Genomic DNA, 72,089 nt, shown 5'->3' on the forward strand with positions numbered 1-72,089 from the left:
CCTATGTGGATGAGTGTTTCTCCAGGGGGCTTGATGGGGAGGCATCCATGATGCTTCTGCCCTCTGCAGGCACTGAGTGCTCCCCAAGGATCCTGCCCATCTCTGCTACCACTGGAATCTTGGAGCGCGTGGTTCTCTGCGTCCCTTTCAATATTGCCAATATCTTATTCTTTATCCTTGAGATAAATTGTAGTCATACTCAGTTATTTAATTCACATGGATTTGCTAATCTCAGGCTGGATTAGCCAGCTTTCCCCCGCAGAAAGGCTCGGGACCACACAGCTCAAGTCTGCTGAGTACAAGCGACCTCACAATGCTGATGGTTTGTAGCAGCACTGATTTTAAGGGATAAAGTACCTGTCCTAAAGGAGTCTCTGTGTTTAGGAAATGGGAGCATCGCACACAGGAGCCTTAGGGGTTGTTCTTTCTGAAGAGAGAGTGTTGGGATTTGAACTCAAGGCCTCTAGGGATAATGTGGCCTCCTCCACCCCACCCCCAGCTACTTCAAAGGGTCCCTTGCACCTCTGCTGGCGCTTGGTCTCCTCAGGAGCCTCCAGGCTTCCCAGCGTGCAGCTCCTGGCCCTCCCTGGCCTGCAGCCCCCTGGTGAGCACTGCCCTGCATAGTCCCACCCTCTCAGCTTCCCTTGATAGACTGTCCATCCCTCTGTCCCCCCAGTGCTGAGGACTTCACCAGGGATGTCACTGGCTGTGGAGGTCACCTGGGAGCAGCAAGCCCATCTAAAGACTCAGAGAGAGGAGGCCAAGTGCTGCTAGGTCCCTAAGCAACCCTGGAGGATTTTCTAAGCCTGACACTGACCTCCATGGAGTCTTCCCACTGGGACAAATTGCAATCATGCTCATTGCCAGAGTTGGATTCTCCAACTCTGGACATTCTGAGCTCCCCTCTGAGCTGGCCAGGATGGGCTGCAGCCTGGTGAGGAAACCTACACTGCCCAGACCCCAGGCTTTCCCTGTGCAGAGCAGAGGTGGCCAGGCCCACACATCAGCAGCCATCTCTGCACATCTCCCTGCACCCTGTCCCCAGCTGCCACCACCCCTGTGCACCCACTGCATCACCTCTGCTGCTGGGAGCCCTGCATTCACTTTCAACAGGGACCTGTACACCAGGAGCCTGAGGAAAAGGGTCCTCACCAAACTGTAGCTTCTTACCTGGCAGCACCTTGGCCCTAGGCTCTGCCGGTAAAGTGTTTGCTGTCATGAAAAAAAAAAGAAGCAAAAAAAATCTCCCTTGTGACCCAGCCCACAGGTTCTACCTAGGGCCTGAACAGTCCCTGCAGGAACACCAGGGTGCGCAGGGAAACCCCGCCCACCAACACACCCGCTCCAAGTTGGGGAGCTAGGGCTTGAGGTGCCGAAATCCCCCCCTTCCCCACCCCTATGCTCTTCTCTCTGCAGCAGCTCCAGGTAGATGCAGCACTCAGACAGGGAACAGAGCAGCTTCTTTCCGGGAAACCAGCAATGCCCTCTGGTCATTTTAATTAACCATGGAAATGAGGTCTGTGTTTCCATTGTCATTATGATAATTGTTCTCTTTTTGCAGAAAAGTCACCTCCTCCAGCCTCAGGATCCCAGCCTGGGGCTGGGCCTCTCTGTGTCTCGTTGGCCTGGTGGGGTGGGTCCTGCGGCAAGATCGGGGCCTGTCACAAGGGACGCCAGCTGTCCTGCTAAACATGCTCAGGGCACTTGCATGCCATTCATTCATTCACTCATCAAAACCCATGGAAGGACTCTGCTGGCCAGACCGTGTCAGAAGCCAGCTTTTTCCGCATACTTTTTTCCCACATTAAATTCACATTAAACTCCAAGAAAGTCACGGAGAGTGTAAATGACAAGGACTTCAGTGGCCTACAGTGTCCCGACTCTACCATTTGCAAAAAGTGACTTCAGGCCATGGATGAATTTCACTTGACCGTGTCCAGATGTCCTGTCTTGTCTCAAAAGCAACTTTTTTTCTTTTCTTTTTTTTCCCCCAGTATCAGCGATTGAACTCAGGACCTTGTGCTGGTTAGGCAGGTGCAGTGCCACTGTGCCAAGTCCCCAGCCCCTCGAAAGAGTCTTTCTGTCTTTGGTTTTTATGGATCAGGCACTGACCCTTGCCCTTGGCACTTGGCCTTGGGTGTCCCCGCCCTGGGGGTTCATTTAATCTGTGTCAGCTCCTCCTCTCTTTCCCAGAGTCCCTTTTCAAACTTGTTGATTATCAGGTCTTTAACTTCAGGACATCTCAGGGTGGCTGATCTATTCCTTTTCTGTAATCGACCAGCTATCTCTGAGTGTCCCTGGAGATATGATTAGTTTTCCTTGGGTTTTTTGGGCTGTGTGTGGTTCTCCTGCTCATCCTGTCAGAGGACACAGCCCTGTATGAGTGGCTACGGCCTCATCGGCAGAGACATGTGCATCCTCCTCCCCAGCTCCACTACTCCTCGCATCTGCCAATGGGGACCCTGTATCCCCCCAGCCCACTGGCGGTCTGATGGTTGCAGAATGATGTTTTTGCAATTTTATCATTCTTTCTAAATTTATGTGCTGGCATTATTTCTACATAAAAAAACTTTTAAAGAGCTTCGCCATCAACTGTTTAGTAACCCTGCTAGACTTCGCATTGCAAGTCTTCCCTTCCCCTTTCCTTCAACTTTCAGTGTGAGGGATTACCATGGCAACTGCCAATGACTGTGTTTTATCATGTCTTTGAGTGTCCTTAGGAAATTATAATTGCTTTCAATCAATGCCAGTCATATTCCTTCTGGTGCTCTAGTCATCTCTTTGCCCGGGTCCCTCTGACTGGACGTAGCAGTTTCTTCAGTGTGCGGCTCTGCAGCCCCCTCAGGCTGGCCTTGTAGGTTTCCTGCCTGAGAACCACACTTAGCCATTTTTCCAAAAAGCCCCAATTCTTCTTAGTGGAAACCTGTGTCTAGAGAACACAATTGAGGTGAAAGAGTACTCATTACTCTGGACTTCAAAATGTCTGGGCTTTTTCCTAGAGTGGGCAAGGGAATATAGATACAAATTTTTAAAAAGAGGCGCAAATAATCAGTTGATTCTGATATTTCCAAATTAGATTGAGGACGGCTGGGTGCTGCCTAACTCCTTCTATCTTATGTGGGACAGCATTATGTTTTCCATTATGCTGGTGTTGTGCCCAGATTACGAATTCCCAAAGACCACCAGGAGGCCGTTTCCGATGTAAGCACACGAGGGTCATTTATTCAAGCTTAAGCAGGGACTCTCAATTGTCACCGACACAGTGGATCAAGATTGAGAGCCCCGAGTTCCAAATTAGCAGGGTTTTTATTGAGATTACAGCAAGCTTCGGTCATTAGCAGCCATATGATTGGTTAACATTTAGCAAGTACGAAGTGTAGAATTTTGATTGGCTAGGCTCATTGGGGGTTGAAGGGGATTACGTATAGGTTTTTACAAGAAAAATGGGGACAAAGGTTAGTGGTCTACTGTCACGTACTGATGGTCAGCAGACATCTTGACTCATGGTCATGACCACCTTGTGTGGACAGTCAGCACGTTAACAGATTGTCCTAGAGATAGTGGGCCCGGGACACTTGTTTCTAGGGCAAACAGATGGCTGAGTAATGAGCTTAGGAATCTTGAGTTACAGATCATGTCTTTTGTCCCAGATCAAGCACAAATTTGAGAGAACAAAGGAGACTGCTCCATTTTGGACAAAATGGAGTCATTCTGGTCCCACACTGGGAATTTTGACTTCAAATGACATGAGTGTAATTACTATTTGTTTTATCATGCAAATATACATAAAATCATTTCAAAATAACAGTATTCCTGCTAATAATCAAACCTCTGAATACAGTAAGTCCCTGACTTATGAACATTCAAGTTGTGAACTTTCAGATACTAACGGACATTAAAATTACAAACAGATAATTACGAACATCCTTAGATGTGAACTAATCATAGGAGTAGCTCATGTGTCTCCTGAACCTTGTCACAGCTGTACTGCTGTGTGCTCACTGTACAGTGTGATAGTGTACAGTAATATAGTGCTCAGTCAGAGCCCGGGATGTCCAGAAGCAGGAGGAAAAGCAGTAGTGATGTGGAGGAGACTTCTAGGAAGCTCAAAACAATAACTTTGGAGACAAAAATGAAAATAATTGAGAGATTGGACTGAAGGTTACAGTATTTTTGTGTGTATGCTTGGTTTTTTAATGTTTTACATCATATATTTGTGCCAAAGGTATACAAGACTCACTCCCTTGGACTTACAAACGGATCTCCTTTATGAACGTTCTCAGAACGGAACTCATTACGTCGAGGACTTGGTGTGTAGGCCTTTCGTACTTAGGGTATGTTCCTCTGGGAGGGTGCAACGGGGGCGTTGACTTTGAAGTCAATTACAATAATACTGCTTTCTTTCTGCGTGTGCATGCCTCCAACCTCAAACAGTTTACTTCAGCTTGTTTCCAATTTTTGTGTTTTGTTTTCTTTTTGATTCAATTTTTAAGAATTATTTAAAGTTTAGGTAGTTTCATAGTCAAATCTCTAAAAGAAGGTGTATTCCAAGAGCCTTTCTTTTCTTCCTTGGTACCCTCATCTCCATAAATAATTATTTAATTCATTTCTGATTTAGGGTTTCTGTTTTCTTCCATATTTCCATTTCTAATGAAAAGTATATTTTTGGAGTGTTATTTTGTTCTTTGTGGTTTTATTTGGTCTTAGGATACATGCTATAATCACCCCTATTAGAACAAAGAATTCCTTGTCACTGAGACAAAATACTCAACATCCAAAGTTAAAGGGGGAGAGGTGTATTTTAGCTCACAGTTTGTAGAGGATTCATTCCGTAGTCAGCTGCTCCAAGGCAAGATGACATGGAAGAAGGGCATGGCAGAAGAGAAACAGTCCATGGCAGAGCAGGCAGGAAGCAGCAACGGCAACCCTTGCTTCCCTCTCTCCCTTAATATCCTATGGAGGCTATAAGCCCACTCACATCCAAGGTGGGGCTTCCCATTATCCACACCCAAAACTATTCTAATTCTAGTCAGTGGACTAATTTAGTACCATACACCCTTTATCCTAGTATCATACACTCTATATCCAGCTATCTCTGAAAAGCCCCACCTGTAAGCACATGAGGCTTTGAGGGGACATCTAGATATAAGCCCTAATAGCAAGTCTAGGTGGACTCCACCATGAGTCCAGGCCAGGTGGTGGTGGAAGTGGGCAGTGGTGGTGGAGGTGGAGGTGGAAGTGGAGGTGGGAAATCTTGGCAGATCCCACAGGAGGAGAGATGTGCCATCCAGTGCAGCACGATGCAGAAGACCATGGTGTGAGTCAAAAGGACCACACTTTCTTCTTGGAACCACACCACAGAGCTACACACTGTTGCCACACTCCTGGGTTGTAGCTTCCAGCCATATGTGAGACATGAGCCACATGGGGCAGGGCCCTTTGTCTCTTCCCTGTCTCTTCTGAGCCCAGTTTGCAGGTATCACTCAAAGAAGGCCCAGGGTGTGGTGGTAGGACATGGCCATACATCTAACAACATTGCTGAAGGAGCTGCCCCTGGGTTTACTCTGGGTACAGTGACCCCAAGAGCAATGGAGATACTAACTGAAATCTGAGAGATGATGTCCACCAGGAGCACGAGGAGGCCCAGCCCAGGCCCCAAGCTGGGTCCATCTACAGTGAGGACAGCTATGATTCAAGCTTCCAGCCATGGTCTCCAGGTGCTGCTGGAGGTAGCTGCATCTCCCAGGACCCATTGCCACTGTTAGGGCCATGAGGCCGGGTCTCAACTGTGCATTCTGGGTAGGGGCAGAAAGGGACACTTGTGGTCTGGGAAGACAGAAGCCCTTTTCTTTACCCCCATCTCCTCAGCTGCCTAAAAGCCGAGGTGACCCCACCCCAGGGAACTCCCAGCCTCAGGGACAGAAGTCTGGGTCCCTGAGGGATGGCGTGGAAGGTCCCGCATGAGAGGGAGACCCCTGCCTCTTGCTGCTGATGGTCTCCATTCCTCTCTCAGATCAGCCTGTTCCCCTCCCTCATGGAGAAAATGCTCACTCAGCACTGAAATTCCATGTGGAATTCCTGGCATTTTCTAAATCACTTTTTATATACAGAAAAATTCCATTGCATCACCACAATCTGTATTTGAACTGCTGTCCAACCGGCTCTGTCTCCCGGCAGATGAAGCTGCTCACAGGTAGAGTGGTGCCTCCAGCCTCTAGGACAGCCAGACTTAGAGTTGCTATAGAAAAAAACAAAACAAAATCCTTATCAATGAGGGTGATGCTACCAGATGGCATCTTTTGACCTGGAGGTGGTAGAACAAGACCAGGCCAAGCAATTCAAACATGCCCACTGTCAGACTGTCGACAGAAGCAGGGAGATTACCTGAATTAGGGTCACAGCTGCAGGGAATCAGCACTGAAGGAGAGTGGGACCAAGCTGCTCTCTGAATGAAGCAAGCTTTTACTGACTTGCCGAAGTGGCTAACATTGCTCATTTCCACTGGGCAAGGGCACAGATTCAAAGGGCATTTCTTTTTGGAACCATTGGGTGGTCATGGTCAACTTGTCCCAGGAGATCTTGGAGTTTTGAACAAAACATATCACCTTGTGAGTTTGGGCTTTATGATGGGATTGTGGAAAAAAGACAAGAGTGGGGTAGGAAAAAGAGAAGGAAAATGGCTACAGGGGACACTCAACAGGTCTACAGGTAGAGCTGAGTAAATCTGACCCCTCGGCAGCAAGGATGACAGGCACAGTATGAAGACAGAGATGCTGTGTCTCTTCCCTTTCCAGTCACCCACCAGACAACTGTAGGCCCAGGGAAGTCAGTGCTTTCAGCAAAAGTGGACTTCTGGTCCCCAGGAAGGAACCGGACAATCTCAATCACAACCCATACTTCAGAGGTGCTGTCTACAGCAAAGCTTGTGGAAACCGCTAATGTATAAGGCAGGATCCAGAAGTGCAGGGACTGTTTAGATGAAACAGCTATTACAGTAAAAATCACATTGTCATTAATCCCCCTCAAAATCCACCACTCTTTGTTTTTTTGGTTTGTTGGTACCAGGGATTGAACTCAGGACCTTGCACCTGCAAGGCAGGCGAGGTGTCACTGAGCTACATCCCCGACCCCTACCACTCATTTTGAACACCCTTCATCCTTGCCACTGTCTGAAGCAGTTCTGCAAGTCCTCTCCCCTCAGTGTCTTTATAAGGTGTAATCAAAAATATAGTTACTGCTGCTGCCGAGTGCCATCCAATGGAAAGGCAGGCTGGTAACAAAACCTGACACTGAGTTCTCATCCACCTTATTCACTGGTCTGGCATCATGTGGCTTCTGGCTCTTCCCCAAAGTCAAAATGATCCGTGAAAGGTCAATATTTTGAATCTATTCAGTACACTGAGGCAGCCCTGACAACAGAACTAAAGAAGCTCATGTGATCAGGCCAGATGGGGAACACGAGACAGCTCCAGACAGAAGCAGCAGGGAGAGCTTTTGGGAGCCTGAGAAGCAACCCAGGCCAGGATGTTGGACACCTGGCCGTGGGTCGGGGTCCAGGGGAAGCTGAGCCCACAAGGCCAGGGGGCCTGGGCTCAGGGCTGCATAGACTGGCAGGAGATGTGCATGTCCTCGCAGCTGCCCACTGGCCTCTGCCTGCCTCCCTGCTCGGCCCACCTCTCCCTCACCCTGAACTCTGCCCTCTGTCAGTGTATGTTTCTTCCTAGGCACCTCCTTGCTCAACACACCCTCCAGAGCCCAGCCCAGCCCTAGCTGCTCAAGAACGGCTTCTCCTAGCCATGCTGGAGCTCTGGGTGCTGCTGTTTCTGGGCCTCATGGCACTGAGCAGGGACTTAGGCAGCAGCTGGAGACTAGCAGTCAAGGTTTAATGTGGGGCCATCTCATGGACCAAGACAGGAGGGTACATTTTCTAGGGATGGAGGACACACGGCCTGGGACAGAAGCACCTAAGTCACACAGTGGATCCTAGCTCCAACCAGTACAAACACTGCCAATATCCAGGGAAGAGCCCAGGCTGCTCCTGCTGGGAGTGGGGTGGGAGCAGATAGGGAGCAGACAAGTCAGGTGGCGTCCCTGTGATGCCCCCATCATGTTGGTGCATGCGGCAGGAGCCCCTTCTTTTTGTGGCTGAATAATATTCTTCTGTATGTGTCTGCGAGTGTGTGTGTATCACATTTTCTTACCCAGTCTTCTATCAACAGACCTTTGGTTCTTCCATACCTTGGCTATTCTGACGAACATTGCAGTGAACATCAGGGGCAGATGTCACCTTGAAATGCTTATTTCAACGTTTTAAATATGTATATAAATATATCTAATTTTGGTTTGTTAATCATACCCGAATAAAGCTGAAGGGGGAGAAGGCAGCAAGACATGCAAATGGAACAAATCAACCCCAGAAGGATCCTCATCCTTCAAATGCCCCCAGGCTGATGATGATGACCAGGGTACTAACAACCCTCCATCAGTGGCTCTCAAACTTTCTACTCTTAGGAACCCTTTCCACCCTTGAAGATGATCGAGGATACTTGAAGATTTTTGAAGACCTCTGGTCACATGGGTTAAATCTATTGACAGTTACCATATGAGAAATTAACACTGAAATATGCTAAAAATGCTTGCTTATTTTTTAATTTAAAGTTGCAATAAGCCCATTACATGTAAACATAACCTTTTTAAATGAAAGTTAAATATTTTCCAAAACAAAGCACAAGTTCGTGAGAAAAGCAACTTTTTAAAAATATTTCTGTACCTCTCCTCAGTGTCTGGTTTAATAGAAGACAGATGGGTTCTCATATTCCCTTCTGCGTTCAGATTGTGGCAATATGTTATTTTGGGTGAGATGCACACAGATTTGGCCTTGCACAGATCAGATCTATAGTAGAAAAATGGAAAAGCATTTAAATAGATTTTTCAGATTGTTACAGAGACTCTTTATTGATGCCACACCCAACTCCAACATGTGGGAGTTTATTGCACGCCAGTGACAATATAGGGTCTTAAGCCTTTGTCAGGGATCTTTCATTCTGTATAGCATTTATTTTAAATAATATTTTAAACGTCTATTTTTGCATAGAGCTTTTTACACATGCATGGTTTTGTGACATTACACATTGGTTGTTTGAAAATAGTGGTTCTCTGAATTATACAGATCTTCCAAATATTAATTCATTCTATCAGTGATATTTTTAAAATCACATGCTTTACCATCACACCTGCCTTGTGTTTAAATGCTAGGACATTATTAGTTTCTCAATGGAGATGCAAGTTCTCCCAAATTCTAATGTTGCCTCCTATCTCCAGTCTTGCTCATAAATGGAGTTTCCTCTAAGTGAAAGGCTCACTATCTTTATTTTGAGGAGACTATCACAGGGTATGTCTGGAAAGCTGACATCAGCGCCACTGCAGCCTTTGTAGTTTGGACCATGACTGTCCCCTGAGGCCCACATGTTGAAGGTGTGGGCCCCACCTTGGTACTTGTGAGGTGGTAGAAAACTCTTTGGGTCATTTGGGGGAGGACCCTAAAGGGGACAGTGGGTTGCAGGCCCTCATGTGAGCAGTCTTGCTCCTCCATACTGCAGCCACTATGTGCTGCCCTGCCACTGGCCTGAAGCAATGTGGATGCCTGACCATGGGCTGGGTCCACCAATCGTGGAGCCAATGTGGACCTTTGCTTTCATAAGTTATCCATCTCGGTGTTTCTTTATGGTGAAGGAAAGCTGACCGACACACCTTCTTTCAAGTAAAAATGCAGTCCCTTGAGGAGCACAGGTCATCTTCTTGCAATTTAAACAGTTACAAGTGCTTTTCTGAGGACAGCCACGTCTCCTCATATGCAACAGAACACAAAGTGCACTTCCCATCACACAGAGTATTACAGACAAGCACTCAGGGGTCAGGGGCTAATGGAGTTAATATTTTTCACTGCTTCATCAAGGACACTCTTACACAAACTTGCTTTTTTTCCCCTATCTTATTCTGCTGCCTATCTCTCATCTACTATCCTGACTACAAGGCTGTGTGGTAGCGGACAATTGTGCACTTTGAAAACACTGTCTTAATTCACACCAGGCATCCTTGTACAACACTGAAGGAGGGAAATGACTTCTTAGTTAGATTGGCAAAAGAGATTGACTGTACAAATATCCTGGAATTTTCTTTGGAGCCCCCAGCATCTGCAGGAGATGGTTTGAGAAAACCCTGTCTTAAATGATCCAGCAGCAGCATGGACTCAGCATCTGACCAGTATTATTCTAGCAATATCATCTGCTGAGGCTGAGCCATGGTCTCCGAAGCCATGACACTCTTTCTCTCCCTGCTCATTATTGTCACATTTCCTCTGCCTCTTATCTCAGGAAGCCCGGACTCCCAGCTGTCCTGGGCACACTGATCCCACAGCACTGGCCCTCTGAGATGAACACTGACCACAGTGCTGTGCCAGACATCTCTGCAACACAACAGTACCTAATTCTCCCAATCCAGGACCCTCCACCACGGCCACAGCCTGGCACTCTGTATGCCCCTACTCATCTGTCCCAGACCCCCACCTGTCAGTCTGTGAAATTCCACACTTAGCTCACAAGCCCATTTCCTTACAGGTATAGGAACAAAAAAAGAGACATGGAGAAGTTCCAACAAAGTGAAGCCTCTGAGGGCTTGCAGCCTCAAGGGAGCAAGCGTGGGAAGCAACATCCAAAATAAACCTTAGGAGAAGAATCCACAGGGAGGGACCTTAGTGCTGAGCAGTGGTGGGAACCACACTGGTTTGGGGCAGAGGGAACCCAGTCCACTCAGGGAAGATGCCTGCTGAGCCTACAATGGGCAGACAGGCTTCGCAGGTGGCGTGGGACGCATATGGCAGAGAATGTATCTCCTCTACCCCACTGCACCTTGCCCTCTCACTTTCTTAAGGAATAGCAGGTGACACCGCCCACCCCACCCCCCCGCAACCCAGTATAAGATTTGCAAGTCACCACAGACTGTTCCTCTCCAGCTCCTCCAACCTGAGATCAGGTACCATGTGGCTTGGGATCCTACCACACATGTGTGTGGCTACCACGTCCCTCCTGTAAGCAGGATTCCACACCAGGATACCCACATCATCACCTTGCTGCATGATGGGAGCACCAGCAATGGGCTGCTCCTCCAGATACTGAACCCATCTGCCACTGTGGGGTTGGGTCATGGTGTCTGTTAAATTCCCTGGATGATTCTACTGTGGGTCTGGGATTTGGGATTGGATACCCTGTCTGAGACCCACCACTTTCTAACTGGGCTATGGCCAGGGCCTCAGAGGAAGTTTTTCTCCCAGGCAGCCCTGAACCTCTGCCTTGGGACATAAGCCCTCCAGGGCATCTGTATCAGCTAGCTCTCTCATTGTTGGGCACAATACTGGACATCCGCAAGTTCAAAGAGCAGAGATTTATTTCACTCACAGTTTCAAGGTTCCAGTCCACGGTCAGCTGGCTCCAAGGCAGAAACAGCGTGGTAAATTCATCTGGCAGAGGAAAGCTATTCACGTAATGGCAGCCAGGAAACAGACAGCAGGGTAGAGCCAGGGACAAGAACACACCCTTCCTGGTCACACCCCAGTGGTACACCTTTTCCAACCAGGCCCTACCTCCTAACAGTACATTCAAACTCTGCACTCAATAATGGATGAATCCATTGATGAGTATAGGACCCCATAATCCAACCAGAAAACTTCCAGAAATCCCACCTCTGAACACATGAGATTGCGGAGGGACAGTCTAGATCTAAACCAAAACACTAGCATTACTTTAACTGAAGACTAACTTACACACAACAAGTCCGTGAGTATTTAGGGTGCTTTTCTTTATGTTCATACCCACATATTCATGATTCCCGGGAAATCAACATCTAGAATAGTCCAGTACCCTGGGGGCTGCTCATGCCCCTCCCAGGTGGGACCTGTGCCCTGTGGGCAGAGCCATGGTACTGGATTTGGACCACCCTGTGGGCATGGGCTGTGTGCACCTGGCGTCCTTCCCTCAGCATCCTGACACTGGCTCCACTGCATGGATCTGTGATGGGAGCTGGCTCCTGATCACTGGCCTGCAGTCTCTCAACACTTGCACCATAAAGGGAGAAATCTGTTTGATCACCACACCTCTGCTTCATGTGCTAGGGGCAAGGCACAGGCTGCACTTCAAGTAGAAGCAGCAGAGCAGACTGCAAACCACAGCATGGGTGTTGATGAAGACACAGTGCTTAAAGGCATACAGTTCATCTACATGCAGCGAAGCTCATGTTTTGAAAATAACCACACACATTTTATCAAAACTTCATACATGTACAAAGACCCGTTAATCACACGAGAATGGCTGCTGTGTGGAGGAGGAGAAAGAGGTGAAAGACCAAAGGGGATGAACACAAGGGAGAGGCAGGCACTCAGGGCATCTTGTACCTTGGCCTTGCACAGCAGCCCCAGTTAAGCCACTGTGAGCTCCTCTGCTCCAGCATAGAGCCTCTAACAGGACCAGCCCCGCCTTGCTCCTGAAATCCCACTGCTACTTAGTGAGTTTCCCTGGAGTCACTGGAAACAACCGGGTCAGGTCCTGAAGCAATCGGTTGTTGAGTGCCCCTGGGCACCTGCCTGAGGTCCCCCCACACACGCAGCCCTTGCTCCAGTTCCCAACTTTAGCAGCAGCTCTGGTGCTCTTTCTGAGAGGAGGCCTTCCTGCCCAGATACGCGTTACGTCTGATGCAGCAGCGGACCCCATGTTTCTCGGCTGGCTGGCTCTTGGCACTTCCCCCTTGTGTCCAACCTCTCCCTTCTCTTCCTACTCCCACCCCCTGTCCTGAGCTCCCAGGGCTGAGGTCATAGGGCTCAGCCTGGACTCTGGGAGACCTGGGGTCCCTCAGTGACAGTGTAGAGAATCTGGTGGTCTGGAGGGAAACAGTGGTACAAATCTGGCCCACTGCTCTGTAACAGGGGACTCCAGGGTGAGGCTGGGGAATTAAAGGAGAGAGAGGCCAGACTCAGCTGCCGGAGGCTGGAGCCTGGATGGAGTTCAGACTTATCTCCCTGCAGAGAAGCCTCAGAGAGATGCTGATCTCTGGGTGGCCCCAGCTCGGGGAGTATGCATGGCGGAGCAACTCTTGGACATCTCTGTCCAGCTTGGCTTCTTTTCACTTGAATCAAATGCAGGAAGCTTTGGTTCCTTGCCTCAGTCTCAGACTGGGTCCTCCCTTCAACTTTGGCTTGCTCAATCCTCCACCCGGACAGAGGCAAGACTGTCAACATCTTAGCAAAACTGAATCGAAAAACTTTGGAGTATTCATAAGCAACCATTTCTCTCGGGACCATGGGGTGTGGATATCTGGGGAGGACAGTGACAGAGCCCGGAATTTGTTGAGCTTGTCCTCCTGGGTGGACAGGAGCTAGGCCTGGGTTCCCAGGGCTGGAGAGGATCCAGGTCCCACCAGTGTCTAGCATTTCAGAGCAGAGTTCCCGGGCTCTAGCAGATGCCTGTTAGATTGCCCCAACTGTGAACCATTCTTGTTTTAAAATGTGTCTTAAAATTTATTCTGTGTTACTTTGGAGAGCCGTCTGCATCTAATTCCTGTGCTTATTTCCCCCATGTATTTTGGCACGGATAGGCCATGTGACTAAGATGGTTATTCTGTATTTTTCCCTGCATGTATTTATTGATGCCATCTCTTTGAAAAATTGAGATCCATTTGGTTTAGGGCCAAATAATAACTTAGCTGAAACAGAACGTGCTTTTAACATCACTTGATGTCCAGCGACACAACTTGAACTCAATTAAGCCGCTTCTTGGACACCTTTCCATTTGTGTTTCATAATGGAAAGTGGAGTAAATGAAAAAGCAATCAGTGTAAATATGGAGAATGGACAGTCTCATAATCATCAGATCATTGCTGGAAATTAAAAAGCAGGCACACAGGCCCACTGCCTCCTCATGATAGTCCACTGGGTGACTTGGACTTGAAGTGGGTGCTAATTAAAGTTGTGCAGTAATGGGATCGATAGAGTTTGATTTCCTTGCTGAATCCAGATGTGAGAGGGTTCTGTCCTCATGGCAATGGTTAATTTTCTTATTGGAGTTCAAAGGTATAGAGACTGGGCTTTTATTGATAAATGGTCAGGCACTTATGTGAACATTAATTTCCACTGGCCATCCCAGGCACGGTGGAAATGAATGCACGGCCATGGATGGAATTAAATACATTTTTCATCATCTGTGAACCTTGGAAGAGAAAATGGCTTTCAAGACCTTAACAAAGAAGAGAGGACTGCTCTGCAGCCCGGCTCCTCCTGGTCAGTGCAGGGTGCGTTGAAGGCTGCAGGGTCTGGGTCCAGCTCTCTGCCCTCCCTGCCTGGTGACATCCCTGACAACAGGCAGGGGTTCCGGGTGCCCTTGAGAACCAGGGAAGGGCAGACCTACTCTTCCTCACCAAGGGCCATTGGCGAGCTCCACTGCTCCGTGCCTCGGTCTCTTTCTGAAAGGTGGGAGGCAAAGCTTCATGCAGGTGGGAGATGAGATAAGTGTATGAAGCCTGCAGGAAGGTAGCACCCGCATGCTCAGGGAGTGGGTGCTCAGGTCACTGCCACTGTTGCTGCTGGGTATAAATTCCCCGAGAGCCCAGAGGCTTGAATGTCCCTCCTCCTGAGGGCCATGGAGACACTTGGCTTCCATCTCTAAGGACAGACAAGATGATGTCCAGACCTTTAGCCACCAGCTTGCTCAAAGCAACAGCCTGATCCTCTTGAGTTGTAGACCCTAAGCTGACTACGACACAGGTATCTCAGGGAAGATTTGCTGCAGAACCTCACTATGTGTCAGAGCCCAGGGTAGTCTGTGTTCACTGTGGAAGCCAGGGAGTGTGGGCACACCAGGGACAGCAGTGGAGGGGTCTTATGACCCCAAGCTTGAGTGGAGGAAGGGGAGACCCTGGAGTGCAGTTTGAGTGTGGGAGGACCCAAGGAAACTCTGTCACAGTTGCAGAGGGACACAGATGTTTTTAGTGATGCCCACAGGGAGGAGGCTGGGCAGTCACAATCAGGCTTTATTCTTCTTCCTTCCTCAGTCTCTTTCTTGTGCCTCCTGTGGTTGAGTCTGGCTGGAAGACAGAGGGCAGGGCCAGTGCAGGGTTTGTGCAGATCATCCCAGGACAGGAGAGGAGAGGGCTGGGGAGCAGAGCTGGGGGTCCTGGAAATACTGAGCGTAAGGCACAGATGTGGCCAGCACCAAAATCTCTCTGTGTGCCCTTTCTCCAGGGTTCACAGTACAATATAGGGCTGTGCATGCAGGTTGGGCACACAAAGGCCCCCACATCCTGTCCTGGACCTGCCCTTCCTACCAAAGAGCAAGGATTCTTTCTCCAATTCCATCTTCCCTCAAAGATAGGCCTCCGGGAAAACACACCTCCTGTGCAGCTGTGACCCACCCAAGGCCTCTGCCTGACAGTCTCAGGAGGAGGCAGAAGGCCTCTGGGCTCCTAAGACAGAGGCAAAGCCGTGGATCAGCCACCCTGGAGTCCTTGAAGGCCCAGCTTTGATGCTGGTGCTGTAAATGGAAGAGACCTGAGGTGCAGGCAGCTGGCTGTATTGGGGTGAGCTTGCTAGAGAGATGGAGGTCCTGGGGGTCCTTCTCACAGCTGGGGAAGACCATCACGGCACTCGTGTGTGTGTGTGTGTGTGTGTGTGTGTGTGTGTGTAGGGCAAGCTGCTGTCTTCCGGGGTGGGCCACATGGTGGGACCCTCAATCCTCTTGCGGTGTGGCCCTGCCCTGCTTTGGTCCCTGGAGGGCTGGCTCCATTGCTAGGAGTCTATATGAGGCAAAGCTTCATGGTGGGGATCAGAGACAGAGGGGAGCCTGCTCACCTCACGGTGGCCAGGAAGCAGAGAGAGAGGGAAGGAAGGAAAAGGGCCAGGGCTGAGAGGAAGCCATGCACCACACACCCGGGTCCATTCCCTTCCCCAGGCCAGCCCTGAGCTTCCATCCCTGCCCAAGCCCATCAAATTGGGACCCATCAGTGGATTAAGGGCAGAGACCTCACAATCCAGTCGGTTACCAGAAGTCTGACCTCTGAGCACCCCTGTACAGGAGCTCTGGGGATATGTCAGACCCAGACCATGACAGGCAGAGTGTGGAGGCCAGAGAGACCACACCTTGGATCTCAGGCTCTGCACAGCCTATGCCTTAGATTTGGGCTTCGATCTCCTGAGGTGTAAAAAAAATGCATTCTGCCATTCAAGCCTCTAGGTTTGTGGTCTTTGTTGTGCCAACCAAAGGAGACTTGTGCAGCTGAGCTTGTGCATGGTAGACGCTGCCTTGAACAGGGATCAGCAGTGTGAATGCACACAACCAAGTACATACCAGGACCTGATGTGCCTCCCTAGTCGTTTCCTGTCTTTATACCAGGGATGAATTATCTCCAGGTTGCTCCTCTCAACAGATTTTCTCTTAAAGTAGGGAGGCCCAGGCCAAAGTGGCCTCTTCCACCCATGAGGCAGGACTGGGTGGGGTGTGGTGGGACCGAGGGCCCCCGAGAGCCCGCTCTCCAGCTAGCACCACCATGCTGAGGAGAGAAGCCATCTAGCTCCGGATGCAGGGGTCACAGCCTTGCAGGCCACAGGCTGGTGTGCTGCCGGGTCCTGGTGCTTGTGCTAATGGGCTCTGTGACCTCAGAGTGTCACCTGAGCTTGAGGTGTTGGAACTCCCCTGACTGCTCCTGCCCTTTCCCATCTGAGATGACATCATGAGGACAAATGAGGTCATTGCTATAAAAGCCTTTCAAGCCCTTCAAGCCCGGGGAAAGAAATGCTGCTGCAGACCCACGTCAATACTCCTACCACAGGTGGGGCTTCCCTCCTACCTTCTGGAACGACTCTCATTTGTTTCTACAGGGTATTGAAATGTCAGGCTTTTAACTCCTGCTCAGAAGCCAGGATGTGCCTGGGCTGTTCTCACAGCAGGCATGGAGCCTCCTAGAAAACCAATGCAAGCCATGAGCAGGATGTGTGGCCTCTTGTCGTTCAGGGCCAGGTCAGAGACCCTCTACAGGAACCACCCAGGTGCTCAGTGGGGTGTCCGTGATCCCTTATCCACAACCTGCACATGTTGTGGTGAGGGGCAGGTGTCCCCAGGATCCTGCAGTGTCTGACAGACTGTGCTATTCCATCACAGGACTAAAGGAGCTGCTAAAGCCACCCCGAGCAGGATTCCCCAGTTGTGAGATAGGAATGTTTTCACTGCTTAGGATTCAACCCTACAGAATGAAAGCTGCAGAATGTACCACACACCCACAGCCAGGCTCCGTGCTGGGCCTGGAAGCCAAGGAGAGATAAACTATAGGCTTTGCAATGGAAGAGCTCAGCAGAGGCAAGGAAGGGACATTTATGCAGAATCTGCTGCCAGGCCGGGTGAGGAGAAGATTATGGCAAAGGGGAGAAATGACAAACACCAGAGGGAAACGGCTGCCGCCGTGAAAAGCACACATTCCCAGCTGGCTTCTGGTTGGGGATGAGAATGCCTCCCAGCACTGAGAAGCCTGCAGTGGCATTTAGAGCCTGGATGCTCAGGTGTGCAAAGAAATGCATCGTGGGAGTGCAGGGCCCAGAGAGAAAGGCGGGATCAGAGGCAGGTGTGACGGTCAAGTTTGCAGCACACTTCCTGCTGGGCCTCCTTCTCTGCCATGTGGTGTGAGGGACACTGACCCTCTCAGGCCTCCACAGAATCTTATGCAATACAAGCATGTCTGCCAGTGTTCTCCAGACAAATAGACCCCAGAGGCTATATAGGTACTCCCATAGGGGATTTCTTATGGAAATCGGTCCATGCAGGCGGAGGCTGAGAGTCCCACAGTGTGCCTATGCCAGCTGGAGACCCAGAGGGAGAGCTCAGTATGAGCCACAGAGCCTGAGATAAGGCTGGGTGCTGGTGTGGCTCCCATTCCTCCCAGGCCGAAGGCTGCTGGTATAGGCCCCAGCGTCCACAGACCCGACAGCCAGGAGCTCCAGGGCCCAGGGCAGGAGAGGACAGCACCCCGCTCGGGAAGAGGCAGGTGGCCCCTCTACCACTGTCTCTGTCTGAGCCTCGATGGAGTGGGTGATGCCACCCACACTGGGGAGGGGACAAAGACCACACTTAGTGGATCGCTCCCACTGCTCGTCTCCACAAGAGCCTCTTCACAGACTCACCAGAAACCATCTGCTGCCAGAAGGGAAGGCACCCCTTGACCAGTCAGGGTAACACAGAAGAGAAACCAGCACTGTGCCTGTCCGCCCTCTGCCTCAGTGGCTGTCATGGTGCAGACTGTGTAGGCCTGGTGGCTGTGTGGGACACCAAGTAGGAAAACACAGGGCTTTGTCCTCCCCTGGCCACCTGCAACTTTGGCACTCGTCTGCAATAACTTCAAGTGCCCTTGAGGCGCTCCCGGTGTCTGAAGAGAGACAGCTGGAGTGGGCATGGGACACAGTCCACCTTTGCCGTCCACACCATCCAAGCTAAAATATGGGAGCTTGGGTTTTGCTCCAAGTTCTTGCTTACATATCTTTTCTCCCTCCTGTTCCCTCCCCTGAACTACTTGCATCCTGTTTTATCTCCCCAGGTCCACTCTCAGAGCTGCCTGCCACCTCCAGCTTGGCCTCCGGGGGAGCCTGTGCCTGACTCCTTCACTCCTTGCTGAGAGCTGAGGCTTCCCGGGTGGCCCTTTGATCTCTCTGCCCTTCAGAACCCTCGGTGACCTTTGCGGTGATTGTAACCACCGCCCTCCTCACCATTTGCCACCAGCTATTGACCGGCAACACTGGCACTTCATGTATCGTTCTGATCCTTACAATTATGCTCCAGAGCATATATCCCATTCCCATTTTATAAATGAGGACACTGAGGATCAGGGTGGAGGATCATGGTAGAGGGATTTTCATAAGGCCACATAAGAGAAGGACTTTGACTTCAAATTGCTTTGGACCAGAGGCTGCATTCTTTATACTGCGTCACAACACTAAATTCACTCACTCACTCACTCACTCATTTATTCAGCAAATAATTTTTGATCAATATCCTGTGAAGAAATCCAGGACTGGCCTTTGTACTCATGAAATTTTAAAATAGTGAGTTTTGCTGAGACTATTTGCTTATTTATATTTTCGTGTCCCTCTAGTTGGTTTTTTCAAGTCTAGACCAATGCATGTATATTCCTGAACATATTGGCCAGAAACAAAAACGTTCTAAGTGAATCTTGGATGGATGGGTGGACAGATGGACAAGTGAATGAGTGGTTAGTGATATGGATCAGTAGATGGACGGGTGGGTGGGTGAATGACATGAGATGGGTAGATGGATAGCATGGATGGGTTGGATGGATGGCTGATGGATGGGCAGAAGTGTGAGTGGATAAAGATGTGAACCTAGAACCTTGAAGAGACTTTAGTGTGCTTTTGCTCCAATTCTTTAGGTGATATATTTTTTCTGTTAATTCACCCAATCCCTCTTTTGGGCATTTCCAGGAGCAGAGAGCTTATAAGGAAGATGTGTCATGGTGGAAAGCAGCAGCTTCTTTAAAGTCCTTCTTTCAAGGCCAGGCTTTGAGGATGCTCCTTGTTGACAGGTGCCAGAGTGGTGCCCTGGATGTGTGTTGGGTTCTGCGAGACTCATGGATACCCTTAGCCTCCTGGCTGGGTTTGTAGCTCTCCCTTGGCAAGGAAGACTCCTCAGCTCCCGGGAGAATTTCTGTTTGTCCGGAATCTTTCCCCATTTCCTCTGCCTGAAGAGGAGTCTAGGGTTTCAAACAGTCAATTTAGACTTCTGTCCATCTGTCCCTCAACAAGTCATTGATTCAGGAAAGGCATCAAATCCGAGCTTAGATGGTCCAGGCTGAAGACAAAGAACCATGAATGTTGACTGTAACATACGCTCTCCTCACCTCAGCCTCAGGACCCGCTGTGAACACGGGCATCCACTTTACCTGGTTCCCAGGCTCTGCTGAGGCCTCCTTCCTTTCCTGGAGTCCCCTTTCCCTGGGATATTTCTCCAACCCCTTCATCCTTCATGTTACCCAAGGCAAAGTGTCTGGGCAGGGTCTCCTGATTCAGCAAATAAAAAGGAAGGGTGGCCTCTGTCTCTGGGTCAAAGTAGATTACAGAGTTATTCATGTGCGGGTATAACCAAGTATCCTGCACTGTGCTGGGTACCTGGACTGAGAGGGTAAGGACAGCTCCCCATATAAGACCACTCGGAGCACCCAGAGGTGCTGGGGCCTTGGCAGGTTGCAGTGGTCCCGAGATGTTTCAAATCCTCCTCGGCTTCTAAAATAATGAGAAGGCAAACCACAGCCAGTCCCCTAGGTGGGAGTCCAGACCCCCACATGGACAGTGAGCTATGGTGATTGCACATGTTCTGTGGTAAGGAATGGGCTGTGGCTCTGTCTTTGGAAAGAAGTATGTTTGACAGCTGCCCAAGGCCAAGTGCTTCCGCCCAACCTGTTTCTTTCCAGGTGGAGGGAAAGCCATGATCTCTGGGCCCTCCACCCTTGCCCTGGTCTGTGGGGCAAATGTGTACATGGGGAGCCACCCCACCCATGGCTCATCTCCGAGGAGACCCAGGCCCTGCCCTGACTTGCTGTGCCCTGCTTGAGTGATTCATCAAGTGTGGGATGTGCCCCATATGAAGTAGGACTCCTGTCTAGGAACCTTGTGAGGGCCCCAATCCTCAGACGCTGTCCACGGCACAAAGATCCAGGCCTGGAATTGCTAAACAAGGACTGCCTATGTCATCAGCAGTGGCAGGGTCCCTGGTGCCTCATGGTCCAGGACAGACTCCTCTTTGAGGCTGAGGACTTCTAGAATCAGACTCAGGCTTCCTTTCCAGCAGGTCTCAGCCCTGGGCTTGGTGTCCTCCTCCAGCCCTAGCTCTCTAGCCAAGACGCTTTAGGGAACAGGACAGCATATGGTCACCACACTGACCGAGTTCACAGCCCAGCATCCCTGACAACTCTGGGCTGCCAGGGTGACCTGATAAGGCAGGATGGATGGCCAGGCACTGTCCCCATGCAGGCCCAGCCCTGCCCTCGGCTCCTTGCCAAGTCCCTCTGCCCACCCCTGTGGCTAGCACCGAGGTCACAGGGCCTGCGCCAGCCTCAATAGGGCATAGAGCAGCAGCTAACGGGGACAGCTGGCAGGGCCAGCCAGCTCTCCACTCCCTTCCTCCATCCTCACTGAGTGAGAAGGTCTTGGTCTGCAGAGATAGAGGGTACCTGGAGCAGTCCCCAGCTGTGGGCTCACAGAGGGGTCTGGCTCCATCTCAGGAAAAGGGCATCCCTGATGGGATCAGGGGCTGGAGCCTGGCTTTACTGCTCGGCAGCAATGGAGCTTTACAAATGTCACCTCCTCCGAGCCTGGGGCTCTTCACCTGTAAAGGGGGTAACAATGCTCTCCCCAAAGGCAGGGAATAATTGATAATCTAGGTAGAATCTTCAGCAGATAGAAAGGGAACAGTCTAGCATACTGAGCCTGTGAGTGGGGTTGGGCTGGAGCCCCAGTCTTTTCTTAGAGTTGTCTTTTGGGGTCACCTTAACATTTTCAGCCATCTCAGGCTGACATCCAAAAGAGGCAAAGATGTGATCATGGGAAAGGAGGGTCAGCCCCAGGGTGGCTGGTGGGGCCATAGCTCCAACACAGGCAGAGAACAGGCCCTGTGTGGAGGGATTGGAAAACCAGGAGACAGTGAGGGAGGTGACAGCCTCTTGGTGTCACTTTGCACTAGTGCTTTGGATGCCATCAGTGGTGAGACATCCCTGCTCATGGGACAAGTTGGGCTTCTCCAGGATTCAACAACTGTTCTATTTGCTGTTGCAGTTTAATTATGTGAACACACACCAGCCTGCCCACATATGAATATCCACTTCATTTGAGGGCTGATTTCATAGCCAGTGTGACTACACCATGAGATGCCAGGATGAAACCTTGATCCTGGAGAGTCTGTGGGGTTCCAGATGAACTTGTCCTGAGAGCTTGTCATCCTCCCAACCTGGGCATCTTCAACCCATAAGGGAGGTACACAGGGCACAGGGTGGAAGAAGAAGGATTTCCTGCTGGCCTGCTTCCTATCTCCCCACTTCCTGTCTGCCCACTCATGCCAAGACATGGGTCTCCTGCCTTGCACCAGGAGTCACAGCATCAGTTGTCCTGGGTTTCAGCCCTCGGACTTGGACTGGTGCTCACCCCACCAGCTCTCTGGACCCCAACTTCCAGACCAAAGTGGAGTTCTCAGCCTCAGCTCCTTGGTCACATGGGCCAGTGCCCTAGAGTAAATCACCTCTCCTTCTCTCTCCCTTTCTCTCATAAATGTATCTCCATTGATCTATTGCTTCTGCCCTAGCGCAACTTCAGATTATTAGTTTACTTTTATCATTCAACCTGTAATGACAGTTACATTCTACTTAGGGTTTGATTTGTAGAACCCACGTGATCCAACAAGTCCCAGGCCTACAGATCCATCTGGGGCAGAAGCCCAGGACAGTGCCAAGCTGCCCAGCTGCCCAGACTATGGTCTGTGAGCTGTCCTTGCCCTGGGTCACTGTTCACACTGCATCAGAGAAGTTGGTTGAAGCCCAGGACAGGGACGGACAGAGGGGGACCCAGAACCTGAGCTGCCTCCACTCTGTGTGGCCCTCTAAAGTTATCATCTGTGTCACAATGTAAAACAGAGAAGTTTTCACGATGCAAACTGCATCATGAAATAGTTCTATTTGGTGCATGCACATTTTATTTCATCTGTAAACTATTTTACATCAAATATCATCAAAACTAAAATGTATTCTTTGAAAATGTTGCTTTAGTACAGAGTACAGAGGGGACTTCTCTCACTCACGCTGTAAGCTAGACTGAGATGAGGCTGGGCCATGGGGCTTGTAGGTGATATTTGGGGACCTCTTCATTCCTATAGCACAGCCTTTGTCAGAGCGCGGCTTGTCCCATGCAGGGCCCAACACCATTCTTGCCCCAACTGCCACGGGACTGAGGACTGCAGTGTGCTTCCCAGGATGGCCATCTCCTTGACTGCACTGCAGATTCAATTTAAGGCCATGAGCTCAAATTTACACCATGTGGGCCCTACTAGTACCACCCACTAGGTCCCCATGCCCTCCCAGCAGAAGGCATGGAGACAATAGGAGCTGACATTTGTTAGGTGAATTTGAAGGGAGGATCTGGTCTGCATCCTGACTGGCCAGGTTTACAGGGTGTTATGGGCTGACTATGTCAAGCAGAAACTTATTTATAGAACCAGACTTTCAGTGTGTGACTGTTTGTAGATAGAACTTTAAGGAGATAACAAAATGGTTAAAAAGAGGTCATATATGTGACCATAATCTGTAAGACCGTATGCTTATAAGAGGAGGTCTTATAAGAGAATAGTGATAGGAATGCAGGCAGCAAAGGATAGGCTTTGGAGGTACCAGTTAGAATGAGGACTTTATTGGAACCTGGACTAGAAGGCATGTGTTTTTCATTCTGGCAAAGAATTTGTCTATTTCTGGTCCACATCCTAAGACTGTGTGAAGCTGAATTTAAAGGTGATGAATTAACTAAACTGGTAGAAGAAATTTCAAGGCAGCCCAATGTTCAGGCTGCAGCATGATTACTGCATCATTATAATGATACCTAGGTACAAAAAGTTGAGCCCAGTGATTTTTTAAATGTACAGCTTTGCCAGAAAGAATTGCCTGTAAAGTGGGGGTCGAGGAGAGTGTAGTTGCTAAAAAGATTAGCACTAAAAAGAAGTAAGTACTTTGTACTGGGAAAACAAGAAAAATGCCTTGAGGGTATCTCAGGAAATGGGTCAGACCCCCACCCATCACAAGCTCAAGGGTATAAAAGGATAAACTTATTTAAAAGGCTTTACTTTGGGAAGGGAGTCCCAGGGCACTCTGCTCATCCGGAACCACCTAGGGACTGTTTCTTTGCATTTAGTCATCTAGGCATTCAGAGGCTGCTATGTCCATGGTCCTAGAGGCCAGGCTACCACTCAAGCTGGAGGCAAACCTTGGCATCAACCACATGGTATTGGGTTTTCAAGCCTGAAGAAAATAAGAGTTGGTGGATCATGGAGTTTTCATCACAATTTCAGCGGGAGGCTTGAGAGGGGAGTGTATGAAGCTATGATAATAAAACTCAGGGTGCAGTGGAGATCCCCAAGAAGCTAGAGAAGCCAGGAATGTGGAACGTTTGTTGAGGAAAGCTGTAGGCAATGAGTGGAGCCAGCCTAAGATGGAGGTCATGTGGGTTGCAACTGGCAAGGCCATAGAGGCAGGGCTGCCTGAGCCTTTGGAGCTCAAGTCCCTTGGGTGGACATCTAGCTATAGAATTTAATGTTCGATCTGCTGAGTTTTGGTCTTGCTTTTGTCCAATTTCTGTTTTTTCTCCCTTTTGCAAGGAAATGCTTGTCCCACACTGTTGTATATTTGAAGTATTACTTTTCTCCTTAATTTCTATAAGGCTCACAATTAAGAGCATGCCTAGAGTCTCAGAGGAGCCTTTGGACTTTGACTTTTCAGCAATGGTGGAACTCTCGAGGCTATGGCAGGCTTAGAGAAGGACTAAATGCATTTTTCATAATGAGATAGACATGAGCCTTTTGGGGATCAGGGAAGGCTGGTATGATTTAGACCTAAAATATTCCCCCAACGTTGCATGTATTCAGGGACAGGGCTTTAGGAAGGTGACCAGATCATGGAGGGTCTATATTCACCAGTAGATTAATCCATTCATCAGTTCATGGCTAAATGTGCTGTTAGGATGTAGACACTGATCAGAAGAGGTGGAAATGGGACATGGAAGGATGTAGTCTTGTCCCTGGATCCCCCCTTCTCTCTGCTTCCTTGCTGTGAAGGGATTAGCAACTGTCTTCTGCCTGGTCATTCCTTCATACTGTTTCTGCCTTGGAGACAACCCACCGTGGACTCAACCCACTGGAAACTATGAGCCAAGTAAATATTTCCTCCTTTAATTTGAGGGAGTCAAGTATTTTGTCGCAGCAATAGGATAGTGACTGATAAACATAGACACTGAGAAACAACACTAGTGTATTTGTAAGTGTAATTAAATCAATGATCTCAAAATGAATTCATCCTGAACAAGGGTATGTTTAAGAGAAGGTGAGAGAGACAAAGAACAGGGAAGGTCATGTGCAGATGGAGGCAGAGATCAGAGTGGTATGGCCACAAGCCAAGGATGCCTGGAGCCACCAGAAGGTGGAAGAAGCAGAAAAGATTCTCCCCTGGAGCCTCCTCCAAACAAAGTACAGACATCCATCCTCTAAATCAGTAAGAGAATAAATTTCTGTTGTTTTAGGCCACCAGACTTGTGGTAATTTGTTACAGATGAAGCTCAGACAGATGGCAGATGCCAAACTGAGGGCACTTAGATCCCAAGAAACAGGCTGAACTCAGCCTTGGAATTTATAGGTGGTTAACAAAAAATAGAAAAATGAGAAGGAAAAGTGGATCCACTGGGCGGTCCTCGTGGTGCCAGCAGAGGATGACCGCTCTCCATTCTTGCTCAACCAGAAGCTGTCACCCACAAGAATGGGCATGTTCTTTCCATTCCAGAAAACATTCCAACATGTACAGAAATAATCACATTTCCAATAAGCTGGAGGTTGAAGCCTCTGTTACAGATGATTAATCAGACTTGATTTGCCTTCCAGAGTTGGAGCCTGTGCGGGCTTGGAAGTGGCTTTGTGTTTTATGTACCATCTGCTGCGTTTTCACAATGGATGGGCTGAGTTGGCAGCTAGAAAGGAGAGGTGAGGGACCCAGAAGAGGGACCCAGATACTGCAGTGCTCTACTCTGGGGGACAGACCTGTGTGAAATTTCCTGCACATCTTAGTCACTTTCCTTGTCACTGGGACAAAACACCTGACACCCGAAAGTTAAAGGAGAGGCTTATTTGGGCTCACACTTAGAAGGTTCAGCCCCTGCCTGGCCAGTGGCATGGTCCAAGGGCCTGGACAGAGGACAGCTGTTGACATCACAGTAGCAGAGAAATAGAGTGGAGGGAGGGACCAGGAAGGGAAATACACCCTACCTGTCTGGCCCTCGATAACTAGTACCTTCAAACCAGGCCCAACCTCCCAACACCAAGCCAGTTGTAGCACCCCCATAACCCAGTCTCCTTCAGTAAGCCCCATCTTTGAACACACCAGGCTTTGGGGGTATCCAGGTAGAAACCATAGCACCACACCAGAGGGAGGGGTTGAGATCTCCCTTCCAGCAGCTCCGTGGGCCTCTGAGGAGGTGAGCAAGCTCTCCTGGTGGGATGAGGGCCAATAAGCAGACTTCTGTAAACAGTCAGATTGCTTCTAGCAGGTCTAGGATGACTGCATTTTCAAGCTCCTTCTTTCTGTGAGTGGATGAGTGAGCTACCATGGTAAGCCGCAGACATGTAAGCCAGACACCAGTCTTGCCTGGATGGATCTGCATCTGCAGAACAAGTTCTAAAGAAGTAACTGCTGGGCACATTTTGGGGGCAGGGCTGACTATGTCAATCTGTGTTCAGAATGAGGCAGATTAAGAACAATCTGCTGAAGAGGAAGGGTAATGACAACAAGAAAAAGCAAGTCATAAGGTTGATTAGCGAGACACAAAGGCAACATATGATGACTTCCTTGTGGAGGAGCCCCAGCTTCTGGTGATGATAGTGACAATGGAGAGGGGCTGGCCACCTGGGCTGGGGACAGACGCCCTCCCTGCACCCTGCGAGTGGCTGTGACTAAGCCAGGGAAGAAAGCAGCCCCTGCCTTTGGAGATCAGCAGGCCATGACACCGAAGACTTGGATGTGGTGGACAGAGGAGGTGAAGACCTGCCTGGGGCAGGAGAGCAGCCAGGGCCCCTTCACACCCAGAGGAGGTGCTGGCATCTCCTGGTCTTTGCATGGATGCTGAGGGGCTGAGGTAGCAGCTTTTGAGCCCCCAGCTTCCATCCAGCATGGAGGAGTGCACAGGCCAGGACAGAGAGAGTTTGCAGCGCCTCCAGCCACTGTGACCGAGTAGCACAGTCTCAGTGGCTGAGCACACACACTTATTCTCCAACAGCCTGGAGGTCAGAAGTTGAAGGTCTGTTTCCTGAGCAAAAATCGAGGTATCCGCATGGGTTGTTCTTTCAGGGAGGCTCTGGGGAGTCTGTGCCCCGTGCTCCCAGCTGCCAGCTGCTCGGGCCACTTCCTCTGTCTTAAGCTAGCAGCTAATATCAGTTGTCACCGTGTCTTCCTGGCCTCCTAAAGACCTTGTGATGCTGGGGACACACCAGGGTAATCTGGGAGGACCGCCCATCTCTGGAACCTTAATTTCACCATGCCACACAAGGCAGTCTGATCCAAGTCCTCTTTGGGGCCACAGAGGTGCAGGGCCTGGACACCATTCCCCAAGCTGGTATTCACTGAGCAACAGTGTGCGCCCAGCCCAAGCCCCCACTGTGAAACCAGCTGTTCAGATGGTGCCCACATGCGATGCTCACTGAGGAGTGCCCATCCCGGGGGCTGGGGCACCACCAGAGGGCTTAGTGAACAAGACAGGAGGCCAGGTGACGGGAGACAGAGGGGTGGCTGGGTTCATAGGTGCCTTGAGCAGAGACCACCTCCTCCGCTGTTTCTCAGGGTCTCCTCAGCCAGGGCCTCCAGGGGGCAGTGGGGAGACAGAGAGGCCACTGGATGGGGAGCCAGTTCGGGGTGCAATTCCCAGCACTGATGATGCCAACTGTTAGCCTGGGGCTGCTTTATCTCTAGGTGTCTCCAGAAGAGGCCCGTGCCCCACCTCTTCCTCCCTCTCCTCTAGGCCATGAGCCTCCTCTCTGGGCATCTGAAAGGCAGCAGTAGCCCCACCTCCCAGGCTCCACCAGTGCTGCTTGGCATCTCCCCGGTGGCACCAAGGGGACCAGAGGCCGCTGGGCAGTTGAGATCAGGCTTTGTGTGGAAAGCGAATCGGCCCTGCTCTGTGTGCCCTGTCCTTGCCACTGGACACTGGTCTCCTGCAGTGGTCCTGGGCCCTTCCTCATGCCTTTGGCCCCATCCTATTTTACAGCCCAAACACGGGCCGCTCAATGGCCTCTTCCTTGTGGATGCTTAACTCTGTGCTGAGTCCAGCATTGCACTCTGTTCCTTTCCTCCCTGGCCATCCAGACACCAGGGCCAGCTGGACTTTCCCCCTCACCCGCTCATCCCTGCAATGCTCTAGGTTCCCAGATGCTCACGAGTCCCTCTACCCTCTTCCTGAGCCTGAAGGCAAAGTGGGTGCTGCCTCTCTGTGGGTCCTAGGACCCAACTCCCCTCTGCTCCGCCCACGTGCAGCTGAGGCCACATCTGCCCCTCACAGTGAGAGCTGCTGCGTGACTTCCCACCGGGCTCAGGACAAACTGACCACTGTACCACATAGGGTATTCAGGGTGTGAGTCAAAGGAACCCCAATCCAGCCTTAGGAGCAAGCGTGTTGTACTCCAGGCCACTGGCCAGGGTGCTGTGTCCTACCCGAGCTGAGGGCTGAACCCCAGCCCAACACCCTGTGTCTCCTTCTCTGTCCAGCTCTGTGCCCTCCGACTCTGTGTCACCTCTTTCTGGGGACTGGCTCTCTGGGATGGGGAATTGCTGCTCCCCAGATGAAGGGCTTTGCAGTTTAAGTAACAACTTCCTGGCAAGGCTTCCCTCTTTCACCACCCCTCTGCCAGGGAAGCCCCGATAGGCCCCTTGGGCCCCACACCAGCCTCTGGACCATTGTCCAGAATTCTGAGCTGCATGTCCAGCCTGAGGAAAGGACAGGGCCTGTCACCAAAGAAGGGAGAAGCAAGATCTATGCTGCTGGAAGAACACATCTGATCACACCTGCAGCTACCTCAGAGTCCCTGGCTGGCTGCCTGGCTGCCCCATCACCCATCCTCCTCTCTACCCCAGGGCCTTGGTACATGCTATCCTGGCAGCTGTTTTCCTCCTCCACCAAGTCCACTGCTCTTCAGTGAAGCCTCGCAGCCCCTGTGGCCTGGAGAGAGTGGTGGCTCCTCCAGGCTCGGTGGGGATGACCACAGGGACTGACCCAATGCATTGTGGGGTGGGGATGTCGTGCTGAGATGAAGACGTGCAGGCTGCTTTGGTGACTGTGGAGAGAAGCAGCTCACTCCCTGTGGGCTGCTGGCAAAATTCAGATCCCGGAAATGCCCATCACATGGGGAGGTTTGCCAACAACACTGCCATTCCGAGGAGTTTCACCGATCTCGAGATCGGGCCACTGGCTTTGGACGGCACGGCCACCCCAGACATTGACCCAGGCCGGCGGCAGATGCCACGGCCTGCCACGTGGCCGGGAATCGAGGGCTGCCGTGGACTGTGTCCTTCCTAAGACTGTGAGAGCCGAGTTTTCTTATTCAGTTATGCAGTTGACTCTCAGTGAGACCTCAGAAAAAATTAATTAACCTCTTTGTTCCTCGCTTTTCTCTCCGGCAATGGGGTAATGCCCTCATTTTGCAAATGCCCTCCTTTCTCTCCTGCAGTCCCAGAAGGTGCTATGACTCTGGCAAGCTCTAAATCATGGAAGGCTTTGAGAACTGCGAGAGGCGTCGCTGAGGGCTGGGATTCCCAGGCGAGGAGGCAACGGCAGAGTCCCCATGCCCCTGTGCGCACTGGCCTCCCCTCTCCAACACCGTGGCTCCGTCTCTCCTGAGCCTCTGCCCCAGGAATTAGCCCAATCAGCCACATTTCAAACCCTATCAAGTCAAACAGTCTCTCCCAACAACAGCTCACAGCCTCCAATGTGAACGTCCACTGCCCACCCTTCTCCTGCCTCCCACCTGCCTCTCAGCACATGCAACCCAACGGGGCACAGTGGAAGGAGCGTGGGTGCATTTTCCACATTTTTGCTACCTTGTTACACCAGTCTGCCCAGCACTCTCCTGCTCCACAGCTTGCTTTGCAACCCTGAGCTATTGTTTCTTCTGCCAGCATCACACCTTCCCTAGGGCGGAACTGTCATCTTCAACCTGCTGCAGGTGGCACAAGTCTTCTGTTTGCAGCTCTTGCTATATTTTAATCAGGGCAGATAGGCAGTGCCCTGGCAGGATGCCCGTGCTGCACCCCCAGGAGCACAGTGGCTCATGAGACACAGGGCACTGAGGTCAAGATACTGACTGCCGTGTGCATGCTGATCCCGGGGACAGTGGTAGTGTCCACCGTGTCTCCCCAGCTGAGCCCCACTGGCTCATACTGCTCTTGTCCCGTCATCTGGTCACTGCAGCAGCAATTCCAGTGACCAGCTCTGGACTGTGAGGAAAGTGGCCACCGAGCTCCTCACCAAGGCCAGTACCCCACTGTCTCAGAACAAATCCACTCCATCCCCACCTCCAGAGTCCTCAGGCCCTGCCCTCCTGAGTGATTTCCACTCCTTTCCTCCACCCCATCCATCCCTTTCCCAAGCTCCAGGAGCCACCTGAGAAGATCTCGGATCAGATCCAGAGTCCGTTCATGAAAACTCAATCTCAAGTCCTGGCCGAGCTTCCACAGGCCAACACACTTTTCTCTATTGGCCATTGCCTCCCCACCGCGTTGCTCCTGCATGCCAGGCTCTGGATTCCCACAGGATCAGCGGGGCTCTGAGTTCTTTCACTATTCGGACAGCTTCCTCCAGCACAGGGTCTGGACTCCCTCCCAGGGCTGGCCTCGGACATGGCCTGGACACTGGATTAGGAAACATCAGAGTGGACCCAGGAGCCACAGTGGAGTCTAGAGGCAGAGAGGGGCTGGCAGGAAGCATCCCAGAGTACCCAGGAGCCATCTCCTAGATGCAGGCTGCAGGCGGAGGTCACTGTACCTTCTTAGGCCAGGGCCAAGTAAAGGCGAATGGCTTTCCTCAGTAACCAGAGAGTGCAAATATTTTTGGCATCTCTAGGTCTTTGTCCCATCATTAAATGTCCCCGTGAAAGTCCTCAGGGCCTTCTTCTCAAAGCCCTTGCCCTGCCACAGAAGCCTTCAGAGGCTGTGTGTGAGGCCTCTTTGTGACTTCACCATTCCTACTAATTAGATCATGGTTCTCAGTTGTAGCACCATCTGCCTTGCTGATGACCAATTCCAATCTCAGGCCTCACCAGGCACTTCCTGGCATGCTTCTGGATGGTGGATGTCTTTGGAAACATGTATCCTTTTTTGCAATATTTCCATTTAGTGCAACCCAGCCCAGTGGCTGCAGCTTTTGGGGACAGTGATAATCATAAGTGCTCTGGAGTACGACAACCTTTGGTATCTGTGATTCCATGATAGCAGAGACCAGCATAGCCCAATCACCAACATACCAGAGAGCAGCCAGCTCCAGATTCCATCCTGGGCTGCTTCTGCGATGAGTATTTCACCCTAGATCCCACAGCAAGAAGGATAGAAGCCAGGCTTGGCTGAGACACTTCAGAGCAGTATAGTCCCTGGTGGTGGAAGTGGGGCTAGGGGAGTGAGGGCAGGAAGCAGGTGACCCACCAAGACAGCCAGCCCAGATAGCCGGAAGTGCCCCTCACACGCCCTGCCTGTCCTGGGCCGGGCTGGCTCTACTTCCGGGTGGATGTCTGAGTGGACTGGTCCGCTCTGCACAGTCAGGGTGGGCTCTGCTCTCTCTCCCTCCAAAGACCTGTCACTCACCAAGGGCACATGCCTCTCCTGGTGCCCACAGGACACAGAGGCACCAGTGACCCACACAGCCCCTCAGGGCCCGGCTCAGTAGTGGCCACACCTCACTCACTGGCCAAAGTGTGTCATACCGTGGAGCCCAGAGTAAAGGCCCAGGAGTGACTCCAACAAGGGAAAAAGTACTGAAAATTGCATTGGGAGAGTGCATGGCCCAGAGACAGGTAGAGCAGTAATTCAGCAGTAGTTCAATCCTCGCAGTGGAGCTGTGGGCACTGCTAAGTGGGAGCAACTGCAGAGCTCCCTCATGACAAGGGGAGCAGAATCCAAAGGGCCACTGTCCAGAGATCTGGGGCCAGCGCTTCACAATCCAGCAAACTCACATTCACAGGATCTGGGCAGGATTCCCAGGGTCCCATCTCCCCTGACCACAGCAAAGCTCACCAAAAGACAACATGCAGAGGTCAGGTGTGACATGGGACAGGGTCAGGATGGTCAGGCTGGGGCACCCGAGGGCTGCAGAGCCCACACACAGCTGAAACAGGGGGCTGGAAGTCCAGACCAGCTGCTAGGAGGGTGTGCATGATGAATTCCATTTCGCACACTGCTTGTCCTTCCTCTGCTGCTCCTGCATAACACAGGGACTTAGCAATGCTTATCTCTGCTCAAAGACAGTGGTGGGTGAGGAGAGTCTGCCCACCCTCTGTGCCAGGCTTACTTCATTTCCACTAGGTGAGACCTTGCACCTCGATGGGCTGCTGGCCTTCACCTCAGCTCTACAGACCCCCTAAGAGCTTTCCTTGTGTCCATGCTGTGGCCTGCGATTCAAGAGTATAGTGTATGAGTCTTTCCCATTTCTGGGACACAATTTCTGGCCCCTACAACTTAAAAGAAGAGAAGTTTAACTTGGTTCATTGCTTCAGAGGGTTCGGTCCATGGCTGGCTGGCTCCAAGGCAGCAGCATCATGGTGGAAGGGTGTGGTGGAGCAAAGCTGCTTAGTTCGTGCCAGCCAGGAAGTGAAACAGAGTAACAGAGCCAGAGAGGAAGGAGCTGGGGAGGTATAGCACCCAAGGTCACACCTGCAGGACTCAGCCAGACATCCAAAATCATGCTTTACTAATGTACTAGGCATTTGTTGACACAATTGGATAAACAGTTACTCATGTGGGCTGGGGATTTAGCTCAGTGGTTCTGTCACCTGCCTCGCAGGCGCAAGGTCCCAAGTTCGATCCCCGGTACCAAAAAAAAAAATCAGAAAAACAGTCACTCATGTCACCAATATCTGCTGAGGTCCCCATGGAGATGGCATGAAGGTGATAGGGTCTCTCCCATGGGGGAGGGATCATGTGGCCCAAGAGACTTGCTGCATGATGACCCATTCCATGAGAAGCACTGCACTCCTGGGACCTGCTTTAGTCCCTTCTGAGGGAGGCCCCCTCATGACCTAATGCCTTGCACTGGGCTGCTTTTGCTAAAGGTCTCCCTACCTGGACACCACAGAACTGGGAACTGAGCCTCCAGCACAAGACCATTTAGGAGACAAACATACCACATTCAATCTGGCACAAAGGCCTTCAACACTCTGGCAGCTCCCTAAGAAGGATGGCAAGATTGAAGGAAGGAAAGGGGATTCTGGTTTTCCAATCTGTTGGCTTCCAGCCAGTGTCTAATAACATGTCTAATCCAGCTTCTAGGGATGCTTGCTACCCCGGCCAGTGGAAGGTTCTGCCTCCCAAACCAGGCAAAGAGGCCCAGACTCCTCAGCCACTGGCTCCTCTGCCCACTTGCCCCACCTCTCTGGTCCCCAGTGCTGCCTGCCTCTAGTACAGTGGAAGATAAGACGGTGGGCAACTTCATTCAAACTATAACTTCAGCTTCTCCAACTTAATCTACCATAATTCCATTGCATTCTCTTGAGCACATTAAACTTTCTGGACTCTAATCATGAAATCTCCCCTCCCGACTCTGCTTCCAGCTTCCTGAGAGTTCAGAGACAAGTAGATGCTTTATTTTATCCCCTTTCATGGCTACTAAAAACTGCAGTGAGTGAAAACCAGCTGATAAATTATCTCAAAATAATAGAAAATTTCCAACCAAGATTTGCTACATTTCAACACAGAGTGGAGAGATATGGCAGGTGCATGTTGTATGTGCTGTTTATTTTATGAAAGGGTTCATTTCCCCTGTATTCGTGTGTGTGTGTGTGTGTGTGTGTGTTGGGCAGTGGGAGAAAATCTGAGGAACAAAGACAACTGAGGCCCAGGCAAAGGTGGACCCCTGTCCTCACCTCGGTGCAGAGGCTGGCAGGGCCGTCACTCAGGATTGTCCCTTCAGGGTCAGGGGTCCTTCTGTCTCTTCTATCTTAGTTTCCCAGTCTAGTCCCAAGCCTGCAATCTTCCTGCCTCAGCCTCCCGAAGTGCTAGCATTATAGGTACATGCCACCAGGCTCAGCTATGAACATTTCCTATCTGTTAGGCATCAGGACAGTAAGGACTAAGACAAAGCCACTGTCCTCTACGAGGCCCCAGAGACCTTGAAAGGTGAGAAGGGGCCTGCAGTGTCTGCATAAATGCAGAGAGATTTGGCAGGGGGTCACTTGGTGACCTCTCACCGGAAGTCAGTACACAGAGCCCAGGTTTGGGGACGAGGTGGGGCCCATAGCCAGTTCCTTTGCTGACACTACTAAACACCACTCCACTGTCCACCAGGTGCTCCCTGTCCAGAGACTGCCCCGGTTCTGCAGCAACTCCCTGGGGAGGCATCTTGGTCAATTTCTCACTGCTGGGACACAAGGTCTGACAACCGCAACTTACACCCCGGGGAGATTTATTTTGGCTCACATTTTTGTTCCAAATCCACTGACTCCAAAGCAGGATGGAACGGCAGAGGGGCCTGGCGGAGGAAAAGCTGCTCATGCCAAGGTGACCAGGAAGCAGAAGGGTGGAGCTGGGGAGGGAGATGAACCCTCGCCCCCAGCGACTGCCCCTTCCAGCCAGAACTGCAGCTTAGCAGGGAGCCAGGTGTGCGTCTCATAATCCACCCACCTTCCAAACACGCCAGGCTTCGGGGCCCTTTTAGATCTAAGCCATAACAGAAAGATAACATAGTCATCCACCGTCATCAGAGTGGGGCTGAGCCTTTTGTGGTGTCACCAGCCATCCTGAACTCATGAGAAGGAAACTTGGGACTGCATCTAGGTCCCAACTCCAGTCCTTCTACAGAGAGTGAGACCCTCTCCCCCCGCTGCCCTCCTTCCTCCCGCCCCTGGCCTGCCACTTCATGCTGCCCTTTCTCAGGCAGACTGGCCATGAGCTGCCTTCTACCAGCTCTCTGAGTATCAGCAGCTCCCAAGCTCCCCAGCCCCACTGCCCTCGGGGACAGGAGCCTGCCTTTCCCAGCCGCTCCCTGGCTTCCTGTACACCCCTCCTTCCTTTTCCCCGCAAAGAGTTCCTGTTTCTTCCTTGCCTGGGTCTCTTCCCTCCTTGGGTTCTTAGCTCAGGAACCCTGCGAGGCTTCTAGTTTGTCCCTTCCCATCCTCCCTGGAGGTAGCTCATGGGAAAAAGAGCCTGGTGTCCAGGCCCAGGGCTGGTGCACTGCACACACTCACAGAAAGGTGCCCGTGAACTAGAGGCTCTTGCTGAGGGTGTGAGGTGTGCGACTGGCACCCTTCTGCATCCCTGGGGGCCTGTGTGTGGTGGGGTCCTGGCAACCTCATGAGCAAGACCTTCAAAGGGCCTCCCACTTCCCCAGCATTCCTCTGCCCTCCCCGACACTCCCACCGTCAAATTCCAATGAGGGGAAGAGTATCTCATGATGGAGGGAGAGCCTCCCTGACATTGTAGGAGCCTGGCTCAGGATGATGATCTCCATCCCTGGTCCCTGTGACTGGGGACCATGCATGTTCGTTCTCATCTGAGCTCCTCGCTGGGGGGACAGGGCCTGGCTCCACTCATCTACTGCTCCCAGGACCCCATGGACCCCCTCTAGGAGCCCCAGGCAGGAGGGGCTCGGTTACTTCCCAAGAACCCCAGATTGGAGTTCTGATTCTGGCTCTGATGTGAAGTCCGTGAGCTCAGAAGAGCTTCTCAGCCTCAATTCTTCAGCAGTAGAGCCAGGGATGAACATCCATTCCCTGTGGCATGGGAAGAAATCAGTGAGACAGAATGTGGAGGGGTTGGATCTAGGGCTGAGCAGGGCCAGGCTGTCCTCAGGCCTTGGTGACAGCGGTCTCTCCTCCTGGCCCGAGCACGAGGCATCGGGTTACTGAGGAAAGGAGACATTTGCTCTTACTGGTCCTGTTGGGATGAGAAATCTCTGGTTTTGTCTTCTGCATTCCCACAGCCATCCTATGTTCATTACAAAATCCTGTGTTCTGGTTTAGATAAATAGAATACAACTTTCTAGGGCAAAATTTGAAAATAATTCCACAATTTAGCAGAGTATATTTTACTCATCTATTAATCTGCAGGCCATAATTAAATGGCCAAGATCTGTCTTTCTGTACGTGAAGTCATTTTCAGTATTTATTTTCCGAGACACTGCTGGATCTGAAGGGAGCCGGGAATCAGGCTGGGCTGGTAATTGGATGGCTCCTTTCAGGGCTCCACACAATCCTTCTTATGACATCATGGGCTGGCCACAAGCTCCTTCCAGGCAGGGAAAGAAATACATGTGTCTTAGGTTCTGGCCACTTTCCCAAAGGGTGGGATGTGCCAGGAAGGCTCTTTTTGTTCACCATGGCTGCAGCTGGTGCTTTCTGATGGAGAGAACGGAAGGGGTTCACGCTGGGGCTACACCGGGCTCAAAATGCTACCAATGCTCCTGGTTCTCCTTTGCAGAGGATACTGTGCACTCACACATTTTAGAATCAGGTAAAAAATGATGTCAGAAGAAAGGTGCTAGTGAAAGGCAGTGAATGAAGAAGTGAGCTTCAGTAGAGAGGACCATGACAGTGGTCACCAGCAATTGTATGGTGGGGACAGGAAGGAGAGAGGTTCCTCAATAGGAAGAAACTCACAGCTAGACTCGAAGGAGCATCCCAGGGCTCTGGTGAACAGTAGGGCAAGTACAGTGTGTATTTCAAAAAGCCATGCAAGAATTTGAATGTTTGGCTGCAGAGATGTGATAGCTATTTGGGCTGAGGAATATACTCACTATGCTCATGTGATCATTAACACATTGGACACATAGAGAAATATCACATGAATTACATAAATTTGAATTGTTATCATGTGCCAATTAAATGTAGTACAAAAAGGAAAATGAAATGGATTTCTAGATGCTCAGCTTGCCATTCTATGGCAGCATTTACAGGTAGAGAAATAAAATCATCAGATAAAAAGGAGGGGGGAGCTGGGGATTTAGCTCAGTGGTTCTGGCATCTGCCTCACAAGCGCAAGGACCTGAGTTCGATCCCCGGTAACAAACAAAAAAAAAAGGGCTGAGGATTTAGCTCGGTGGTTTCACAGCCTGCTACGCAAGCGCAAGGACCCGAGTTTGATCTCTGGTACCAAAAAAACCACAAACATATAAAAAGGAGGGGAAGCAGGGCTGGTCCAAACTAGCAGGAAGCAGCTCCTGCTCTCCACTCTGCAGAGCTCAGAGCGGCCCCTGTATATTCCAGGACCATCGGAAGCCGAGCTGTCTTTGATGATGAGAGGAAGCTTTGCCAGCTCCTGCGAACAGTGCAGAGTGATGTATGGAAGTGCACGCTCTGGGCAGTTATGCCTGTTTTACTGGGTAATTACTGCAAGGTCTGTGGCTAAGCAGATGCAGGCGCTGGGTGTGTCCCTGTGGTCCTTGCTGCAGAGAGGAGGGTGGACAGGCTGTCTTCTCTCTCTCTGGACACTCTGCCTCTTGAGACTTCCCTGCATCCTCTGTAAGCATCCACAGTGGAAGTGCCTTTCCCATTTCTGAAAGCATTTCATGCTCTTTTGGGATAATGAATTCGAGGTTCCTTTAAGTTTACTCCTTCCTTCTTCCCTCCTTTCTTCTCTCCCTCCCTCCCTCCCTTCTTTTCTTCCTTCCTTCCCTCCTTCCAGTACATTCCTTGCTTGCTGTTTCTGGCTTCCCCTCCCTTCCTATTTCATGCTAAGCAATTTCTCCCGCCTTGATGTTGCCCAGCTTTGTTCTTTCTGTACTTCTGTGATGACTCAGAATTTCCCTTCAGAACCATGCATATTAAAATCCCTGCTGTTCAGACCCATGGGGTTGTGACTCCATTCTTCATTGCTAAATGTTCTGCTCTCGCTGGCCCCTGCTTGGGCTCTCCATTGCCTATTTATTTGCTCATTTTAAAATATTTATGAAGAATCTACTCTCTGCCAAGCCTGGGCCAGACCATGGGACACAGACAGGGAACAACCAGATAAAAGTTCCACTCGACTCAGGGACAAAGCCTTACTCAGCCCATGGGGAGATCTGGGGCAGTGGCCAAGGACCTGATTTCAGGTTGAAAACCAACTGTGAATTGTGGATGGAATGCACAGGTGGAGGTCAAGTGTATCTGTGTTGCCTCTGCGAATAAGCTGGTGTCTGTGTGCTACTGAATCTGGGGAAACTCGGGAACTTTGTGCACATCAATTTCCCCAGCTGCAGAATGGGAACCGGAATAGCTGCCCTGCTGGCTGGCTGAGTAACACAGCAAGTGTATGGGACACCTTTGGGGCTGGGGATGGTGATTACTTACTCACAGTGTCTGTAGCCAGTTCAGGCCCAGAAACGGGCTGGAGGCAGCAGGAGAAGTAGGAGATGCAACCCCTAAGGGTAAGGCTGATATTGACCAGTGCCTCCTCCTGGCTTTAGTGCAGGTCCCCCACGGAGATGTCAAACAGGCACCAGTGATTCTTCCTGCACGTTTGCCCACACGGCCTGTGCTTCCAACCCAGCCCAACCCCTTCACTCTGATGCCCCCAGAGTGACCCTGGCACCTATCCTATGCCTGTAGATCCGGCCTTTCAAAGAGGATGCCGATCTGTCCTTGGGTCTGAACATTTAGCCAGCCCTGCATCCCATCAGCAGGCACTGACACAGCCACTTCCTGTGGATGAAGCACGCTGGGTGAACTGGGGTGCCCACACCCACTGACCCAGCATAGAAGCCTGTGGCTGAGTTCTTTTCCACAGCTCAGAGGAAGGCTGAGAGAGGCACAGAGTCACAGAGCTCTGTCCTAAATCAGAAGCCCACGCCTCATGCCTCACTGCCTCCTGGATGTGCCAGGCGATGACATCCAGGCCCCGCCCTCCCTCTCATCTGCTGGAGGTCAGGAGAAAGTGTGCCAGATCTACCTGTCCAGGCCTGTGCACACCACTGTCCCCATAAGGAGACAAAGTGCCTCTGGCACCACACCTGTCCCGGAACCCAGAGGTTGCTCTCTTACAGGACCTTTGTGCATGCCAAACCTGGAAATAAACCCAAAGCGAACAGAAGACAACCATGACACAGACAGCAAGCTCAGTGCATCATTTCAGAAGCGTTGCAAGAAAACCTCCAACTGCAGACCTCTAACTTAACAAAGACTGCCAATGTCTCATCACAAGGAAGCGGTGTTTTCAGGGCCAAGGATGCAACCAGATCTGCTCTGAATTTCCAGTTGAGCCCTTGCCCTCCTCCCCTGTGGCCTGGCAGAGCCCTCTCCCCACAGCTCCCTTCTCAAAGGCAGAAAATGAAAATGTGACTTTTTGGTAGGCAAAACTCTCCTCACTTTATCCATTTTCTCTCTAGGCAGAAATAGACCATTTTATATTTCTTTTAGAAAAATCGAAGGTGGCTTTAAAATGTCAAATTTTCTGACTGAGGACAAACTGCCTTTTAAATATCACATTTTCTAAAATGTGCGCTGTTTTATTTTACTTCTGCTGTCTCTTCCTGAACACAACCCAAGTTCTCGTGTCGAGAAGCATCAGGGACTTATGTTTTCTGTGCAAGTGACAATGACACTTTTCCAAAGGTAGGTATTTGGCATTAATTAAAGGCAAGTGTTCTCGACATTGGCAGGGATACTGAGCCAGGATCTCACTCTGGGAGAGGGGTGCACGAATCTCCCCAGCTCCCTGCAGGAGCCTGGCGTCAGCTCAGGGCTGCAGCTGTGCTGTTAGGCGTGGGCATGGAACTGCAGATGGCACTTGAGGACTCCGCTCACCATGGCTGGGCTTGGGTGCAGGCACTCTGGGTTCCAGCCTTGCTCTGCTCCTCCCAGAAGTGGACACACAGGTGAGATTGCAGTTCTCCTCCCATTGGATAGATGGAGCACCTCACCACAGGTGACAATGCTGCCTGGGTGATCAATGGCACAGCCTGTAAGGCTGGAGTGTTGACAGAGAGAGGAGAAGCCTGGCAGGGGCCCAGGACCAGCCCTGAGCCTGCACCCAGGATGGGAGCCAGGATTCATCCTTAGCTCCATACAGAGGTCAGAGTCCTTGAGCACCTTCAAGAGCCAAGTTGATGCTGTGCTCCAGAGTGCTTCTGGCCCAGGGATGTGGCCTCCAAGGAGAAGCCATCATGCAATTCCAATATGGTGGCCCTTCCAGCTCTGAATCCAGGCATGTGTTTGTTACCCAGGGGTTCCACCCAAACTAGCACAAACTAGGTACTAAAATAAGCAATCATGGGCTGTAGGGGATACAAATCCAAACCGAACGCATGGCCCTCCTGAGGCTCTGAGGGGAAGGTAGTGTCCAAGGCCTGTCTCCAGCGTCCAGTGGCCCAGGCTGGTGGACTGTTGGCGCAGTCCCAGCCACCTTCCACCAGTGACCCTCTCTGGCCTTGTGTATCTTCTATCTCTTCTCTTCTAAGGACACTTGTCACCAGGCTCAGGGTGGATCCTAATCTGGATGACCTCCATCACGGACTCTAATCATGTCTGCCAATACCTGAGGCTCACAGGTCCCAGGGTTAGGATAGAGTCAGGTCTTGTAGGGTCAGAGGAGGAAATCTTTTAATCCACTGCAAGGAGTGAGGCTGGTTTCCACTTCCCAGAGAGGAGGCCATAGGGAGAGACACATGGGAGCCTCAATTTGGGAGCTGAAAGATGGAAAGAATGGCAATTATAGAAGGATAATGACTCAGTCTGGGCCCCTGTTGGGCAGGGTCAGGAGGAGGAAGTGGTGTGTGTGCGCAGACTATATTCTTAATGATCCCCTACACCTGGGACAGTCATCATACAGGGACCTGGGTGGTGGTGGAAAATAAACATAACTCTGACTGCTAAGAGAGTAAACATAACTCATACAGACAGCTAAGGTGATTTCGGACAGGGGCCTCACTGAGCATGCTCACGGCCAAGACCTGGGGAGGTTTGTGACAGGGACCTCAACTCACAGCAGGGACCGTCAGCCACTGGGGATCCTGCACAGCCAGGCTTAGGGGCCTCACTGGGGCCAGAGTAGAGGGAGGAGCAGAGGTCTGGGGACAGAAATGGCCTACACCTGTGGCTGGAAACTGCCCCTGTGGGCTCCTGGGCCCTCCACTCCCTGCACAGTCCATGGTTGAAGCTCACAGTCCATCTTCTGCAGGTTTCCACAGTGGGAGAAGGCTGCTGCCCTGGGCAAAACCACAGCTGGGATGGAAAATGTTTCAGATGCTCACAGAAACAGCCTCAGCCCCACACCTGGCAAGCTCCCAGCAATGCGGGCAGAGAAGTGAAGGGAAAGTGGTCATGGGGAAAAGGACCATGACCTACCACAGAGGCTGGTTAGGGGCCCAGGCCAGCCCTCAGTTCCCTCCTTCCACTCCTGACATTTGACAGCCGGTGAGAAGGTAGGGAACCAGGTAGGCCCAGAACAAGGCCAGGACCAGAGCAGTTGTCCTTCTTGGAGCCCACCCCTCACTGCCCAGCCCACCCTGGAAGGGGACGAGGACCTGGCAAAACTCACCCTCGTCCACACAAGAGCCAAGGCCCCTGGCTGTTGGGTGGCAGGACCAGGCTCAAGTTGATCTGGCTTCACTGCACCTGGCTACCATTTCATGTCCACCAGAGCCTGGCACTGAGCTATGGGCTTTGAAAGCCTCAACACTTTGAATCTCACAATGCCCAGGAAGGTCTGTGAATGGAATTATTTCCTGATTTCTCTCTCAGTGGTACTGCTGTGCAGGAACACTATTGATTTGTGTGAGTGTGATTTTGTATCCTACCACTTTGCTGAATGTGTTTATTAGACATAGAAGTTTTCTGGTGGGGTTTTGTTTTTTTTAATCTTCTAGTACAGAATCATATCCTCTGCTATAGGGATAGTTTGGATTCTTTTCCTGTTCATATCCTTTTACGTCTTTCTCGGGCCCGATTGCTCTCCCTAGAGTTGGTCGTCCTGTGTTGAAAAGGCATGGTGAGAGAGCACATCCTCCTCTCATTCCTGATTTAGAGAAAATGCTTTCAGCTTTTCCCATTCAGTGTGCTGTGGGCTGTAAGTTTGCTATTATGGCTTTTATCAGTTTGAGGTAAATTCCTTCTGTAGACATCAATGAAAATAGATATGAAAAAGGCAGAATTACACCAGACACCACTGGATCCAGAGGATTGTTAGAAGCTATTTTGAAAACTTATATTCCAAGATAATGGAGAATCTGGAAGGAGTAGATAAATCCCTAGACCATATGACTGACCAAGATTGAACCAAAAAGACATAAAAATCCTGAAGAGAGCATTAGCATGGAATGAAGTTGATGCAATAATAAAGAAGAGCTCAGGATCCAATTGATTTACTGCTGAATCTTACCAGAACATTCGAAAAGAACTAACACCAGTACTCTTTAAGCTTTTCCAAGTAGTTGAAAGGAAAGGAGTGCTTTCAAATTCATTCCATGGAGCCAGCATTGCCCTTTACCAAACCAGGTAAGGACTCAACATAAAAGAAAAACTGCAGAGCAACAGGCCACTATCCTTGGTGAATACCGATGCAAAAATCCTCAATCCAATACTTGCAAACAGAATTGAACAACTCATTAAAAAGTTCATGTACTCTGACCAATTTGGCTTCATCCTAGGGATGCAAGGATGGTTCAACACACAAAAATCAATAAATGCAATCCACCACATAAGTAGAGTCAAGAATAAAAGTTCATCTCCAGAGATGCAGAAAAAGCCATCAACATGATCCAATATCTCATCCCTTCGTAGTACAGAATGTATTTTAGAGTGATGAGACTGTTCTAGAATTAAAGATCAATGACACTTTCACTCTTTTGTGGATCTACTAAAACCACTGGATTGTTTGTTGTAAATGAGTAATTTTGTGGAGTCTCAATTCTGGCTCCATGGAGTTGACATAAAATATATAATAAGTCTAACATCTATATGCACCTCATAATCATTTAATATTAAATATCTGCACATTTTTAAAGCTAGTGACTTGCTAGGAAATCTTTACAACTTTCATTCCATTAATTTATGTCCAGTGTGTAGATCATAACTACCCCCTTCCATTAACTCAAATCCATGTGTGCACTGCTTGCTCTATGTTGTGCTCTATAGCATGTGTTCTAATGCATTAGTCTTTTATTTCCCATGACCATGTGGAGCATACCATTATTATTAGCCCCCTTTTACAGGGTAAGAAACTGAGGCTTGCTGGGTGAAGCTATTTGTCTTGGGTGACCCAGCCAGAAAGAAGTGAGCCGCAGATCCACACATGAGCAGAATTCCTCCAGGTCTGGAATCTCAGCCCCTTCCCTCCATTGCTTCTCCCAGGAAAATTATGTGCAGTTCTTTTACTAACAACTGGGTAGGTCAAAGGCCAGGTGTATGTTATGAGCGAGCTGGCCTCACTGCCCTTCTGGTGTCGTCTTGCTGCCTGGTTCTCAGATGGGACTCAGCCATCTTCTCTCACCTGCTGCTCTGGGAGCTACATGGATGAGTGAACTATGTGTAAGCTCTGGGAGTTTGAGATGGGCTCTGTGTCACAGAAACACAGGGCTGGCAACTGTCACCACCACTGGTGTTAATTACAAAAAAGGGAAAACAGTTTCTCACTGACTCCTTGCTGATGCCAGAATTACTAAGGTCTACAGCAAACGCTCACAGAGCCATACCCTGTGTTTCTGCTTTGTTTATTGGGTAGTTTTTAAAAGTGCAGCTCCATTGACACAAGCTCGACATGGTGGCTGGTTCAGGGTTTAGCTGGTGGCTCAGAAGCTTGGTGGTCCCTGACTCCAGGTGCCTGGTGAGGGCAGGAGGGCTTGTTGTTAGAACTCTGACATCAGACTCTTTGCTGGTGTGGTAGCCAGGTAAAAGAAAAGTGCCATTTGTCTGTCGTCTGTCTGTCTGTTTACCTGTCTGTCTGTTTCCATGGGCGAGGGGTTGGTTCTGAACTGGAAGTCAATGTGTCCTCCATCCTGCTGGGAGGAGAGGGTGAGACACCCTGGGATCTAACCTCTCCCACCAGCACATGGCCCTGGGCTCCCTGGGCAGTGAGGGCCAAGGAGACCCCCTCCCTGCCATCCCTACATCTGTCCCCCAAGCCCAGAGCTGACTCAGAGAGACCCCCGGTGTGGAATGGAGAGAGCTCATGATGCAGGGCTTCATCTCCCCAGAAATGTGTGCTGCTGAGGGCCAGGGATTTAGCTCAGTGGTGCCACTGCCTGCTTTGTAAGCACAAGGTCCACAGTTCAATCCCCAGTGCCAGAAAAAAGGGGGTGCTGCTGAGCCCCTGGTGTGCAGGAGAGAAAGGAGGATCCAAGGAGTGGGAAGGGAAGACAGGTGGGTGGCACAGGATGCCCAGAGCCATCTTCCAGGTCCCCCCTCAGCTTCTTCTACCTAGGCAGGACAAGGCCCACTATCCCAGGAAAGAACCTGCCCAGGGCTCAGCTGTGGCCTCAGCGGGGAGAGGGGAGGGGAGGGGAGAAGCAGTTTGCCAACCAGTGTGCTGACCTGAGGTGATGCCTGTGAGACCCCCCAAAGCCTGCTCATCACCTGAGGCTGCCCTGGAGGACCGCTGAGATGACCCCAGACTGTGGACTCCTCCCACAGGCAGAGTGTGCTTGGCTCCATAGTCACACCTGATTACCTGGGACTTGGCTTCCTCTTTGGGCAGCAGAGAAGTCCTAGGATCGACCTTCCCTGAGCTGCACCTCCTAGCATATGGGTGCACGTGTGTGGAGTCTGTCATGTGGTACATGCAGTGCTCGGTGCACAGCATGTGTGCTATTTGTGAGTTGAGTGTGGTGTGTATAGGGTATGTGGTATGTGTGTAAGGTGTCTGTTGCGTGGTGCATGTGGTGTGTATGTGTGCACAAGTGCATGCATGCTGCTATCTCTAGTGTCCCCAGGGAAAGAGGTGAGCCGAGGAGCTCACCATCCTACAGGTGGTGGCTGCTTGGGAAGGGAGGCTGAGCCTGTCGCCCCTACAGATCCTCAGGCCTAGTGCTCTCTCCTCAGTCCTCACACCTGATCCACAGCTCACCATGAAAGGCTGGGGCTGGAGCAGACAACGCATGAGGATGGGCTCTACCGGCGGGGCCAGGGATGGAGGGGGGAAGACAGTGGGCTGAACATCAGAATCAGAAACACCAAAAGTGAAAGAGAAGGACTGCGAAATGGTAGCAGGGATCACCGGCGACAGAATTGTTCTGCCTCTTGATTTTATCAGTGTTGAAATCCTGGCTGTGAAGGTGTCATTTTGCAAGATGTCCCTTTTGGGGAAACTGAGAAAGGTACGTGAGCTCTCTCTACATTATCTCTTACACTTGCCTGTGAATGTGAGCTGGAGGCTCAGAGTTGTCCCAGGCATGGGATCGGGTGACCTCAGCAGACCAAGGTCAGGGACGTGCAAGTGTTTTGTGCTGTTCTGAGGCTCCAGAATGGGGTGGTCACTGTGCACTCTTGATCACTGACATAGGACAAGGGGAAGGGTGTCAAGAATGCTGGACACAAAGTGAGGGCAGAACTGCACGTGACCCAGTGGTCAGAGCTCACCCCTCTGAGGACTGAAACCCGAGACAGAACCACCATCCAGCACCAGCCTGATTCCAGGGGCTGTGGAGAGACATCTGTCTGTGGGAGGGTAGGATCCACACTCGCTCTGCACTCTCATCTATTTACAACTGTGCCTCTGGGTTCTATTGAAACACACCTGTGAATTTATGGCCTCCCCAGATCACTGTCCCTCAAATCACTCATTTTCCTAAAACCTCACCACGCAAGAGGAAGTGAGCCCAGCCACCTCTCCATGAACTGATCTGTCACCATCAGAGACGAACCCACTGGTGGACTGACAAAGGCCTTGTGTTTGCCATTTTGCAGGTTCTGCCTATGAAGCTCACCAAGGTGAAAATCCGAGGAGCTTTATTCAGCTGTGACAGCAGACAGGAAAATAGCTCAAAGGGAATAACCCGAGCTGGCATTTGCTCAGCACTTCTTCAGTTTCAAAGCACTTTCACAGCTGGGGGAGCCTGGGGGCTAAGGGTGTCTCCGTGACATAAGAAGAGAGCCTTCTCTTCTTCCTAGTTCTTAGGTGAGGAAATTGAGCCCCTGCTCAGTCCTGGGACACATTTGGACTAACAAATACCTAAACTGAGCAAACCGCAAATGCCCCAAAGCACAGTGTTGTTGGTCCTGGGCTATGGTCACTGGCATGTCTCCAGGGCCAGGCTGAACTTAGATGCCCAGCCCTATTGTTCAGTACATTCTTCTGAAAGGTGCCTGTTCAGCAGGGCACCCGCAAACCCCAGTGGGCTGTACTGGACTTGGAATTGGTTCCCAGGTGGTGTTTCTTACTCAGAATTCAGTGAGCATTTTGTAACTGCTTTCTTTATTTAATTCTATTTTTCAAAAAAGGTCATACACAGGCTTGGTCCAGTTCACCTGTTAGACTCTCACACTCTGATAAGTGTAAGCCACTGGAGATCCATGGGTCTACAGAGAAGGAAAGACCCACAGTAGAACCCAAACTCAACCCTCAAATGCACAAATACCTCTGGCAGTTGAAACCCATTCCCGGTGCAGCTGTCTGATCTGGGTGTCTCAGTTATGCTCTCAGTACCTCACATTCCCCACCCCAAACTGGGGACAATAACACCAGCCTCAACGACTGTGATGGTGAGTAGGACATGTGTCAGACACCTGCCAGACCACTTACAACAAGGGCAGGTGCTCTTACCAAAGACAGAGACTGCAGAGTGGAGGCTGCTGTCATTGGAGTATGCAGATATTACAATCAGGCACAACAGCGCCACTGCTATTTGAGCCAGGGAGAGTCAAAGACACCCTCTCTTTGGTGGAGATTTAGCTTGAAGAAAGTGCCATCACTCTGCTTCTCCCAAGGGCACCCACACCCCTCCATGCTCCCTTACTGAGTCCCGACTTTGCACTGCTGCCCAATGTCCTGATGTTGACATGGCCCCACATCTCCCATCCCCTGGCAGTGGCCAGGATGAGAATCACACTGGAAATCCAGGAGGTGACCCTGTGCTCCCACTCCATTGAGCTCCCAAGCCCATTTTGGCTCGAACTGGGTCCTCTCTTCATCCCCTGTTGCTGAGCCAGGTGGGTCTGAACTTGGGTTAAGTGTTGGTAGCAGGGGGTCTGGAATTTGGGACTCTGAGCTTGAGGTCTAGGGCCCCTTTCTTTCACATCTCACAAAATAGAGAAGGATCCTCAAAACCCAAGATAAGTTCTCCTGTCATCTTGCAAAACATCACTTTGACTCGGAAGACAGGGACAATGTGCAGCTAAGCAGGTGTCCCAAGTCCTCAGAATACACAGCTCTGTCCATGGAGAGGCTGGCTCTTTGGGAGGGACACAGCTCTACCTTGCCTTGTGAAAATGCAGATTGGGATGGAGCAGGCCCAGGGTAGGGCCAGAGAGCCCGCCTTTCTCCTGGGTTTCCTGCCGCTGCTTGTGCGTGGAGCCCCATAGCATGAATAGGGACGGTGCTGGAGTCCCGGATTTGGGGTGATCGCTGTGGGGCTTGTGGCCACTGGTCTTCCTCCTGTGTTTGTAAAAAAGAGCCAGGCCACCCTTCTCCCAGGGTGTGAATAGGATTAAAAGCTCTATGTTCCCCTATACCCCGGGGACACATCCTCCAGCAGGTTTACCTGCCTGTCTGCAGGGTCAGGCCTGCCTGAGGGCCAGTCCCCATGTCAACAGCTCACAGAGGCTCTGATCCAGTCCTGGTGCTCGACAAGTGGCCGACACTGTTGACCTCCATGGACAATCAGGCAGCTCGCTCCTCTGCCGTCTGACTACAGCTTTGGCCTACACAGAGGACATAAAGACTACAGCATAGGACATAGAGAGCACTTATCTATGGAAGCCACTCTTGCAGATATTTTAATTCCTACTGTTTCTGAAAACCTTAAAGATAAGGAAGCCCTATAATTTAACAGAGACACTAGATACATTTGAGGATAAATTACATATAAAATAATTATGTATATCTTAACATGTATTTTAATATGTTTTACTCAAATATGTAACTATATTAACCTGTATATTTGTATGGGTGCACTATATTGTAAATTCTTTAGCCCAAACAAATTGTATAGAATAGAAACTCAAACCTTTAGGAAAGACTAAAGAGAAATGCGTGGCCAACTCTAAAAGACATGATTTTTCTCTTTCATTCTTTGAATATATATGATGGCTTAAAACAAAATTTGGAGTACAGAATTGTGGAATTGATAACATATGTAGATATGTTACCTAGGACTGCTCCAGTACAAAATATCAGGTAATGGTAAGTACTCGTACAAGTGTGTAAGATGCTTACATTGTATACAAAGTGGCACAAGATCAAAAACTAAAGTTACTGTAAAAATTTTGATAGAAAAATAATCTTTAGAGGAACACAGAAAATCAGTTCTGACATAGAAACCTAAATGACACTATCCATCACTTTAAGCTGATACTTACAGAGCAGTGTGCACAGTGACTTCAAGATCCACATTCTATCCAAGGATATAAATGGGTAATTACCAGGATGGACTATATGCTGAGCCATAGGACCGGTATCAATGAAGTCAAACTGGGCTGCAGGAATATAAAATATGTTCTCTGACTAGACTGCAATTAAGTTAGAAATCAATATATATATATCTAGAAAAACCAACATGTGGAAATTAAACAAGAAGCTCCTAAATACTCATGGATCAAAAAAATCACAAGGGAAAGAGAAAATTACATTGGCTATAATGTTAATCAAAATGCATTTAAATCTACAGAATATTAGTCAGAAAGCCACAGGATGTAATTGAAACAGTGTTTACAGAGAAATAAGCATTAAATGCTCATATTTCAAAAATATGAACATAATAGTGGTGCATGTTCAGTGACGGAAAGCTTCACCTTTAGAAGCTAGAAATAGAAAGTTTACCCAAAATAAGTATGAATACAAAATAATAAAAGATAAAAATTTGCATCAGCAATATAGAGAAATGAAAAGCAACGGACAAATTAATGAACCAAAAATTTGGGTTTTTGAAATAAAATAATTTATAAACTTGTAGTATGATTCATGAGAAAAAAAGAGGAGAGAACATAGAAATCGCAGATTGCAAGAACAAAGGGAGGACATCACTACAGACTCTACAGGCAGCAAACAGCAATAGGGACTGTTGGGAAGACTGTGATGCTGAGATATATGATAGAACAGGTAAATATGTTGAAGCAAAAGGCACTGGCCCAGGTGATGCCAAGAATCAGAACAGCACAAGACCTGATGGAAGTGGAGATGCTCCTGGTTCCTGGATTGAAGACTGCTTCTTGAGCTATCACTATACCCGAAATTGATGTGCAGAATCAATGCAATCATTAAAACAAATCTACAAAGCATTTCTGTAAAATTTAGTAAGTTTTTTTGAAATTTTAAAAAGAAATGGGAACACCTACAAGATTAAAATTAATCTTAAAAAACATAAAGTCAGGAAGCTACCAAACTTCCAAACTGACGATAAAGCTACAGTAATAAATAAAGAAAAAAATTTGATGCCGATGTAAGAATAAAAAGATAGATTATTGAATTAGAATAGAGAGCTTTGCAGTAGGGGTCACTAATTTTAAAAAATAGCACTGAAGCAATAAGTGTGGAGGGAAAAATCATTTCAACAAATGGAGCTGGGTCAACATGTCTTTAGGAAATAAAATACACCTTACCCTCCTCAAGCTCACATTGTATATACACAAATTAAAAACTCTGAAAGTCCTAGAAAAAATACAAAATGATATCTTCATGACTCTGGTTATATAAAGTCTTCTTAATATACAGAAAGCCATAAATATAAAAGAAAAAAATTAAATCGATATTATCAAATTTGTATCTTCTCATTAAAAGACAGTATTAGCGAATGGACAGGCCACAGAATGCAGAAACGTATTTCCAAAATGTTTCTGACAAGAAGGTTTATCAAGAATGTGTAGAGCACTTTTAAAAGTCACTGTTGAATAAGCAAATGACCCAATTAATAACAAGCGAAATATTTTAAGGAAGATACATAAATGGTCAGCACATACATCAGAGAATGTGCAACGTGATCAGTCATCAGGGAAAGCAAATTCAAAACACCAAGACTTCATTCAAAATCGCAGAAGAGCTCAAACCACAGAGGCCCTGGGTGCTGGTGAGGATGTGAATCAGCCAGAACTCTCGTACATTTCTGGTGACATTTCAGAATGCTCCAACCACTTAGGAAAATATTGGGCAGTTTCTCCTAAAACAAACATATGCCCATGAGATGAAATCATATGTCTACAAAAAAAGAGTGTTCCTAACACTTTATTCACAGTTGCCCCAAACTGGAAATGTGTCCATCCACAGCTCAATGGGCAAACAAACCCCAGTGTACTCGTGACACAAACAAATTGCACCACATTCATTGATGTAAACAATAAAATACCAGTGATCCAGCCACATGGATGAATCCCTGAATTATTATTCTGAGTGAAAGAAACTCCTTACCAGAAGAGAGTGTACCATCGAAGTCCACCTTCAGGAGGTTCTAGAAAACAGAACTCACTGACAGTGGAATAAATGGGCAGTTGCCTGTTGGGGAAGAGAAGGGCAGGAGGAGTGGGGTAAAAGGAAATGTTCTCTAACTCTTTGCTTGTCCAGTATATTACAAAAACTCTTCAAATAGCACCCTAAAAATTGTACCCTGAACAGTACATGAATTCTACTCAAAAAGAATTATAAACATACATGAAAATGTTAGTTATATCCGTGCTGAAATATTTAGAGATGGAATGCACTGCTATCTACAACTTGCATTTCAATGAATGAGAAGAAAATAGGATACATTGGGGGAGTGAATGGTGACAGAATGTAATAAATTATTAATGGTACAAGATGTCATGGGTGTGTAACTGTTCCCTGTAAACTTCTTTCAGCTTTATGTATGTTTGAAACATTCCATAAGAAAGTGCTTAGCAAAGAATACTTTCATCAAAAGTTTCTTCCCACCAGCTGATATCATTCAACAGGCATTGTAGGATTTCAAAGTTCAATCCTGTCACTTGTTGAATTCTCATTGTTTCGTATGATATGTTTCTTGTTTGCTTTAAAACAGATAAATATTTCAGTAATTCCAATTTGCTAAAATCTTTAAATCCTCAACTATTTTCAGAATAATTAGGTCAAATTCTTTGATTAACGATTTTTGAGCAACATGTAACTTAATTGTACAGAACTCCTTGACAAAAACTTTAATGTTATTTTGAAAACCTGAGTTGATTTACAAAGCAGTAAGTCAAGGCTGAAACACTTTAAAGATATGATTAAGTATTGCAGCAATATAGGTTCTGGTATGTTTTTCCTACCCAAAGTCAACTTTGTCACAAAAATATTGTAATTGTCATGTGTATATGATTTGTTATTGTGTATCTATAAAATATTTGTAACCTTCTGATTGATATTGTATAAAAATTTGAATGCCAGTAGAAATTACAAATACAACAAAATTAATTCTAAGCTACAAATATGCTCTCTTAACAAAGCAAGCTAAATGTTTGCATAACTTCAAACATCAAATTTTTATTTAAAATATCTCTACAAAGGCAAATGATACTCTCTTCAATGTTTAAATTTAAAGGAATGTATGTACAGTACGTTCAGACCTTTGACACAACTTCCCAAAACTTTACTTTTTAGATTACATTAAAGAAATCCTCATTTAAAAAAAATAAGCTGATTTACCATTTTTAGAACTAACATTAATGTAGAATTTGCATTATTTAACTCTTTGAAAATTTTTTTTTGTGATCATCCACCTAATGTGCGTATAGCAGTTGTTTTACTCCACAAATGCACAAGAACTACTGGAATAGAAAATGAGAAAAATTAAATTAGGAAATGGCCCTGCCAATGTGGATGAATGGCCATACTCTCTGAGTGCAGCTGACAGCCCTTCTGGCAGCTATATGTGAACAGTCTGCATCCTTTTAAATTAACACCTATTAATTGCTCTTATGAATGAGGTTCAGTGTGGTATTTCCACATGTGTATCCAGCACCCTTTGAGAACACACCTCTTACAATACTGGCCAGCTTTGGAAGCTGCGGAGGGATCTTCAGGACACTGGAGTCTTCTGCTTTTCTCCTGGGTAGTGATAATAAATATTTCATGGATAATACTTGCTCACTATACAATTTCTTGAGAGATAGGAACTTAATTCTTAATTTCCTTCAGTGGGCGTGCTATGGTGTAGATCTAGATGTTCCTGTACTCAAACCCTCATGTGCTCATGGGCAGGGCACTGGGAAGCTGCTGAATCAGGTTAGCACTGCAACTGACTTGCTGTTTGGAGGTGGAATCGATGGAAGAGGCAGTGACTGAGGGCGGGATCTGAAAGGTTCATCTCCCTCCTGGCTCCTCCCTACTCTTTCTGCTTCCTGGCCACCATGATGTGAGCAGCTTCCCTCTGCCAGGCCCTCTACCAGGCCATCTATTCCCATAGAGGCAGCTGACCATAGACTATAGCCATGAGCCAGAATAAGCCTCTTCTCCTTTAAGTTGTGAGTGTCAGGTCTTTGTCCCAGCAAGAAAAAAAGTGTCTCAGACAAGGTGCTTTCTTTGTGAATGCCTTCATAGTGAAAGTTGTTGCAAAATAAATATCTTCAAACCATAAAACACTACAGGCTTATCCCATGCAGCAAAAATAAGGGTAGCAGAATGCTTAGACTGCTCCTCTCCATGCACCATGGAGACCACTCTGCCTCTGCTCCCATCCCCACACCCATGTCACTCATCCCCCACCTATAAAGACCAATGAGGACACTTTTCCTATTTAATCACTGTCTCAGCTGCTGCACTGCACACAAACACAGCAGGATCTGGAGGCATAAGTTGAAGAGTTGGCAAATCAGCCACTGATAGAACATCTGGTACAAATGCCAACCTGGGCAGGAGTCTGGGAGAGCAGGAAGGACCTGGAAATGTCTCAGCACATTAGGACGGGAATCCTCCTATTAAAACGAGTTCCAGATGGTCCCAGACTGAACAGACTAGGGGTTGTGGACAGACTGGGGCGTTGTGGACCTGGACGAGGTGTGGCCTGCATGGCTGTGTGGCGAAAGCTTACCCAGACAGACTCGTCCTTCTGTCTTTGATGCCTGGATCTACTCCTGTAAGTTAGCAATGTATTTGGCAGGTATATGTAATTAAATATCTTTCATGTCTAATGAAGCTATAAAACCCCATTTCTTTCAAAGCAACCTTCATGAATTTCACAAAAGCAAAGCATTAAGCTGCGTTCAGCTTCTGAAAGTGGGAATATTAGAGATTTAGATTCTGCTCATCACATAATTTCCCAGGTTCCTGGGTGCAGAGTGGCTATTGCCCAGAGCCTGAGGAGGGCAGGTGGGCATGGCCCAGCCCAGTCTCCCTCCGGATGGCCTTCCTGAAGGACATTGGGGAACAAATCTATGAGCACTTGGGCTTAGAGTACAAGACTACTGCATGAGGAGATCACCTCTTCTCTTTTCTTCTCTGGAATTATTTTCATGCCACAATATGGAGCCTGAAATTGAATTGGGGATGTCATGGATTGTAAAATGCATCATCAATTTAAAAACTGATTTTCTGGTTAAAAGTGGAACATGACAATTCACAGAAACCTTGTTTGGGAAACACTATAATTACAGACATATTAAAATGCAAAAAGAGACACTGTGTCTTAGAATGCAGGCTAGTCACCTGAGTGTTTTAGCTCATTTTGCAGAGCTGGCTCAGCACATACCACCCACAGGAGTGGGCAGTGCACATCTGGACCAGTACTGGCAGGACGAGCCACACGAAACTGCTGTTTGGTAAGTCAAAAACACTAGTGCAACACACTTAATGTAAATATTGCCAAATTTTCTCAAACAAGTGCATGACTTAGACACCATTATCCCACTGTTACGCTGGGGAGACTGAGACACAGAAAGGCCTGTGTCCTGCCACCCAGGCCCAGAAAGGCCCTCCATCAGGTTTGGGGACCTGTCCCTCCATGTCTCTCTTCCAGGCCCAAGTGTCTGGCTCTCCGGAGCACACCAGACCTCTCTAGCTAGTGACATCCATAGGAAGATGGAAGATCTCCTGGGCTCCAGTGGAGCAGAACCACTATGCCAAGTTAGCCAAGCTGGGGTTTTTCGTCACAAACTTCTCTGACTCTCAGCCTTGTCACTCACAGCTGGTGTCCATAGCAGTGCTGTCACCTGTGTCACACAGCTGGAGCCCTAGATCAGAGAGCAAGTGGCGGCCATGGTGGAAAGAGTCTGATTCTTGTGACCCCTTTGGGCTCAGCTCTGGCCTGGAAGCTGAGCAGCACCAAGCATAGGAATAGGAGGGACAGGAGGGTCTCATCCTAAAGGAGCACAGGACTTAGAGCACACAGTGCTAATGCCCCAGGGAAGGGGAAAATGCTCCCTGCACTGTGGACCCCACAGGAAGAAGCTTCATCACCCCCACAAGAGCTGTTTGCTTTTTCTTAAATAATTTTTTTAATTTAATGCAAATTCGAAATAAAGACAGTAGAATGTAAGTATGATTTTCTTAGTCTGTTCTGGCCACTATCAAACACTGCCTATGGGGTGACTTCAAAAGCAGAAGTTTCTCAGTTCTGGAGGCTGGAAGGTCAAGGTATGACAGACTCAGGGCCCAGTGAGGACACATTTCCTGAATCATACAAGGCGCTTTCTTTCCCACATGGTGAAAGGGACATGACAGCTGTCTGGGCCTGCTTTCACAGGGGCCAGGAGGAATCCCATTCTCAAGGCTACTTTCCAAAGGCCCAACTGCTAAGCTGTCAGGTTCCAAGGTAGGAACTTGGGGAGGACACATACATCCTGACCATAACCACAGTGTATGCTCTCTTGGGAAACTAGCTTCACCGTCATGGAAGGGACACTCTTGGTGAGCAGTAGTTGGAAATCAGTGCTGCAGAAGCCTGGGACAGGGAAGCCCATCATGCCCAGAGGTAATGCTAACTAGTTCTGCATGAGGAATTCCTTTCTTCTCTTCATGGCTTTTCCACATATAAAGGTTTCTTAAATAACACAGTCCAGTGTTGTCTGTGCATAAGGTCTCCAAGGAAAGAACTCCTCTTCTAGGCATGAGCTGAATAATGCAGTGGCTAAGAGCTGTGCTGTGGCTATCAAGGACCCGGGTTCAAATCCTAGCACTTCCACTTCCATATGCTCAGTGTTTTCTGTGAAATAATGACCATGACAGCCAACACCTTGTAGAGTTGCCTAGGGGCCCCGTGAGCTGGCACACGGCAGGTGCTGAGACTTACTGTGTGATCACAGTCCCTCACTTGGGCTCCTGTCAGCCAACACTGCAGTCCCCACAACCTGTCCTCACCCATGTCTGCCTGAGCAGGTCCACTGTCTCATGCTGCATGCACTGTTTCCACTGACACAATGACTCGAATAGGGAAGGGCAGATGCTGGGTCACAGGATGTGCATTTTCAAATGTACCAGAGAATGATCAGTGCTCTCCAGAGTCATTATATCAATTTATGCCCCAACCACTGTTCAATAGCCCAGCTTGGGGGTGCATCACCAGTGTCCTTAGTGTCCATCAGCCTGAGTGCAAAGACTTCTCACTGGGGGATAGTTTTCAGTTTCCAGGTGATATATATATATATCTCGTCATGCTTTTATTGTCCTTTCCTAGTTTTTGTTTGCTTGTCTTTGAGAGCATTTCTTTGAATACACTGTAGAGTATTTTTATTGAATTTTGTTGTTTCCATTACAGATTCTTTATATAGTTTGGCCACTAACCATCCAGTGTCAACCATCTAACCACCTGTTATGGCTCGTGTCTAGATGTGCCCCCCAAGCCTCATGTGGTCATAGGTGGTCATTTTTGGAGGTGACTGGATCTAGGGTGTGTGATGCTGGGATTGGTTCATGGTGGGATGCTAGGATTAAGGGTGTAAATATAAGAGACAGGAAGAGGGCCACTGGTGTGCTCGCTTGTCACTTGTTGCTTGCTGCTTGCTGCTTGCTGCCTTCTGCCTTCTGCCTGCATGTTTTCCTCTGTGATGCCTCTCTGCCATGCCAGCTGGCTATAAACTAAGACCTCCACAAACTGTGAGCCAAATAAACTTTTCCTTATTTAACTTTAGGTGTTAAGTATTTTGTCTCAGTCATAAGAAAAGTAACCAAAACCCTACTTCTGTCAGTCATACTCATTTAAAATATCATCCTTCCATTTCTGGGTTGAACTTTCACTTTCTTAACATTGTCATTGGATACAGAAAGGTCCCAAATATTAATGTAATTGAAATTGTCAACTTCTTATTTTATGATTTTTGTCACTTGTTTCTTATTTGAAAAATCCTTCTCTACTCTGACATAATGCTACTGGGCTCTATTTGTTTCAGAGGTTGTGAAGTGAATTTTGCCTTTTATATATTCCACTCCTTGTCATGTTGGAAACAGATTTTTGTGTATAGGGTGACATAAAGATCCATTTTTTTTTCAAATGGGTAACTGATTGCCCCAGCAATTGTTGACCAGTCATCTTCTTTCCCATGGGTACACAGTGCCACCCTTGTCATATTTTAAGCAGTCATATTTGTATATTTATAGTCTGGGCTCTATATTCCATTTTCCTGGTAAAGTTATTCCTTTAGCATACTCCAGTCATCTATTGTTAGGTGGCACATCAAATCTTAATGCTTTAAAAGAGCAAATATCCACTTTGTGAAAGAAATTACAGTTTTGAATGTATTAGGTGAACATGCTAACCACTACCTATGGGAACCCACAAGAAATTACAGTTTTGAAAGCATTCAGGATCTGTTCGTCTCCACTCCATGGACCCTAGTGGGCAATGCCTTGGGGTCAGAGGACCCAGATCCAAGATGGCACACTCCCATGGCCCCAGAGGTAGTGCTAGCTACAGCTGGAGGCATCCAGAGCTGCTGTCCAGGGGGTCTTATTGCACCTAAGTAGTTTCTACACAAGCGTCCTGTATACAGATGTGATATGTGGCATCTCTGTACCTTTTGGTATAGACTGCTTTGACTTTAGTTGCATTTCCCAACTTGTTCTTATATAGAAATGCAAGCAATCTCTGTTTGGTTACCCATTTAGCTAACTTGTTAACATCTCATTAATATATGGTTTTTGTAGTTTGTGGTGGTGCCAATGCCAAGAATCATGTTACCTGTGAATAGTTAATTGGCACTCTCTTTCTTTGATATATTTATGTATGTTATTCTTGCACTGTGACCTCAGCCCAAAGCAGAATCTGAGGGGGTTGGATTTTCTCTGCAACTTCAGAGATAATACTCTTAAATTTCTCCATTTTGTAAGATGTTTAATCCAGTGGGATTTTTTTTCCCAATAGAAATTATTTATCTGGCCAAGACAGTTCCCTCTTCTAGTCAATTAGCTGCTAGTTTTTTTATTGTGAAGGGATGTTGATCTTTTTTCTTTCTTTTTTAATGTTTTTTTTCCATCTTTTTATTAGTAGACAGGTTAATGAATTTCACTTTAGCAGGTTTGTACCTGCACAAAACATACTTCAATTATTTCCTCTTTCACAGCCACCCCTTGTCCCTCCATCTCCAGGCTCACTGCTGGTTTGGGGGAAGTTTCAATGTGTATGGTGTATGATTATATATTCATGCTCCCCGCCCTTATAACCCCTACTCCCTTCCTCTACTCCAACAATAGTCTCCCTTCTACTCTCTTCTCATTGTTTTTATATCCCACATTTTAGGGCGAATATGTGATATCTGCCTTTCTGAGTCTGCCAGGATGTTAATCTTACAAAGTTATTTCACTCTGTCTGTTTTTATAATCTCATAGTTTTTAACTTTGTTAATGTGATGGGTTAGTTTAATGTTGTACTGAATGTGTCTTGTAGCAATGGTTTACATGTGTTATATGTTACTGAGTTGAGTTTATGAATATTTGTTTAAATTTGCATTTGTTTTATCACTGAGATTAACCTGTAATTTTATTTCCCATCTATTTTGGGATTTGCTAACAATGCTTTGATAATCTCATAAAGAGAAATTTCAGACGTCTCTTTTCATATAATATGAAAGAGATTGAGAAAAATAAATTTTTCTCTCTCTAACATGGTTGAAGTGTTTCTAAAATCAATTGGGCCTTTAGGTATCTTTACAGAGAAATTTAAAGTTACTGTTTCAAGTTCTATAATGGTTTTCGCTTGAGGCAATTGGTAATTTATATTTTTCTAAAAACTATTCATACAACCCAATTTATCATTTTTATTATAAAATCATTACTATCCCTTTTCCTACCTTTTACTCTCTGCCAGCAAAGCACTTTTGTATCTCTTACCCTTTTTGATCTTGATGATTTAGCCTAGATACTTTCTATTCAACTGTAATCCAGTTCACTAATCCTTTCTTTGACTGAGAAGAATCAGCTATTAAACTCATATATTGAGTTCTTAATTTCAGCTAATTTTTTAATTAAGTGATTTACATTTGTATTAGTTTCCTATTGCTGCTGTAATAAATTACAGCAAGCTTAATGGCTTAAATCACAAATTTATTATCATACATTTTCCTGTGCATCAGAACTTATTTAAGGATTAAAGAATCATGTTATGGGCATTGAGGGGGAGGAAACTTAGTCTGTCTAATGCAATCTTCCCTCTGGTCTCCAAAGATCCACATCTCTTTCACAGGCAAAATACCTTCATCCTCTTCCATTACAGGGTCTCATTCCATTACAGCATTAATTCAAAGTTCGAAATCTCATTAGTTCAGAAATCCTAAATTTTGTCATCTAAACAACCTAAAGTTGGGTTGAAGTTCTCAATATAAGCCATCTTGGGGAGCAAATACTTTTGATCTGTAAAGTTGAAAGCAAGTTATCTCTGCCTAAGTAGGATAATTCCCATGCAAAACAGAGAAATGGAAGGAAACAGGACTGGTCCCAAGCAATTTTGAAATGTACTAATTCCATTAGAGTCTCAAACTGCCTTGGAATGATATTCCAGGACTCAAAGCTTAACCTGTGGTCACCAGGTCCGTTGTCAAAACCACCCTTCTTCTTTTAATGGAAGGATGTTAGTCACTTTCCTGTCCCTGGACAAAAATACACAATTTAAAGGAGGAGGAGTTTAAGGTGGCTCACAGTTTGGGGGAATTCAGTCCATGGTTAGCTGGGTCCAAGGCAGAAGCATTAAGGTAGAAAAAAGGGCATGCAGAGGAAAACTGCTTAAAGCTGCTTATACCACCCTTCATGGCAACCAAGAAGGGAGGATGAGAGAGGAGAAAGAGAGAGAGAGAGAGAGTGAGAGAGAGACAGACACAGAGAGAGAGAGAGAGAGATACTGTTGTAGGTCACACCCCAGGTCCCCCCTCCTAACAGCACATTCTGCTACTGAATTCATCCATGGATGAACCTACTAATGAGTATGGCTCCCCCATGATCCAACTGTTACCAGCTACCCAGGTTCATAAGTTCAGGTTCCTCTGCTCACCATTGACCAAATTAAAGGAAGCCATTCATTTTGGTGGAAAAGGAAAAATTATTTAAAGCTAGCTCTGAGGAGATGGAAGGGCTATTTTGCCTCAAATCATCATCTCCCTAAATACAGGTAGGCAAGGGTCTTTTATAGTAAGGAATAAAGGGGAGGGGAAACACAGAGATAATGCAGACCTCCACACCTGCTTTATCACATCCAGCCTTCTTCAGCTCATTGTCCCCTTTCTTGTGGAAACTGGGCTCCATCTTCTGGTGCTGGCATCTGCACATCCTGTCCATTTATGGGACCTGAGGAAAGGTCCATTTATGCCCTAGGCTGGGGGAAGTTTGGAGAAGCCACTTATTTCTAAAGGAGAAATATCTTTCAAAGTTCCATTTTACAGTGCTAGTTACACAATCACTTTCCAAACACAGGAGACTCCTGGGGGAAGTTTTAGATCTAAGCCTTGAGAGTAAGGTACACCATGTCTGCAGCTGAGAGATTTTATGAGATTGTTTTTGACTGTAGAATTTCTGCGGTCCACTAGCTTTCCTTATTTCCAGTCCTCTTCCCTTTTAGTGCAACTTGGTGAGTATTTCATTTCTTCTGCTAGTAGAACAGTCTCAAGTGCCAGAGACCCCTGCAGTCAGGTTCCAGTCCCCACTTGCCCGTGGGTGACACAGTCTTGAGAAAAAAATACACTGAAACAAAACTAAGAGAGAGAAAGCGGGGAGCCAGGATGACCAATGCCAGTGCAACAGACAAAGGTGCTGGCCAGTCCCAGGCACTGACTTTTATTGGGAATCAATTGGGGTAAAGAGGGCATGTGGTTTCCATGGAAATTAATGTAAACAAGGCTCATAAAGGACAAGACAAAGCATTCTCAAATTAGGAACAGAACAGACAAAATATATGATTGTAGTTAGAACACTGTCCTTGTAGTCTGAAGGTTTTAGTTATGGAAACGGAATTTGGGTGCGAGTTACTCTGACCTTGGCATGTAGGCTTCAGCCAGACTCACTTCTATAAACAAGCCAATTGTGGGGTTAACTCTTCACAGTCTGCTTTGGGATAATCAATATTACGGTCCTCTGTACTCAAGGATCTGTGGGTCTCCCCTGTACATCAGGGAGATGCTCACCAGTAACAGGTTCCTCCATGAGTCTTCTGAAGACAACTCCACCTCCATGTCTCGCTTCTGCCAATACAGCTGAGGGGAGCCCACGGGCACACATTTAAATCAACCTTCTGTGAATGAGTGGTCTGACTCTGACCCTTGGAAGGCACCATCAGGAAGTTTGTTCAACCAGCCCCTTGCATTTCTCCTTTGAAAGTGCTTTCCTGATGGTGACTCTCTGATATCTCAATGGCCTGATCATTTTCCAAATCTCATGTCCTGGTTCTCTTGTCCTGGTTAGCTGGGCTTCCTTCCACCTACTCTTTCTCTTTTAATTTTACTATATGAATCTCCTCAGCTAAACAGCTAAGCACCCTGCTCACACGTTTCTTCCCACAGAATGACAACACAAGCCAGCTAAGCTTTCTGCCCTCACAGAACACGTCACCCTTCCTCTAGTCCCCAGTAACATGCTCCCCTTCCCTGGTGAGCCTTACCAGCTGAGTGTTCAAGGTTCACATTTCTGCCGAATTTGCACTGATGATGATATAGATCTTCTGTAAGATGATAAGGGATTTTTCTATCATGCTTCTCAATTTTTTCTGAGCTATCACTAGCAGCATCTTTAATGTCCACATTCCTACTAACAATCTGTTTGAGGAAACCAAGGGCTTTTTGTATCATGCTCTCCTTACTGCCCACTTCTAAAGCCATTCCACATTTCCAACATTTGTTAGGGTTATGAACCACATTTCTTTTTTCTTTTTTTGTATATCCTTTTATTGGTACATCTTAGGTGTACAATATAATGACATTCATCACTGGAGATATGCACCTTTACATACTCTCTTGGTTCTTATTTTTCCCCCTTCCCCTGCCCTCCCTTCAACCCCTCCATCCCTCCCTATTTACAAAGACTTTGTTTCTTTTTTTTCATTTTCTCATATTAATTCCATTCCCTTCTTTCTTTCCCCTACCCCTCCCACTTCCTTCCCCTTTGCCCCTTTTCTTCCTATTTCACATTATCTATTTCAAGTACCAAAATCTGTGTTATTTTCCTATGGCTGTAGTTCCAAATTCCCATAAACTTAGGGGCTTTAAACCATGTAAACTTATTATCTTAAAGTACTTGAAGAGAAAAGTCCAAATGGGTCTCGTGGGGCTGACATCCAGCTGATGGCAAAGCTGTATTCCTCTCAGGAGCCCAGGGGAGAACAGATTGCGCTGCCTCTCCAGCTTCTCTAGCTGCTTCAGCCCTTGGCTCATGGACAAGTTCCAGCCTCCAGCCAGTAACAGCAGCCCCAATGCTCTTTAAATCTCTGTCTGACTGTGTTTCTTCTTCCCCTCTTGGTCGTGAAGGAACTGTGTATTTACATAAGCAAGCCAGGATGATGTCTTTGTCCTATGTCAGCCGATTAGCAGAACCAGTCATATCTGCAGTCTTAATTCCCTCTTGCTATGGAAGACCGCATATTCAGATGCACAGTCTTAGGACACTGTCTCCTTTAGTGAGTCATTGTTTTGCCTACCGTGCCACTTGAGTTTTTATTTTTAAATGGATTCCCATTCTCCATTGAAAGTCCCTTAAAAGTGCATTACTGTGTTACTCACACTTATTTTCAAGACACTGCCAAGTCACTCCAATATCTGGCCCAGCTTAATTTTGATTTCTCCATCTTTTCTTCATCTTCATAGGCATAGTCGCTTTGTGTTTGAAGCTGGACAGTGTGTATTGGAGTTTCTGTGACTGGGTCATGCTCCCATCCAGCAGGGGGAGTCGCTCTGTCCCCTCTCAATCACTGGAGTGGGCCAGGAGCAGATCCAACCTCAGAACGAGCTGCGTGAAGAATGAGCTCTCTGCAAACCTCAGAGCATCTGGTTTTCCCCACTCTTTAGAACATCACAAAATCAGATTCCCCATAGCTGCAAGAAGGTGGCAATTAGGTCCCCTCTTTGCTGGGGGTTTCTGTAAATGACCTTTATTGGTCTTCCAAGTGCTGTGGGTCTTCTTCCTCAGTTTCCTCTCCACAACATCATAATGAAGAGAAAAATGCTCAGAACCCAGAGCCACTGAGGGTCACATAAACTTCCCTTTGCTCCTCTTGGACCCTCAAGTCCTGGAAATTTTGACAGCCCCAGATTTTTATTATTGTCTCAGTGGCCCAATAGTCTTGGTAAGATTTTTCACTTTCAGCAGTATCACTCTGGAAGGGATTATTATTAAAGCCAAGCCTTTGCATAAACTCCGAGAGACAAAAGCCTGTTGTAAAGGACAGCGGCACTTTCTGGCCGCCTTCTGTCTCTCCTTGTGCTCCCTGAGGCCTCTGTGCCTCCACAGTCCTAGCATCTTCAAAGAAATATTATAACACTTTATCTACATTTTTTATTGTGGTCGTGGAAATTCTGGTCTGCTACAAGCAAAGCCATCATTATCAACTCTTTTATTAAAAATGTAGAGCCATTTTTCTATACCTTTTTTGTTGTTGATACTGGGGATTGACCTTGGGACCTTGCACTTGTGAGGCAGGCGGCGGAACCACTGAACTAAATCCCTGGCCCTTTTGAAGATAATTAACTTGACATAAATTTTGCATGCAACAAAATGCAACCATCACAGTCAGCACATAACTCCTGAGTTTTCACTAGCATATTGCCTGCACAGAGATCACCGCAGAAGAAAGACAGGAAGGATTTCCACAGCTCCTCCAGATGCCATGGCTCTCCCGTTACTCTCCCACCTCTTGCTCTAGGCAGCCCTGGCTCCATTTCTGGTATTTTAAGTAAGATTTGTCTTTTTTAGTTTTGGATAGGCATGGACTCCCACACACGTACACACACCTTGCCCCCAACTGTGAGTCACAGCAGTTTCCTGCTTCTCTGGGTATCCGACCTGGAACCTCGACCCAGGTACACCGGCGTCACTTTGCTCTGTGCTGGGTTTAGTTGTCTTCCTTTAAGGAGTGCAACACTTCCTTCTTCCAAGAAGTCAATTTACTTTCAGATAAACTTGGTCATTTTGCATCTAGCTTATAAGCTTTCTTATGGTAGCTCAGAATTCCCTTCTCCTGTTAATCTGTCTCTTTGGGGGATTCTACTCAATGTCCTAGCTGTTCACTTAAGAATGATCATTATGCCTGGTAAGGACTAGAGAACTCTCATCTCTGGGAGGACAGGCATTCCTCATTTAACACCTGAGTTACATTCCTGCAAATAGGTCATTACATAAATTGGTTGCTAGATGAGGAATACAAAATATGTACGATACAATATTCAGAACAAAAAAATGGGCAAAGGAAACTCCAAGTTGATGACTTTGCTTTTATTTGCATAACTCATATACAGTACTGTAGCATATAACAGAACATAAAATTATAGTACTGTACAGTACAGTAAAATCAGCAAAAAGTAAAGTGCTGTACTGTAGAAGAAGCTACCATAGGGCTGCAATGCCACTCAGGTTCCAGCATCGAAAGTTCGAATGTGAGTCTTAAGTCCAGGAGGCACTCCTCAGTCATAAGTCTGAACAGTCATTAAACAGGTAATTGAGGAATAGCTAATAAAATTCCCAGCTTACCCTTCCCCTGGTCATGCTTTGGCCATCTTATATGTCTGTATATGGTTTATATTTAGCAACAAATTAATACAGGCTCCTACAGACTTCTAGAACTCTTTTCCTAGCTCTGTCATCTGTGGGTCTCTGCTCTGCGAATTCCAGCCATACTGTCCTCCCAAAACACACCCTCTGCCACCTCAGTTCAGCAGGATCACTGACCTACCTGGTAACCCTTTTCCTGTGAATTAACTGGAAAGTGCCTAAGACATATAGCCAGAGCAGCCTCAGGGCTTTCTGTGTCCTGCTCCCTTTGGCAGGGAGGCCCATTTTCCAGCGTGTGATATGTTGCCACAGGCCAAGGATTGGTCCAAGTCTGCAGATGCTCCTGGCAGGACCTGAGCTCAGAGCTGCTACAACCTCTAGCCTGAAGCAGTTCTTCTCCCTCTCCTTTTCTTTGTCAACTACATATTCTGCTTATACTTTTGTGGATATTCCACCAGTTTTAAACTGAGTTTGAACTTAATACAACTTAAAGTTAATCGATATCCTTACCTAATTCTTAAACACCCTGTACAAACGCTTCAGCTGTAATTATCTCCTCCCCATACACCTTATATAGAAGCTATTTTAAAGATTTTTAAACTTTAGCTTCACCTTCTGTTTTGACTTCCAAGATTACAGTTATTAGTTTGTGGAACAGAGTGCATGCGTGTTCCAGTTCACCCAATTTTCAGATGTGTGTGTGTTTGTGTGTGTGTGTGTGTGTGTGTGTGTGTGTGTGTATGTGTGAATCCTGGCTCTCCCTTCAGAGATCATTTTCTATGGTGCAAGTGTCACCTGGGGTTTATTTTGTTTGTCCCCTTCCTGGATTAAGGGGTACTCAGGTTAACATCATCTCTAGGTTAATTCCTCCCACCTCATCAGCAGGCATCGATCCTACCTACCTCCACCCCTGTTTTGCTCAAAGGGAAGCCCTGTTTCTTGGTGTCTGGTTGGAATGTTGGGGCTGCCCCAAGTAGTCTCCAAAGATGTTTCCAGAAGGGATCAGTGCATGAGCCATTAGTCGAGATCTGTCCTCCTGTAGGCAGGCACCATCCAATCCACCAGGACCCCAGATGGGACAAAAAGGTGGAGGAAAGGCAGCTTTTTGCTCCCTTGCTCTCCTAGTGCCAGACACCCTTCTTCTCCTGCCCTTGGGCACAAGAACTCCAGATACCCTGGCTTTTGGAGCTCAGAAATTTCTCCATGGCCACCAGGCTCTCAGGGCTGCAGCCTCAGACTGAGAGATGGACCGGGTGTCCCTGGTGCTGCATCTGCAGACAATGAACCAAGCTGCATTGAGGGCATTTCTGGGTCTCCAGCCCATGGATGGCTTCATATGGGTCTTCTCTGGCTCTGTAAGGGACTGAGCCAATCCCCCTACCAAATCCCACATCTCTTCACATATCCTAAATTGTATGAACATTTGTCAATGCCCTCTAATTCCAAGAAGCTCTATTCCTCAGGAACATGACATTTGACCATAATTTTCTCTTAACACATGAAAAACATGCTCTACTACCTTCAGTTCTGGTGCTGCTTCTGAGAATTCAGTTGTCTTCCATGGCTCCCTGGAGGGCAATTCCCCAGCGCTGGTGTCTTCTGCTGTGCCCTGTCCTGCAGTGTCCCTGGTTGCATCCAGGCAGAGTGTCTCAGTCACTGGCTTGAGGTCCAAGAGCCTTGTGGACAGGGTCGCACTCATTCATACATCTCAAGAAGGCCTTGGTTGTTCTCTTTGGAACATCATGGCTGCCATGCCTTTGCTTCTGCTGTCTGCAGCTCCAGTTAGAGATGCATTGCACCCTCTTCTCCTGCTTTCCCAGTCTCTTAAACTACCTTACACCTGTAGAAACACCTGCCATTTATATTCCAGTTTATCAATGCCATATACAAGTGATCATAAAATGTTATTTTATCAAATTTAAGATTCTAAACTCAGATATTTATTATCTTTTTTGTTTTCAGACATTCTATTGGTTTTGCTTGAGTTTCGAAATCTTCTCATTCCTTTTGCTATATTTTATTTTTAATTAATGTTACTTTTCATTGACAAAATTATGATTATATATGTATACAAGGCACGATGTGTTGTTCTATATGTACACAATGAGGAATGATTAAATGAAGATAAATAACATATCAATCACTTCTGCTGTAAGACGTTTGAAGTTTTGACAAATAATAATTATATGCATTTATGGAGTTCGTGTGATGTTATGCATGTGTACACGGTGTGGAATAATTACATTAAGCTAATTAATACACTCAACACATCACATACTTAACATTTCTTTGTGGGGAGAACATTTTAAATCTACTCTTAGTACTTGGGAAGCTTGCAGTGCCTCACATTTAGCTGCAGTCACCAAGCTGTGCAGAAGGCTCTGGACTTCCTCCCTCCTGAGCAGCTGGACTCTGCAATCCCAACATCTCCCTCTGTCCTCTGTTCTAGGAAGCTCCAGCACTCAGTAGGTTCTGTCTCTGGATTTTTTTCTAATACACTCAACTGAAAGCACCTACAGTTTTTTGGTTTTTTGTATGTGTGTGTGCTTTGGTACTGGGGATGGAACTCGGGACCTTGCACTTGCAAGGCAGGCTCCCGAACCACTGAGCTAAATCCCCAGCTCCCACATATAGTTTTGAAATGGGGATTTTGGAACTAACCACTCCTGAAACTTAGGGGCTGTTTCTTCCATTGCCAGAGAGCAAACCATTTAGTAGCCAGGTGAGGATCAGCTGTGATTCTCAGAGAAAAAAATCTTGCATCTGGTCTTGCTTTCAGTTACAGACATTTTCTTCTTCTTTCAGACTTGAAATTCCAATACAAAATGATCTGGCTTGTCCTTAACTTTTTTGCTTAACTAAAAAATACATATATACATTTTTATAATATGAAAATATTAACATGAGCAATATTGCTATCTTTATTCTTACTCACTACTCCAGCTTACCTGGATGACTGGTTTTTGCAGATAAAAAAGGGTGCTTTGCAGAGGAGCTCGTTTTCTGTACCTTGCTGTTCCTATTTTTCACCCCAATTTCACGACTGAGAAACTTCCAGTAGAGTGAGGATTATACACTCTGAATAGAGGATTATACACTCTGAATACGTGGGACCAGCCCAGCCTCAACCTCCCTTTCGGGGGAATCTTAGCAGCTGTGGAAAACACCTAGAGGGTCACTTTGAATTACAGTACGAGGGATGTTACAGTATGTTTATACCTGCTGTCTTTCCCTGTGGCCAAGAAGCTGATGAGAAGTTTCTTTCACTTGAAAGAGAGGAAGGAGAAGTGAAAACCCCCCTGGAGACCCAGTTTGTAAGTGAACAAGATGTTGGCTCAAGCCTGGTCCCGATCCTGGCCCTGGACAAATGGCATCACCCTAGCATGGTGTCTCTGCATAAAGGTCCAAAGGAGACCAGGGGCGCAGCAGTGCTCTTGGAGCCGAAAGCACACGGAGAAGGGATTTGAACCCCTGCATGCATATGAGGCACCACATCCTCATGTGGACACCAGGCTGTGGTGGGCACCAGTGCAGGCCCCACAGTGCCACCTCCCCTTGCTTCTCCTCCACAGCATGAGACAGAGAGCAGTGGAGCCAGGATATAGCATTTTGAGAAGAAATATTTGTATTTAATTTTCCTATGTCCCACTCAGTTTGCATCTGAAACTAAGTCAAGAAAAATTAAGTCTCAGATATGCAAAGGCTTAAAATACACTGCAGCTGTGTGCCCTGTCTAGACAAAGTGCCTGGTGACATGCACTAGGCAACTGAGAGATAAGGTAAAGAACAAAACAAGCAGCACAGCTAGAAGAGCTCTGGAACAAGAGCAAGGACAATAATCTCGGAACAGTTTAAACACACAATTAACATTTGCTGTAAGTATGGCTCAAGGCTACGCATCACTAATAATTCTTAAAACAGAACCTACATAGAAAATTTGTTTGGAATCAGTGGGCTTTGTTCAATTCCAGAATCTAACAGGAAAATCTAGAAATTTGGAAACCGAGTTCTGGAAGGAATTCAGAGTGAGGAAGTCTGGATCTCATTAAGGTGGAAAGGCCACTAAGAAACTTAAGTTGTCCTCAGCCCCTAGGGACATTTGTAAGGCTAAGAAACAATGCTAAAGGCAACCTTGTGAATCTGCATGTTATGGAATGCACTACAGCTCCTCATTCTTAAAGGGAAAAAGATATAATGATGACAGATACAGCTTTGCAAATGGGAAGGGGAGGGATCTGACTGGAGATGCCCCTGGCTGGGACACCCCAGGGAGGGTGGGAATGGGATGTAAAAAGAATTAAGATGCATTATGTACACATAACAACTACCAGCAATGAATGTAATCATTATATACTGCAAACATGTACTAATAAAACATTTTTAAAAATAAAGGGATTAAAAGCCCAGCAAAATAATGAGATAGAAATCAGATCAAACACATTACTATGGCAGGAAGTTTAAAGGGCTTAAATTCATTACTAAAGACTTTTGAACTGGAACAAAACTCAGTCGATCCGTCCACTGCCTACAGGGGAAGCCACTAAAGCAAGGAGAGGTGGAAATATTAAAAATGAAGGAATGGACAGGTAAGTACCCACAAAATCTCACAGAGAGCTTGGGAGACAGTAGCAACCCAGGATAAAGTATAGATCAAGGTGAAAAAAATTAAACAGGACAAAGTGGGCAATATCTTATTTATTGATTAAGTGTTCATTTTGATAAGTAAGATGACAGTTATGAGCCTTCATGTGCCAAACAACACAGAATGTGACCAGATAAAGAAAAGGCAGGTTGAAATTCAAAGAGAATGTGTCAGATTCCCAGTAGCACCTGGCTACTATATTCTTTGTTCTTTGGCAGATCCAGGAGGCAAATAAATAAATAAATTAAGATATAGAGGTTACAATTATTATAACTAGTCTGTATTCACAGTTATTGTAGAGTGCTACCCATTATTACCATGTGTATCACTCAGTGCTTACTAGAGAAACAGATTTAATGCAAGATATACAGTTATATAAGAATTTACAAGATGGGCTGACAATGGCCATCCACAGAGTCAGATGTGGAAGAGTGCAGAGGGTCCGTCTGCCTGCTGGAGATCTAAGAATCCAGTCGAAGGCCTGGAGCTCACTGCAGGGTCCCGTGGGAGTCCATATCAGGAGGGTGCAGAGTCTGTGTTGCAGGCTAAAGACTGGAGCTCCTACAAAGAAACAGAAGCAGTCCTTCCTTCTTCATTTCCCTTTTATACCATTCCATCGACAATCCTCCCTAGAGTGGATCTTCCACACCCAGAACTGTGCTGAGCCAACCTAGCTGGGCGTTTCTTACTCTAGTTGACATAATCAGTTAACTGTCACACTATGGAATAATATCTATTGTGGTAGGTGATGTAAAATTAGACCATATTTAAAACTCAAAGTAAACTTCTCTGCATCACGTACAGGTACAAATCCTCTATGACGAGTGTTAACATTATATATGCCTAAAATATACCAATAAATGTTCTGCTATTAAATAAGTAAGATAAAATCACAAATTGTATAGGGCCCATATTTTGCCCTCCTATCAACATACATAGAAACATTTATGCATTTGTCGTCTATTAAACACATACATGTTCAATGCCCTGTTCAAAGCGCTAAGAATCAAATAATAAAAAAAAAGACTCTGGCCCAAATGTTTGTATTTTAATACAGCCAAATGCAGGATAAACAAAAGTATATTTGCCAAATGATACAAACTGTGGGAAAAACCAGGGTGGGCAAGCATGGAGCAGGGTGAGTTGGTGACTCAGGCTGTGCCAGGGGCTGAGCAGAACCACAGAATCCACACTGAACCAGCGCCTGGAGGAGGTGATGGGCCTACTTCTTTCTGGGGAGGATGTCGCCTGCAGAGATGGCCCCTCCAGTCAAGACCTTGGTGGGGGGACCCTGGGCTGCACAAGAAGTGGCTCGGGGGCTGAGAGGGCTGGGGAGGGCAGGGTAGGCAGGAAGTCAGGACATGAAGGGTGAGCAGTTCAGAAGGAGAGGCAGGGCTGACTGTCCTGGCCAGGGGCCCATCTTCATCTAAGGGAGTCTGGAGCCCTGGGGTGCATGGCAGGGACATGCAGACAGCTCAGTATTTTCAAGCATCTCTTTGGTGATGCGCTGAGAACCGGGTGCCCCCGAGCCCTGGGTGCACTGGTCCCTCCAGGGGTTGTGGTAGCCTGGCTTAGCCTTGGTGGAGTGAGATCCTTCTCCCCATCAGCCAGACCTGGCTCCCCTCATCCCTGAGCCTCTCCTTATGGAACGCAAGCCCTCCTGCACCCAATTCCCTCTCTCTGCCCTCCCAGTCTTGGATCACCGCCACTATGCAGACCTCCTACGCCTTCAGCTGCTGCTTCCCTGCATGCTCTCTTTCTCCTGACTGGGGCACCCCACAGCAGGCAGGGCTCAGGACACCCTCCTGGAACCTCGGCCTGGGGTTTGGGCAGTGACTAGGACACTAGTCACTAGTGTGGTTGTCCGCTTCCATATGGAAATACCTGGCCTCTTTGAGTGCGACATTCCATCAGTGGCCACCACGTGGTGTCATCTGTGATCCGGCCACTCCTAGCGTCTAGGAAAGACTCAAGCCTGCCTCAACACTGTGGTCTGCACACCTGCCTGTCACCATCCTTGGTGACTGCAGTGTCCACAGAGAGCATTCCCTGCCCTCCCACTTGCTTGGTGTCCACTTGCCTGGTGATGTCTTCCTCTATGCCATCCCCCCATTCATATCCTAGGGAACCTCTTCTTCAGGACCACAGGCACCTCTTACCCATGGAAGACCGCCTGTCCTCAGCACTCTTACTCTGTGCTCTTGTCTCACAAGTCCTCCTGGTCCAAATCAAAGCATCCTGTCTTGATGTTCAATTAATCGCACCACCAATCATGCTGTCCAGCTCCATCACCCCATGCCTGGCCTCCTCTCTGAGGAGTCTCAGCCCTTGCTCTCCTCTCCTCTGACACCATGCCCCTCCTGCGCCCACTCTGCTCGCCAGGCCCCTGAGGGTGCTCGTAGCACACGAGTCACCCGGGCCGGTCAGACTCCGGCTCGCATTTCAGCCAAGCAGGCAGCACTGGCCAGCAAGCCCACTGCACTCCATAACACATCTCCTTCTCTGTGCACAGCAATGCTTTCCCACCCTCCACCTGCTGCATCCACCAACGCCACAGGCTTCATGGAGGAAACAGGAGCTGCCTTCCTCAACCTTCCCGATTGCCTATCCTGTGCTCCAGCCCTACCTCCATTTATATCACAAAGGGGAGGCTGACCCCTCCCACCACCTCCCTCTTTCTCTGATATGGAACTGCACATGCGCAGTGTCCTCCACTTTCAAATCGTCAAGATTCCACTCTGAAAGGCCCTGTGATGTACATTGTCCTAAAAGTAAAAGTAAGTTAAACTGCCCCAATGTACGTCTCCCTCTGGGGTTGCCTCAGTTTCTTCTTTTCTTGTTGACAGGACTCTTAGGTACCATTGACATCCCTGTCCTCGGTTCTTCCCCCCACGTTCTGTCCTGGACTTACTTCATTCTGGCTTCTGCTCCCAGCTCTCGGATTCTGTTCCCCATTGGCATCTACAGAATCACTTGTCCTTTTAAAACTACAGAAGCATTTCCTTCTAAGCAGCTTTCAATGTGGCTGACTGCCTCTGCCCTTTGAAAACATGTTCTCCTGGCTCCTGGGACACCACCTGCTCCTAGGGTCATCTCTCAGCCCTGCTCAAGTCCATGGCATCCATCAAAAACTCACCCACTTCAAATGCCACCCACCTGCACATGAGCTTGGCCTCTGGGCTCTAGGATGGGTGAGTCCAATGTCTTGATGACA

This window comes from Heterocephalus glaber, unplaced genomic scaffold (genome assembly GCF_053883595.1).
Source record: "Heterocephalus glaber isolate CG9 unplaced genomic scaffold, H.glaber_assembly_v1.0 deba00001444, whole genome shotgun sequence".
Classification (NCBI taxonomy): Eukaryota; Metazoa; Chordata; class Mammalia; order Rodentia; family Bathyergidae; genus Heterocephalus; species Heterocephalus glaber.